This window comes from Numida meleagris, chromosome 2, assembly GCF_002078875.1.
Source record: "Numida meleagris isolate 19003 breed g44 Domestic line chromosome 2, NumMel1.0, whole genome shotgun sequence".
NCBI classification, from domain to species: Eukaryota; Metazoa; Chordata; class Aves; order Galliformes; family Numididae; genus Numida; species Numida meleagris.
Genome location: NC_034410.1, coordinates 46,005,647 through 46,077,389, shown reverse-complemented (window position 1 = coordinate 46,077,389; position 71,743 = coordinate 46,005,647). Strand labels below are relative to the sequence as shown.

At 41.1% G+C, this 71,743-nt stretch overlaps 2 protein-coding genes across 10 annotated transcripts in view; both read left to right on the top strand.

Annotated features, from left to right (window-relative positions):
• The window catches only part of TRANK1 (tetratricopeptide repeat and ankyrin repeat containing 1), a 53,144-nt gene extending 45,883 nt beyond the window's left edge, over positions 1-7,261 (top strand). For 6 of the 8 annotated variants that reach the window (XM_021386258.1, XM_021386260.1, XM_021386263.1 and 3 more), the window contains 3 exons: positions 1,050-4,117; positions 5,055-5,156; positions 6,365-7,204. In XM_021386258.1, the coding sequence (XP_021241933.1) occupies positions 1,050-4,117; positions 5,055-5,156; positions 6,365-6,477 (3,283 nt within the window). In that variant the 3' untranslated portion in view covers positions 6,478-7,204. Of the gene's footprint in view, positions 1-1,049; positions 4,118-5,054; positions 5,157-6,364 lie in introns of all 8 variants that reach the window. The other 2 variants (XM_021386257.1, XM_021386256.1) reach the window with 1 other exon arrangement.
• DCLK3 (doublecortin like kinase 3) lies at positions 31,048-59,633 on the top strand. Of its 2 annotated transcripts, XM_021387567.1 has the most exons (6): positions 31,049-31,203; positions 34,476-34,625; positions 43,086-44,986; positions 52,499-52,631; positions 53,723-53,890; positions 54,738-59,633. In XM_021387567.1, the coding sequence occupies exons 3-6, from the start codon at positions 43,097-43,099 to the stop codon at positions 54,932-54,934; spliced, it is 2,388 nt and encodes a 795-aa protein (XP_021243242.1). In that variant the 5' UTR covers positions 31,049-31,203; positions 34,476-34,625; positions 43,086-43,096; the 3' UTR covers positions 54,935-59,633. The 2 variants fall into 2 exon arrangements, with proteins under 2 accessions (XP_021243241.1, XP_021243242.1); XM_021387566.1 differs by lacking the exon at positions 34,476-34,625 and having other exon boundaries at positions 31,048-31,203.

The window sequence follows — 71,743 nt, the reverse complement described above, 5'->3', positions numbered from 1 at the left end:
CAGCGTGCAAGAGAGAATCCTTATTACCTTAATAAATTGACATCAGCCACAAGTAATTGATAACTGAGTGTTTTAAAGTGTATGTTCTGAAAGATGCAGCCAGGTGCTCTGCTTGGGCACTCAGTAAGCAGCAAAGACTATGTATGACAGAATTGAAACAGTTCTCTAAACTGACTAGTTTATGTTCATTTTGCAGAATACTATCTATATTGGCCTTGTGGAGAACTGAATTATTTTCTATTTTCATAGAATCATTAAGGTTGGAAAAGACCTCTAAGACCATCTAGTCCAACAGTCAACCCATCCCCACCATGCCCACTAAGCCATGTCCCTCAGTGCCACATCCACACACCTCTTGAACTTTTTCAGGGATGGTGACTCCACCACTTTCCTGGGCAGCCTGTGCCAGTGCCCTACCACTTTGAGAACAATTTTTTCCTAATATACAACCGGAACCTCCCCTGGCGCAACTTAAGGCCATTCCCTCTCATCCTATTGCTAGTCACCTCAGAGAAGAGGCCGACCCTCACCTCTCCACAACCTCCTTTCAGGCAGTTGTAGTGAGCAATAAGGTCTCCCCCGAGCCTCCTCTTCTCCAGACGAAACAATGCCAGTTCTGTCAGCTGTTCCTCATAACACAGTTTCCATTCTGGTCCCTATTTATGTAAATAACCGCTCTACATCGAGGCTTACTTTAACAAACAGAAGATTATCACTGGTAAAATGTGATTGAAGTAATTTGACAGCATGGAGAAAGATTAATTAATGCTGTAAACCTTGTGATCTTGTTCTTACCAGAAGTTTTAATATTCTTGTTTCAGGCAACCTTCTGTTGTTTGTAACTAAATTCCTTTTGTAGATCTTTTGGGATTACATGATTGTTTTTCTAATGATAAACAATAGTCAGAGTTGAAATAGTTGTCCTTTTTCATGGAAGAGCTTCTTGGGGTTGCTATTTGTTTCTTGTTTGGGGAATTTTAAAAAATTGCAGTGATTTTGTGTCTAGGTTGATCATCCATAGTAGTAAATTGATATATGGTTTATTTCAGATATGAAGAGATGTTAAATGCAAGAGGACAAATGGCATCCAAACTCTCATGTACAGCAAACCAGTTGTATTTGGAAGCTGCTGCAAAGTACCTAAGTATGAACAGAATTGAGGAAATGATGCAGGTCCTCTCAAAACTTGACACAGAGGATCAGCTTGAGTTTCTGAAGTCCCGTGGATGCTTGCACCAAACTGCAGACTTGCTGAAAAGAGAAGGTCGACAAGAAGAAGCTGCAAAGCTAATGAAACAACATGGGTTTGCTCTGGAAGCAGCCAACCTCACAGCTATAAAGGAGTTTCGTGCATCTTGTTTGCTTGCTGCAGTACGTGCTGGCACAACTCCTTGTTCAGAGTCGGACCTGGTGGACAGAGAGATCATGCTAAGAGAAGCCCTTGAGCTATGTGAACAAACTAATCAGAAGTCTGGCATTGCTGAGGCTTTGTTTTTGCAAGGAGCTCTGAAGGGAGACTTTGCAAAGCTGAGCAACGCATACTTTCGGTTTCTATCTTTGAATCATTCTGCTGGCGCAGTTGAAGTTCTCTTTGTGCTATCTCACTGCAGTGCACCAAGCCAGGACATCCTCATTAAGGCAACACGTGGCTTAATGGCTCTCCTGGATCTGGTTAAAAGTTTGAAGAAAGCAACCACCAATGCAGAGAAAGATATGGTAAAGTCATGCTTTGCCTATTTTGGAATTGTCCCAACAGGTGACAGTCGTTGCCAGGTATCTCAAAATGAAGCTGAACCCATCCTCAAGTTTTTGTTAGACAAGGCAAGTCTAAAAGAGAGGAAAACAAAAGGAAATTTCTCAGTAAGCACAGAGGAGATAAAATCAGCTTTGAAGCAGCACTTGCTGAGCAGGTTGTGCTCCATCACCCATGAGTTACTGAACAAGCATTACCCCGATATTTGTATGAAGTTCATTGTTGGCTTGAACTGTGAGGATACAACCTGTGAGGATTTCCATAAGCCCTTGATGCGCCATGAAGCAAGGATGATATTTCAGTGTAAAATGAACCTAGCAGCAATAAATGGACTACTCTTGGAAGCCACGCGTGCTTTCCCTAAAGAGCTTCTGAGTCAGTGCAAAAGCTTTGATGGTCTTTTGTCTTCTGACAAGTATGTGTCATGTAGAGCCCTTCTAGAGACATTTTTTCCTAATCATTTCCATTTGAGAATACTGTCAGAAAACCCAAAGGCATGCAAAGAAATACTGGGCTTTAGTAACATTACTTCCAAACCCTGTCGAGCAGTGTTGAATGAGTACATCTTATTTAAGTTTAAAAATGAAGATGCTAGAGCCAGAAGAGAATCGAGTGACTTGTGGCTAAGCGCCATGAAAGTTTTTCTCTTATCTTCAGGATATCCCGAAGAATTTGAGAAACTTCTTTTTAAGGAAGAGGACGATTATAACAGAGAGCTAAACTTTGCTTTGTCAAAGGCAAAAAATTCTCCAAAGAGTAAAAGCCAAGGAGCAAAGATCAAAGGAATAGATGGCAGACATGGCATGTTGCAACCTGACAAAAAAACTGAAAACGCAGGAAGAACGCACTTGTGCTTCATTCGACTCCTTGAAAGTTCATTTGAGCAATTCTATGTTTATAAGAACCCCGAAAGCTGTAAAAGGCTGTTTTTCCGTTTTATGAACGTCCTGGTCAAGAAATGCACAAGATGCCTGATTCCAAGCATAGGAAATACAGTGATGTTGTTGGAATTCCAGTATATTATCTGTTGTGCTGTCCTAATGCGACTCAACAAGAACATGACTCTGTGCCTTCCGAAGAGTTACATTGCTCTCATCCATTATTGGGATTTTTTGTTCAGAAGCAAAGGCCATGGCAAAGAATTTACAGAGACATTTTCCATTATACAAGAGTATAGACCAAAGGACATATATGTAGCTGAACAGAATTTTAGATTTCATCTCTGTTACCTAGCAAAAATTTTGTGTGGGGTTCATGAGAATTTCAGCGTCCTTCTGGATGCTTTTGAGGATCCTGACTGTGTAACTTCTGGAGAGGCTGAGCGAACTGTAGTGCTGAGCTTAGTGATGATACTGAATGCTGACCAGGTGCAGAATTCTATGTGTAAATACCTCCTGAGCCAACTCTTTCCTGAAATAATGGCGATGCTGAAATCAATGAGGAAAGACTCTCCCTCAAAAGTGCCTGTAAGATTACTAAAGGTAGTGGAACAAGTGGCTGAGGCTTCAAGTGTGAGAGAAGTCGCTGCAAGCCTGCAAGAGCTTCTGACAGAGCGAGATGAGGAGTACTTATTTGACTGCCGATGGAGGTGGGACTCTCTGTATACTCAGGGATATGCACCCATACGGGGTATCCTGTATGAAAATGTAAATTTTGACAGGTTTATAACCTCTTTGGATAAGACAGAATATGCTGATGAGATAGAGAAGGAACTTGAAAGTCATCAGTGCTTAGAGGACCAGAAGGATCCCCTGGAAGTGATTGCACTCAACAAGCAACAGAAGCAAGAGCAGAAAGCATCTGCTCTACGCCAGCTGTATCGCGTCTTCCATTTTATTTTTACATGCATGAGGTGGAAAAGGAAGGCCTGCTGCAAAGCAGAGCCTGTAGCAGTGAAAGGAGAGGAATTTTTATCAGATATCTTCAAAAAAGCAGATATTGACCAAACCCAGTGTGACCTCTGTGGAGTCAGATTTATCCAGAGCACTGAGAACTATTTCGGTCAGACTGAAGGCGTGGAGGCAGACACTTCCGAAGCTGTGACACCAACAGAAGAAAAGATGCAGGTGGAAGGAAATGCAATTATTGCAGCCAGTGAGGCCTATATTGAGCACAGAAACACAGATGTACACAGAAATAATAGTGCTGCCTACAAAAACTATGCTGACTTTTTCAGAAGAAAGATAGATCCAAAAATACGTGATGGCCTGGACATAGTGGAGGCCATTACAGAAAAGACTTACACTCAAGACCATTTAGCCTATAAAGAAGGTCCCAACTTATGCCAGAGAAAAATCAAAGAGAACATTAAGAAGATTTCAGATGCAGTAGAGGAAATCTATGAGAGAAAAGCCTGGGCTGAAGGTAAGACTTTTTGTTTTTCTTTTAAACAATGTAATATGTCATTTGCGGCCAAACTTCTAGACACAACAAAGCTCCATTCAAAAATCTTAATGTGGTCAAAAGAAATTAAAAAATACTACGTATTTCACTATAGAGATTGATAAGTTGTGGTACTTAGGAGATATGTGTTTTGATATAGGATTTCTTTCTCATTGCTTAAAGCATTATTCTATGATGATTTTTGCAAGCAAAATTGAATCACTGAATGACTAGCCCTGGAGCAAAATTGTTTGGGGTACTTGCTGTGGGAAAGTGACATCTTACATCAAAATATTGTTACTGGCTTTAGTGTAGAAATCCGGCAACCCTGTCAAGTTGTCACCGTGATGGCTGACAGTAATGAAAAACTGTAGTGCTGTGTGTGTTCGTCAGCTCTTACCAGTGCAATACGTTAATTTGTAACTAAATGTTAGGTTATGGTCTTCACTTTACTGTGGAAGCTTTATCTTCACTCCTAACTGAAACCTTTTCAATATGGATAAAATGTATAAATCTTGCTTATTAGTTAGGTTTCTGCTGAGAGAACCGTGACAGTGGGTCCTTGTTGTTTGACATGTAGAATGTCAGAGGGATAATGAAAGCCAGAAATTTTAATTCCCCAAAATAGATAAACCAAAGTGTGTCCAAGTTTCAGGTACACCTTCAAAGGAACGCACAGGGATGAAGAGGTGAGCTTCTCCTCTCGTCATGCTAGCAATGTTGGTTGGCTTGGGGTGTAATACATACAGCTTCTTCATCCCCAGTAGTGAATTTGGTCTGTGCATGAAATCACTGGAGACCAAGACTTCTTGCTTTGCATCGTTATCGTACACGTGTCTGTGTCACCATGCTTGGCTTTTAGCTACTGTCTGTCACTCAGCTGGTGTTCTTACAGAATACTATTTGTGCTCCATTTCAGCTGAAGAAATAATAACTGAGCATGCCAACAAATTGTTTGCTGTCACTGATGAGGCTTATAAGTGGCTGAAGAAAATGGATTTACAGAGGATAAAGGAAGAAGGTATGTTCTCAAATGACACAGATTCCTGTGCCGCCTAGTGGTCACTGTTTGGTAATGGTCTCTTAGCTTCACTTGCTTCACTCTCCAGGTCAGCAGTGCTGTAGATATTCACACAGCATCACAGATCTCTAGGCAGTGAGAAACAGGCACCTCTACAGGAGGCTTGGGAAAGTACAAGTTATTTGGTCTTCCCTCACAGCTGGCTGCAGAGGGGGACTCAGATGGAGCAAGGCCCTTCTCCTGACACTCAGTGGGTCCCAGCCTGCATGGAGTGTGTGTTGGTGTGCATACAAGCACACTCAGCTGTACATTTAGCTGCGTCTCAGGGGCAGTCCTCGGGATAGAAATTGTAGTGGGGGGCAGAAGACAAGCTGTCTTCATTTTCACCTGTTAGTGCTGTTTTTCAACTGTGCTGCAGCAGTGCATTTATTGGCAGTTAAGTGGTCCTTTGAGTTCTTGAAAACCAGTTTCTTAATAACACTGATCCTCAACTTGTTTCTAAGATTTCTGTGAAAAAAATATACATAGATTTCTTTTGTTTTCGGTCATTTTACTTTGTATTAGATAAAAAGTAATATACTTGGATGCTGTCAATTGCACCAGAGACCTTTTAGGGCAAGTTTAAGTCTTCATTATGCCTACCCAAATGTTTAAGGATAAGCACATATTCTAGTGGTAGAATTGCAAAAACTGTGTAAAAAAGCAGAAATAAAGTGATCAGGCTTACAAATTGCACTATATGTGAAGTACTAAAGTAGCTCTATTTTCGAGAATTTGATTGTGGTAAAGCTTTGTGTTACAACTTTCTATTCCAATAAAGATACAGCGATAAGACTGCATGAGGATGCTCTCACAGTCGTGCGAGCAGCATTGTACTCTGTCACTCCCTCTTTAGAACTCAGTAAGAAAATGTATCATCTGCTGAAACTGAACCTTGAGAGAGGAAAGACACACTTCTTAAAAAAGCTGAAAGCTATAGCAATCAAAACAGATGTTCAATGTAAAAATAATGACTAGTGCAGCAAGGCGCTTTGTCATGTTAAACCCAGTACTTCTTAAACATGACACTATGTGTACGAAGATATTTTGCTGACATATAAAATCCTAGTGGTAGATCTTGTCATACTGTGAAGAGAAAAAAGATGTCATGTCTTTCCATTTTGCATTAATGTCTTGGTTTTTTTGTTTGTTTGTTTGTTTTTATACAGACTTTGTTCATGATCGAGACTTGGAAAATGAAGTAGAAGATGAAAGCATGGCTTTTGAAGAACTTGCCTATAAAAAACCTTCAAGAAAAAAAGGAAGATGTGGGAAATGGTAATTAGAAAAAATATGCAGCTGCTATCCCATCCTCTGGTAATCTAATTTTAGAATAAAATATTAAGCTCATGAAAAAGAAGAATAGAGTGGTGGGGTCAGAAATGGGAAGAATGTAAAGAAAAAGCAACTTATGCTATTGTTAACACTTCTGTCAGAATAATGAATTGTGGTGATAATGTAATTGGTAAAACCTGTGACAGGACAAATTTCCTTTCAGACCTGTATCGCTTCTTGAAAGTAACCAGCAGCCAAAGAAACAAGCAAGTGGGAATAAGCAGTCGTGTTTTGGCCTTATCTCAGGGGTATTTTTCTACCAAGTCTTCATTTTCTTCTTCCCTGTTAATTGACATAATCAATCTTCTGAGCTGGAATACTCAGAAAAAAGATAGCTTCTCTGATTTTAAGAGGTTTTAATGTCTGGTTTTAATGTCTGGTTTTAGATTACCGTTGTAAACTTACTGTCTCTTGAGTCTTATGTTTGGCATTTTTTAAGTCTTCAGGTGAGGTACTTGGGGTATCTCTCTTTTATATTTTTATAGACACGAATAATCATTCCTAAGCTCATTCATGGTTTTTTTTGACAATGTACATACTTCTAATTAGATAAGTAAGAAAATTATGAATTTTCTTCTGTTCCATAAAATTTTGATATAAACTCTTACCTGTACGTATTGAAATATAGATAATCTCTCTTTAAAGAGTATTACACAGTGTTTTATAAATTTCAATCAAAGAAAGCCTTTTTGTAATGTTCAATAACATTTTATAAAATTTGTAAGATGTTTAAAACTGTGTGATTTTGTCTCATTTTTGAATGCTTTGGGAAAGCCAGAGGTCACTGACCAACTGTGTGAGTAGGGTACAATTTGGGCCAGAGTATCAGTTCATGATGGCACTATTTCACTTCTGGGACTTCAGCGTCTCCAACATGCTCTGATCTCCTCATTTTAGATGGATGCATTTGAATGTTAAACGTGCACAATTACAGAGTTATTTAGCTGTTGAAATATTTTATCTTAAACAGTGTGCTGCTTTGTATACATAACAAATTTTTTTAATAATTACCTTTTGCCAAAAGCTTAGGAACTTGCTATTATGCCCAATGTTTTCAAAGTGGGACACCTTCCATGGATAAAAATGAAATGCTGCTGTAGAATAGAGCAGCGTGAGCAGCAGTGATGGTTTTCTATTGCATTGTAATTGCTGTTGTCTGCCAGAAGACTCTTTACTAAGTGCTGCTTATTAAAGAAGCCCTGTTGCTTAAGCGTCTAGAAAGCAGCTTAAAAATACTTATGAATGAAATGTAGTGCTAGTCACTTGCACTATAGAAATCAAGGATTAGGAAAGCTAGAGCATTAATGTAACATCATTGGCTTTATTTTCTATAGTAGTATGTACTTTGCATTAGAAATTGCTCCTAGAAATTTTGCTGATTAGTTTCTTGACTTGAGTATTTACTCAAGTAGTCACTCATTTGTGGCAGTAAATGTTACCTAAGCTTTTTAAGGTAATCACAGTTTAAAACTCCTCACTGTTCAGTTTGAAGATCCAGCGATTGTAGTTTTTCTTTCCCTTTATGGGAAAAGTGAAGCTTTAAAAATATCACTGTAAAACACCAAGCAAAGAGAAAACAAAGAAAGAGAAGTAAGAACAGAAGTTACGTTGTGTCAGTAACTTCATTTGAAGTACATTTCTTTAGTGCATGGACCCACGATCCTTGGTCACTGAGTCACCGATGGCCAAAATTACAGGCAATTTAAATTTCAAACTCACAGTCTTAGAGACATATTAGACCAAGGTTTGAGTGATATTCAAGCTGAAAAGGGTAATCTAGTTGGATTTCCAGTCTAGTGTGCTTACAGTCTTTTTTTCCTCCGGTGACACTGTGCTTAAATAAACACAAACCTCTCTTTTCCACACCAGTCTATTCAGGTAGTAATTATCTGTGTGTGTTAATCCTGTTTGAGTGTTTAATTAACAAAAAGGGAGATACTCTTGGCTTTTCACTTATTTAAAAATCCTTCTTGCCCCTAGTGGAAGCCACAGTGTTCTAGCACCAGCTAACAGCTTTGACTCAAAGAGGCTTAAGAGCTGTGACAGATGCCTTGGTACATGCGAGATGCATGTTGCTCTGAAAGCCTTGGAGTTGAGTAGTGGATGCAGGCTGTCAAGCTGGTCCACCCACTTCTGCCTGTCTAAACCTTATTGAGCTGAAAAGAATTTAGAGAAGCCTTCAAAAGTACAGGAACTGATGGCTTCAAGTCTCTCTCTCCGGTGATACAAAAGCAACATCTAAATGAAAAAGAAGGAAGAGCCGCTTACAGTAGTTGCAAGGTAGCTTTGGGTCTAAAACTGGCAATTCTCAAAATTCCAAATTCCTCAAGAAGAAAAAGATCTCTTATTAATTTGAACCTCATACTGATTTAGAGGAATGTGTGGTAAGTGATGGGCACTTTCCACCTTTGTCCTGTACACCTCTTAAAAGCATTGTTGTGTAATAGTGCACATAATTTTATTTCAAAACACTCCCCTAATAATCATCTGTTACAAACTCCAACTCAGCAAGACATTTAAACACTTGCTATGTTTTCAGTATTTGCTTTCATTCTCAAAGGGAATCCTATTGCCTTTATGCTCACAGAACACATAGGAAGGAGGAAATTGTCTTAGTGTAAATAAAACAAAAGGTTTTCCTGCCAGCATACCCTGTGAAGTTATTTGCTCCAAACCAATCATGAATCCCCTTTCCTTACAGGAACGGCGACAACAGACATTGCTGCTGGGCTTCTGCCTTGCTTCTGGGAGCATTCAGTTTTCATAGAAACCTTCACGCCTACACTTACTAAAGTGTCTCCAGGTCTTACTGTATATTAGATTTATGGCAGCTCTGTCATTCAGGCTTTCAGTTAACATGTAATGCAGAAATGTATTAGCAAAACACAAGACAACACTCATACTCCTCACTTTTTTATCTTGGTATGTTGCTGTGGTCAGTTCTGTGTGTCTTCCTTTATATCCATGAAGAAGTATATAGGTGTTTGGAAATGTACGTCTGCAAGAAGCTGTGGGACTGCCGGGGAATCAGACCCAGCCAGCATGGGTTCATGGAAGGCAGGTCCTGCTTGACCAACCTCATCTCCTTCTATGATCAGGTGACCTGCCTAGTGGTTGAGGGAAGGGCTCTTGATGTAGTCTGCCTAGACTTTGATGCTGTCTCCCACAGTATTCTCCTGGAGAAGCTGGCAGCCTGTGGCTTGGACAGGTACACTCTTTGCTGGGTAAGGAGCTGGCTGGAGGGCCAGGCCCAGAGAGTGGTGGTGAATGGAGTTAAATCCAGCTGGTGACCGGTCACGAGTGGTGTTCCCCAGGGGTCGGTAATGGGGCCTGTCCTCTTCAATATCTTTATTGATGACCTGGATGAGGGCATTGAGGGCACCCTCAGTAAGTTTGCAGACAACACCAAGCTGGCAGGAAGTGTCGATCTGCCTGGGGGTAGCAAGGCCCTACAGAGAGATCTGGACAAGCTGGATCTCTGGGCTGAAGGCAATGGGATGAGGTTCAACAAGACCAAGTGCTAGGTCCTGCACATTGACCGCAACAACCCTAGGCAACGCTAGGCTCGGGGAAAAGAGGCTGGAAGACTGGAAGAAATAGACCTGGGGGTGTATGTTGACGCTCAGCTGAACATGAGCCAGCAGTGTGCCCAGGTGTCCAAGAGGGCCAGTGGCATCCTGGCTTGTATGAGAGCTAGTGTAACCAGCAGGAGCAGGGAGGTGATCATCCCTCTGTACTTGGCAACTAGTGAGGCCGCACCTCGAGTACTGTGTTCAGTTTTGAGCCCCTCATTACAAGAAAGGCATTGAGGCCCTGGAGCATGTTCAGAGAAGGGCACCAAAGCTGTGAAGGAGTTGAGCACAAGTCTTAACGAGGAGCAGTTGAGGGAGCTGGGATTGTTCAGTCTGGAGAAGAGGCTCAGGAGAGACCTTATCGCTCTCTATAACTGCCTGAAAGGAGGCTGTGGTGAGGTGGGTGTCGGCTTTTTCTCGTGATAACATTGATAGGACAAGAGGGAATGGCCTCAGGTTTTGCCAGCGGAGGTTTGGGTTGGATATTAGGAAAAATTTATTCTCTGAAAGAGTGGTGAGGTACTGGAATGGGCTGCCCAGAGAGGTGGTTGAGTCAGTGTCTCTGGAGGTGTTCAAGAAATGTTTAGATGTGGTACTAAGGGACATGGTTTAGTGGGAAGATATTGGTGTTAGGTGGATGGATGCTCTTGGAAGTCTTTTCCAGCCTTGGTGATTCTAAGATTCTAAGAAGTAAGCTGCAAATTTAAATTCAGGAAGTATCATTAAGTATCGGTTATCTGCATGGAAAGAAGAAAAAAAAAGTGTATTTTATAGAAGAGATGTGGTGGTGGGGTAGGAATTCCTCATGACTTGGCTGGGTCATGGGAGGGTTTAAATGTTTTATCTTATAGTTTTGATGACTGTATTTTAAAGTTTCTGAATGTACAAATACTCAAAGTCAGTGTGAAACAGAGTCAGATACTTAAAAGTCAAACACCAGTCAAAGCAGCTGGATTTTCTCTTTTACAGCCATCACAAACAAGTCTCTGTGTCTGTGAAAATAAGACCATTTATTTCAGTTTTTGGCCTGTGGACTTCTGATACTGGTTTTAGTTCACCCTCTGGAATTTCTTATGCGTATTTAACTAATGTGAATTTTCTAGACATTCATAAATTACTTGCAGTACAGTTTTCTTTAAATATTGTAGCAGTTAGAGCTTGCAGTTCCCTTCTGTGAAGGGATGAATTCAACTTCACCGAAGCTGTGTCACTCAAGTTCAGTGCTGTATGCCTCTCTGCAAGTTATTAGTTGTAACATTTGCTTGTCCTGTGCTAGAAATGGATTATGAAATCATGGGATGAAGGTTTAGTTTTGTTTTTGCCTTCAGTCATGGGTAGAATGTTTGAGCAGTTTAAAAGTTGGCTGTTTCCGTAGAAATTGTTTAGAGCAAAACATTTTGAGGAGACCTGCTACTGAATTCTCAGTTTAGATAATGCTGAGCTTTGAGATACTCCAATATAATTAGTGATATCCCAGTCAAAGTCACTATCTGTCTAGTTTGAGGCACTTTGCACGCACTATATATCCCTTCTCTCAGGAATTTTACATTTCTAGTAGTCATAGAAAGGGTCCCTAAAAAGAGAGGAGCCCTTCAGCATAGTGTTGCCTAAAAGGACACTGAAGCAGACGTGAATGAGGTCCCTTTTTCCCATTGAGAAAGTTGAGTACCTCAGTACAAGGTAGAGAGCAAAAAGGCCCTAAGATGAGAGCTGTTGGCAATCTGAAATGGTGTGTGTCTGCAAAAGACACGTAGAAAGGAAGATACTGAGTAAAGGTGACTTTCAGACCCCCTGCCTATCTTTGGAGCTTAGGCTGGGGGAGTCAGGGAGTTGGGGTGTCTGTAGTGTGCAGCCTAGAAACTTGCATTAATCTCTCCTTCAAAAGGACAGATCAGAGTTTACTTATTGTCATTTTGAGGCAGCCAAAAGAGACTTAGAGGAAGAAATGATGAGGAGTACTTCTCTAGGTTTCTGAGACAGTCAGGTTTTCAACTGGCCTCACCCAGGAGGATGCTGAGCTGTGTGCTGATATGCCTAGAGGAGCACTCACTACAGCTACTGCTGAAGGTGAGTTAATGGGGGGTATTTTGGGCCAAAGGAAGAGTGAGGAGGGACCGATTTAGGAAAGAACAATGTGCGTTCTAGTTGCAGGTGTCAACACTAATAAACCTACATTTAAAACAAACAAATGAACAAACTGGACCTTGAAAAGGGATCTGCAGCTCCTGTGCCAGTGGTTCGTGTTTGCCAGGGCAAGGTTGAGCCCCTGTTCTGTGGTAAGAGACTGCAGAACTTTTTGCTGCGCAGTGATGCAGCTTCAGCAGGAGAGGTGGAGATACCAGCAGCCTGGAAGCCAAGCTCATCCTCTGCTAAGCCTGGATCCCCTGTTCCCTGGGAGAATACTGATTCGGGGACTAGTCAATGGTGACTCCTTCCATGCTTTGTGGGGAGGCCCTCACCCTACTGCTGTGCACAAATCTTGGGGAATGCTTCACAGGATGGAGGCAGAAGCTGAGAAGGAGCTGCCTACCTTATGGATCTGGCTGGACTTACAGGTAGGTAACGTGTTGAGCTGCTCAGCCTTGTCATAATATGACACTTCTGAGTGTTTAGGAGGAGGAGAACTGTGTCGTACCAATGGTGATGCAGCCCGGTATCTTGGTTTTTGTATTGGACAATGGCTGATCTCACCCATTTTCTTCAAAAGCTCTCTCTGTTTCCCTCAGTCAATCTACTCCTTGACAGGATCAAGTATGAAGTGACATTACTTTCAAGCCAAGGAACTCCTGCCCTGGGATCGAGTAAATATGGGTATTAATATTGCTTACACAATTCCATCAGTTCTTGGAACTGTGAAGTTTTAGGACAACTGACCCTTTGCGATCTTTTTTTTTTTCTTTGTCAGGCAGGTAGAAAGCATTTAAATCTTTATTTAAACAAATGATGCAGAACTGTTTTCCACAGCACATAGATATGATCATGCTGAAGTTTCCTTAAAGATGTACTTTGCGCAGTTAACAAGGAACTCTTGTCTGGAGACCTGCATAGAGAGCAGAGGAATCAAGCTGAAGTGAATGAGGAAGTAATGAAAAAGCTGTGAGCTTCCAGTTGCTCAGCTTGTCTTGGTAAATAACGTGCCTGGGCAGCTCTCACTGCTTCTTGACCCTGTCGCTTTGAATGTGTTTGCCATTCAGTCTGATGCTGTTCAAATGAGATTAAACACCAGCTAATAGGGAGGGCTTTCCCAATACGTTACATTCACAGTTTGTCACTGCTCTGTTTTGGCTAGAGGAGTCACTGATGCTTAAAAAATGAATAAACTTGTAGTACGATGCACTGTACCTGTGAGCCAGGGTATTCACAGCTCTGCAGCAGTCTTGTTGCAGTGGGGAAAGAGGCTTTGTTGTATGGAGTATTTTTGTGATGGGAATTCAAACTTGCTCTCTATTTCACAGAGTGGTGAACATGGGTGAAGAGAAATGAGAATAGTCCCTCTTTCCACCCCTTGCTTTAAGGCTATTAGTCCTTCCTCTGCCCCTCACCTTGCCCATTTTGTATTTTTTAGTTCATAAATTATTCTGTTTTTGCTGGGGCACCTTCTTGAAACATTTGTGGCATCTGAGTTGTCAAGGTAATGATGGTGAAACTTCAGTAAGTAGTACTTTGTGTGACCGGGGTTGGCCAACCTCAGAAACCTTGGCCTGGAGGAGCTGTGACTTGAGCAGTGGTCAGGACTGACTCAAGCTTGTCCAAAGCTGGGGTCACCAGTTCTCTGGCCACCATTCCCCAGCTGGAAACCATTTCCTTCTAGGTGAAACGAGCTTTAAATATGAGCTATAATCACCTGGTGATACAGCCTCCACCTTTAATTGACATCACTGATACCTCTGCTTTCTTGTTTGAAGCCTTTTTATAGGAACTGCTAGAACATAATCTGAATAAATTCTGTTCCTAGGAAGGAAAGGACACAATCTTTCTCTGGTCAAAGCTATAGATTTCTATCTCCGTATTCCTGCTAACAAAACTGAGGTGAAATAAAGGGAAAAAGTGGCACTTCTTTTCTGACATTTATCTTCCAGAAGTTCCTGTTTGGTATTCATTCTGCTGAGGTTGCTATAAAATTAAGAAGAAAATACGGGATACAATCTACCTAGATTGATAGACCATTATACGTGGTTAAGAAGAATCACTCATTTGGCCAATCACTCTCAAAGAAGTCCCAAATTGTGCAGTACTTGAGCACTGCTTTCTTTCAAAGAAAGAGGAAACCTTTAAATCCAGGAGACAGTTATTAAAGAGGAGTACAAATTTGTCATGAGACTGGGGATGAAAGCTCAGAATTTGGAAATAGTGAGGCATATGACTGAAACGGACTGTTTGTGACAGGGAAAAGAGAAAGCAAAATAATCTTAATTGTCGGATATCCTCTGCTCCTTTCTGTTCCCAAGAGGTGGGGTGGAGATGATCAGTGGTGAACAGCATGTGGGATGTTAAAGCGACTTTTTAGTCAGCACCTAATAGAACATCTCTAGAAATCTCTTCTTCCACTGGGTGTTAGCTGGGAAGCAGTGTCATACTTGAAATCGAAGCACTTGTGCAGTGGGTGTGCGTGGAGGAGAGAGTGAGATCATGTTGTAAAAAGTGCTCACATTTTTAGCCAGACAGTACTCCTGCAGCAAATAAAATCTCTCTCTCCGACAGATGGAGGAGAGGTGAGTGGGAGGGAAGTTTGGAAGCGCACTTTGTCATTTCTGTTCACTCATCACTTTGGCTGCAGGGGAGGGTGCAGGAAATACCAGGCGATAAAAGGGTGGATTAAAAAGTGCAACGGCATCAAGGAGATATGTGCAGCTCTTGTAATTATGGAGCATATTTCACCTGGGGCTGTCAAAATGCTTTGTGAACATTAGGCAGCTGAGCTTGATGGTATCCCAGTAGGCATGTATCGATCATTCCTATTTAGAAATGGAGAAATTTGGGAACAATGTGTATGTGATGAGCCTTAGGAGCACAAGGATATTGATTGTAGGGCTGGACCGCATCTGATTGGCTCTTTATGCTCTCTGCTCTCAGAACAGGACTTCACTCTTGATACACATTGTTCAGACTCAGACAAGCTGCCTGGCATTAACACCGGCAATTCCACATGTGCCTGACCCAGCCTTCCCCTGGAATACACTGTCACTCACTTTCCCTGATCAAGCTTAATTTACCTGTCACTTTCATTAGAGCTGATGACTTTAAATCTTTCCTAGAGAATGAGTTTTCTTCTCTGAGAACGGCAGAGAAAAAATTACTATGTGAGAGTACCTGTGCTGTTACCACCTGCAAAATCTTATCTTTCCTCCTCAGTATTTATTTAAACAGGAACATGGGGGGAAGGGTGGAGGAAGGAAGTATCTCAGATAACTTGTTGCAATATAAATCCATTAGCTTTCCACAGACAGATAGAGCATTAGGAAAAGGTTCTTCACCTGAGGGTGTTGGGCATGGGACAGGCTGCCCACGGCAGTGGTCATGGCCCCATTTGCCAGAATTCAAGACGCATTTGAACAGTGGTCTCAGATACAGGGTTTGGATTTTGAGTGCCTGTGTGTGGAGCTGGGTGTTGGACTTGGTGATCTTCATGGGTCCCTCCCAACTTGGGCTGCTGTTGCAAAGATGCAAGGTCAGTACCATGATTATGTGGAGACACATTTGGGTAAAATGTTTAAACATGGGCTCAGAAGGACCTGCAAGTTCTGCTGTTCATTTGTGCTTGTAGGGTAAATCTGGTAGAAATCAGATGAATTTCAGCAGTACAAAAGGAAAGCAAGCAAAACCAGGGTCAGATTCTCCAAGTGTTAATGCAGGGCAGTCAGATCCCAATGTTCAAACTGAGATGGAAATTCTGAACTGGTCTAATCCACTCATTCAGTCAGAAATGAAAAAAAGATGTTCTCTTGGCATTTTGGCTGACGTTGATAGTACAGAACTGCTGGTGTAGGCCATGGGGCAAGGAACCTCTGGTTTTCTCAGTGAGCTTCTAGAAGGTGTTGATCACTGTGGCTAGGAGAATGGGTCTCTCTATATACAATGATTTCTTATGCTGAGTTCCCAAAACATGAGACTTGGCTGTTTTTTTCTGGGAGGCGTTTACTTCTGTCTCACAAGGGCTTGGTGTTCTGATTGCTTGATCAGATATCCAAAGCAGAAACACCTCCTGGGTTGATGCTTTCTAATGCTTATCGCCAAAAAATCAGTCCTGTTTGTTCCAGCTTCGCTCAATTGGGCTACCAAAATACATTCTGCAAATGTCTGGCATTCATCATCCTACTATTTTTATAATGGCAAACTATTTGCGTCTCAAATGCTGACTCATAAAGCAAGGTATTTCACTGAAGCTGAAAGGGAAACGACCCTGCATCTTTTCCAACTTGTTTGTCGTTTCATTTTTTCATCCCTCTTTGGGGATCTCTGTCCTACTTTCCGTCACGCATATTAGTGTCGGCTGATGGATATGAAGAGATACAGAGCCTTGAGCCAAAACAGTTTTACAAACAAATATAGATTTTTTTTTTTTGCTTCATTTATAAGAAAAAAAATCTTAAGCAAAATGAAAAAGTATTAACTGACTCACGTCCAGACTGACTTAGGAGTAGATTAACAAAGGAACTAAAATTTAAGTTTGATGGTTTATTTTTCTGCCTCAGTGAGAAAAGGTAGACTGAAAAAAAGATGGCTTCAAGAAGACGTGCAATGAATGTTTTCTACTAGAATGTGCTTACAGCTGATGGCAAATAACAAAACCAAGAAAATGAGTAGCTGACCTCCTCTGCTTCTGGGTATCTTGAAGGGCACTTGGTCAGAAAGAATTCCTAACTCAAATAGTTTTAACTTCAAAATGTAATCACATAAATATTCTGTATTCATAATATTTCATGTAATTATATTTAAGTGATTAAAGCATATTGAGCTTTTACCTCTTATGTAATTGAAATTTCCACCCAAATTACCTTAAATGATGAACAAAAAGCAATCCCCTTAGAAATGAGAAGCATTATCTGCTTTTTTTCTAATAGAGTGCAGTCTAAAAATTAAGGTACCTAATTATACATTCTTCTAGTTATCAAAGAAAAGGTCCCAGATTTAGTAAAAACACCTCACTTACTTTCAAAAAAGCATGTCTTAATAATTACTAAAAGTGAGAATCAATCTTCAGAAAAAATAAGTAAGGATAACAAACATGAGCTAAGAATAAAGCCACATTTTGAATCAGGATGTGTTCTTTGCTGAACTAAATACTGTTAAAATTAGCTTCTGCAGCCTTATCCATATGTTACCTTTCTATTTGAGCTCCTGTAGGCTTTGTGTGGATTTGATGATAGCTGCATTGTTGAATTTAATTCTTTTAGGATTTCTCTCTGATATCAGTTGAGCAATGAAGAATTAACGGCTGGTCTCAAATGATATTGGTGACCTCAAACCTGCTTCTTTCTCTTTTCCATTTAATGAAAGCACGCTACAGCTAATGTTTCCAGCGAATGTGTTAGGCACTCAAATACTAAGTGCATGGCTCTGCAATCCAAAATCCTCAGTTCAGAAATGCATGCCATTCAAAAATAGCATAAGATGCTTAAGGATATGATCCAGTGCAGCCATTACACTGACTTGTGAGACCAGCTGAAACGCAAGTAAAGCTGCTGGAGAGGTGAATTAAACTGTCAGAGCTGGTCTACACAGGATCCATCTCTCTAAAGCTCCGTCCTGAGAACAACATGGAAATGGTGGGAGCATTTGGACTGAAAATGGGAACACAGTCAAACTCTTCCTTGTCCCATATATTCAAAGCAATATCTCCCATCCTGACACCATGACAGAAAGCCAAGCTGAACGCAAGGTTCCCACTTGGCTCTTTCATACAAAGAATCACTAAGAGATTTACTAGGTGAGCAAGGGAGGGGGCACAGTGAGCAGGACTAGCAATGGGGGCACTTCATGACAAAGCCTTCACACACTTCTTGATGATTCTGCATCTTACACTAAACAGGCACTGTACTGAATGCAGGTGCTGAGAGTATTTAGAGGTGGCTAAGGGGAAGAGTTGATGCTCAAGAACATAATTTTGGTTTGGTGAACTTAAGCCTTACCTCTGCACCTTTCAGTTCTTGCTTATATCTAGTTCTTGGTCACTCCTCTGAGAGCCTGGGAGTAAAAGAACTAACACAGCTTTGCTTCTCAGGAGATGGCTACTAATTGTTTCCCTTTGGAGTTCTGCCATGTTATTTTAAAAAGTACTCAGTAAATAAACACAGCTTTAAGTCATGTGCAAACATCCCTATCCTACAGGAATAATTAACAGCACCCACTCGTTGATTTTATAACAGAGAGGTTCAGCTTTCCTTTAAATTTTCACCTCAGCAAGTGGCCGCAGGAAAACCCAGCCTCAGACAGACTTCATTCTAAAAGAATTCTGATTGAAAACCTTCAGCATTTACCACTGTGTGATTCTCTCTAAATGGACCTCCATTGGAGCACTCACCAAATATTCCAAACTGCTCCAGGTTGTCTCCAGGTATTTCCTATGCTCTCGCAATGTAGGTGCATTTAATACTGCAATGCTGAAATTTGAATGAAACATTTATTATTTTTTTTAAAATCTAAATGAAGTGAACACCCATTCCTGCCTTTCAAACAATGTTTAAAATGTAAAGCAAGAATATGTTCACATGGTGATGTTCTTTGCCTCATCGGTGTTATGGGGAGGCAGTTTTTTGTTAGAGGCTTGACTTTCAAGTGCAATTCATACTCATCGTGGTACGTGAAACACTGAGTAAAGTGAAATGATGGCTGTAGCCTCCTTAAATCTTCCCATGAAAGGGCAAAGGAACAGCTTGCCTAGACTGTATTCAGAACATAATGCTAAAGGCAGTTCTGCATAGACTGCATTCATTTCCTCAGCACTGATTCTTGGGAATTTGTCACACACTGTATGGTATTGGCATATGGCCAAGGAGTGCATTCTCACATGTATGGCCTATGCACTTTCTACAGACAGTATTTAAAAATACCTGAAACTCCAGAGAGCCTTCATCAAGAACTTGAAGTGGGAAGAATACGTACAGGGAACAATTGTTTTCTCTTTGGAGAGCAGCATCTCTAGGTTTGTCCCTAAAAAGAGCAAAGTTATCCATCAAGGCATCTCATTCAATTTCAACAAGCAGACTAGGAGTTTTCACATCTTTACTTCCTCTTTTGTTCATCTCTAACGGTAGAATTCAAACAGATCATTACAATTACACCCTTATACAAAGGTGGTGTTCTTAATTAAATCTTCCATTTCACTCAAAGGTGTAAGGTATGCCATATTTCAGCACCAGCTTCATGTAAAGGAACTGCATCCTTTCATATTCTTACGGTTATCTTCAGCACAGACACGAGAGGATAAAGCACCGTCTAACTACTCAGCTCATGTTTTCATTCTAAACTTCACAACTTCTGTATAAAAGCCATCAAACAGACACTGTATTCGTATTTTGCTAAGTAAATAAAAGACAGACAGCTGGTGAGATGCAGGATTTTTCATTCAAATCAGTTTGCAGATACTGTCCGTTGGGCTTTACTGATGATGTGAATAAGTTGCCTGGGTAGCAAAATACAGTCCCCAGGCTCCCAGGGTATGAGCAAATACTCCACTGTGGGCCCATTCTTAACAAGTGTAGAGGGATTAGAAACCAGTTGCTTACTTTGACCTGTTTCTCTTCTGCTTCCTTATTTGAGTGAGATTTGCCGATTGTTTAAGGGAAGGAGAAATGTTGTTTGTTGCAGGGGAAGATTTTGAAGTGAATTCAAGTTTTTGAGTGACTTAGCATGTTTTCCAGGCAAAGTTCAACTTGACAAGACGAAGGGACACAGGCTCCACTGCTTTGTGGTGGTGGTGTGTGAAGTGAGGTGCCGTATGTGGTCTCTGAAGTGGTCTGAATGGATTTACACCTGCTTTGAAGGCAGTTGTTTTCTCAGAGGGAAGAAAATTGCCACCTGTTTTTCCTTTGTCACCTTTTCACCATTGAAATGTCAAGTCTGGTTTTCCATGGCATAGATGGAGACTGTGAGGAATGCTGGCAAATGAGAAAAGTATAAATAAAAGGTTGTAGCCATCTGTAGCTGCAACAATAAATAGTGTAGTCTGTAGACTTAGTACTTCCTCCATGTCTTCTGTCTGAGGAGACTGAAAAAGCATTCACATCAATGCACTGTTCCTCATTATTCAGCATATGAAAAAAAATTTCATCCCTTTCAGCAGGAGTAAACTTAGTTTAATCTTAGCTCTCTTCGTTCAAAGTAGTTTAAAAGGTTATTCTAGGAATTTAGAAATGCAATTTATGCATTTTTATCCCTATAACAGATCATCTATGCAATGATGCTCCTATGGTAACCATTTGAGTTACAGTCTTGGGTGAAAGCAGGACCTTACAAGTAGCATTGGACTGAGAACTCAAAAAGAGGCTGTGACGACAAATTTGTGCCCAGGAATGAATGACAGGAAACTTCTTAACCAGAATACCTTATGCCGAGTTTCAATAAGACAGCAACTCTGAAACAGGGTTAGCTCGGTCTGACTGAGCTGGGAAGGGGAACAGAGGATTGTGCATGTGAAACATACGTGGGTAGCAGCAGGGAAAGGAGATAATTTCCCTTTCCCCCCATGGGTCTTACTACTGTATCTGAAGGACACATAGCCCAGGAAGAGCTGTATGAGGTATAGTCTTCTTGTCTGAATGGCTTTGATTTAGAAGACTCCTCAACCTTTTTTTCCCCGCTTTCTTTCACTGCACTACAAGGAGAAGGGCAAAAAATCAGAGAAAAATTGGCATTCTGCCACGTGGCTGTGTGCTGAAACACCACCTCCATCAAGACTCTAGTAAAGCATTTAACAGCCTGCTCTGGCCTCTCAAGTCTTTCTCCTTTGCTTGGCTCTGGATAACTTGCCAGCTGTATAGAAGTACTTTCTGTACTTCAGCTCTATCCTCTGGGGTTGAGCAAAGTTCAGTAAGGCCAGTGGAAAACCACATATTTCTCATGACATTTCACCTCATCCAAGCACATTTCTTGCACTTTTATTTTCCAAGGCTAAGTCAGGAAGGCAATGAAATGAATGCATAAAGGGCTCAAAAGCTTGTAAATAATGTAACACTGAATACTGACACAGGAAGGAAAGGAAAGTGCTTTCCAAAACGGTGGCATGACTTTTAAAGTGCTTCTCTGGGGTGCTGAAGTTAATGCCATGTGCATTTTACTGTGTTTGGTCTACTAAAACTGGAAGAGGGTCTGGGCTCTGGGGTGGCACCTATATTAGAACCGACAAGAAAGTTGTTCTCTGAGCAGTCAGCAGTCATGGTTTCCCTATGAATTGCTCTTTGCCTCCAGTTAAGCTTTGCTTCAATTTGAATTATGTCAGTTTCTACTGTGAGTTGTTAATGCAGCAGCTGTTGGTGCCAGCCCTAATAAAATGGGGAAAGGGCTGGTGTGAAGCTACCCAGGGGTGGCTATTCGTGCTCACCCAGAAATCGGTTGGCAGCCATAAGTGAAGAGCAGCTACATACTGGCTACTTTTCCCCAGTGAGAGACAATAATTTGGCTTATTGTGTGCTATCCAGCTTTATGTTCTCACAAACTATATACAAGATAGTTACATACCAAACGTCTGCCCTCTTGTTAATTTTGGGTGAGAAGAGGGAAAATTCAAAATAAGATGGAGAAAATCACAGCCAGGGATGTCTTTCTTCCTTGGGAAGTCAGGCTTGAAACAGTTAATGCCTGTATTGTGTATTTGTCTATTCATTCTTCGATCTCTAGGGGTTCTTATTTCCAAGGTACTCTTACTCATATAACCGTAGCTGAGGCTTCAAAAAATCATTGCTATATTCTGAGATTCGTTTTTTAAAAAAGTGCTGTGAGAAGAGGTTCTCCTGATTTGAAAAACTCTTGGTGAACTGATGCCTTGTCCATTAGAGTCCAGAATAAATAGCTGTTCCTAACCAGAGCTTCTAAAAGATACGGAGTGGTACCAGTCATCCTAAGCATGTAGAAAAGCAACAGCTGGTGACTGATTTTAGACATCTTCCTCTAAATATTGAAGGGTGCTTTGTAATGTAATATTTTGACCTATAATTGAGTAATGCCAAGAAGACCTAGCTGAAAGTGGAGCCTGAAGATACTATTTTTTTGTATCTATGTGCAGTGGGAGATAATCCTTTCCCCAGTTCCCCTCTATCTCTTTCCCCTGAAATATCATAATTGCTAATTAGGCAAAGAGTGGAAGAGGAAAGTCAGGCGCCACGAAGTGACTTGTGCCAGAATCCAAAGCAGATCAGTGTCTGAGCTGAGAATAGAGCTCAGTCTCCTGCCTCTCCATCAGAATCTCTTCCTTAGACTCCTCTGCCACCCTACAAGGTCTCCAGAAAATGTTGCATTTTTAACATGGTTTTACAAAACTCAAAAGTTTAGGAAACATAAATACTTAAAAGGTAGAAGGCTGTGTGAAATGCTTGAAATAACACTGTGTCTTAGGATATGGCTCCGCAGCACTCATTATCTTTTGTGCAGTGTTGTTAAAATCTTTGTTGAGAGAAGAGAAAAAAAATGAATAAGAAAAAGGATGTAAGTTGATTTCAAGGGTTCAGGTACCTCTCAAGCTTTTCAAGCATGTCATGCTGCTGTGACATCTCCTGAGAATAATAGTCCTGTTAAGTTCATACATTAGCATAAATGCATGAACGCTCCATGCATTCACCATGCGCACTGGCTTGTTGTGTCTCTTGGCCTTGTCAAAGGGATACAATTGCTTTACCATCACATTATTTTCTTAATAAGCTTTCCTTTCTAGTAGGACTTTTCTTTCTTTGCTATTGACTTGGATTGCAAATGATCACTATTTCTATGTTCTTCTGAACTAAATAGCTAAATGTAAGTTCCTATGGATATGAAAGAGGTTATGAGTCATAAAAACAAATATCTTAACTTCTCCTTGTGTAGGTTGTAATCCATTAAAGACATTCTTACTCCGGGTAGTTTAAGCTTGTACTTCTTTCCCATCAGAACTGACGAACTATAATTAATTGAAGTGTAATTTTGGTTCCAGCTTATCACACTATGAGACCTGTGGGTCTCAATGCGTTCATAATAATTTGATGTACAAAGATATTCCAGTTTACATCACCGACTCTCATTATTGTACTATGATGATAAAAAATAGAATAATTAGGATTGCAAGCCAGTCTTTTGGGGGTATTAGGGTAGTACAAGTAAAGGAAAGTTTCATGCTCTGAACTCTTCTCCCTGCCGGTTACCAAAGAACAGACTGCCAATTGCTGCAGGGTCTTCGTATTTCTGTATGGAGTTCTGGCCATTTTCAGCTCTCATGAGGATATAGTAAGAGTAGGCTGGTCTTAAACTGTCTTCCCACATGGTTAGCCCAGCCTACTGCAGAGTCTGTGTCTGGGAGATCACCACCTGTGTAGGCTTATCCCATGAATTCTCCTTGGGAAGGGGTGCCGAAGTGCTGAATCAGTTTGCTTGTCTAAGCCCCCTCTGTGTCACTCATGCTTCTTTTGGAGAGGCTAAGAAGGCCACCAAGAACTCCCCCATGGTCAGCACTGCAAAAACATGAGGAAGCAACAAGTGCTGTCCTGTGGAAGAAAGACAAAAGGCATGTCGCAAACAAGCAGAAAGCAATGGTGATGGTGCCTTGCTTGCTATCTGAATTTTAGGGGCAGTGACTATATTCAAGAGTGAGGAGAAAAATATGGATTGCTGATCCATCTTTCCTAAGAATCATAAGCATTATTAATTAGCCTGCACCTTTCTCAAAAGATAATTTTCAAATGTTCACTATGAAGACACAGGAAATAAGATGTTTCTTATGATGATGCAAAAGCTCATATTTCACCCCTTATTTCATACTGTTTGGGGAATTATTCAGATCAAATCTGAGGTTTTCAAATTTGTGGTTTTCCCACCAAACATGAGTCAAGACAGTTCCATGTTTTAAAAGACAAGTGTGAATTTGAGCAAGAATTACTTCAGGAAGAGCCTACAGCTGTGTTACACAGAAGACAAACTGCATTATCTTGGTGCATCCCTTTCTTATACAACTAGGAAGAGGACAGGCAGAGGCCACATTTCCCAGAGATGCAACAGAGGCTGGGTGGTTTGAGTCCAATCTGCCTGCTGCTGGAAACAGAAATATTTTCTGTTCCATCCTTTTCATTTGATAAGGAAGAGAGGAGTTGAATTTCCTATCACGAAAAACATATACTGCCCACCATGGTTCCTGAAGAAGTGCCCGGAAAATCAGTGATGCCTCTCTTGCTCTGCAAGTAGCAGCTGTTTAGTTCTGGCAGTGCTCAGAAGTCAGACATCTTCATCAGTACTGATCCATGCTAGATTAAATGACCTTGAGGTGAAAGACTGTGTCATGCCAGCACTTATAGTTTACTGATCTGTTTTTCCCATCTCCTATTTTCCTCACAGTATTCAATTTCTACAGTAAGAATATAGACATGATTAAAAACTACACACTAGCTGCTTCCAAGCACTATAAATGGCGTGATTTACAAATGTATCAGTACAAACACTATCTCATGCTGTTTGCAGCTAAATTCCCTGTTGCCTGAGCCATTAGTGGCAACGAAAATCAATGTCTCCTATAAGCTAAGGTTCCTCTTCAATTAACATGAGGGCATGAGATAAACAGATATGTAGCAAGTAGAGATATTCATAGCGGGAAGAATGTTCACAACTTCTGAGCAGGGAAGGGAGAATATTTTTAAAGCTATGTTGTCAACCAGGGAATTTGGCTTCTTAAGAATTCACAAGGATATACATGTGTATGTAGGTGTTTCAGTACCTTTGAGAATCTTTGAGAATCTTAGGGTGCTTTCAAAAAAGGCATCCAGTATCAAATATCTGTAACAATAATGATAAATATTGAGGCACAGAAAGTTGGGCAGTTTGAGTTCTCTACCTGCTCGTGACTTGCTATGTGACCCCCATCAGGCCTATGTGCCTCAGTCTTCTCCCCTCTAATATTCATTCAAGATTAATAAAAGCTAAATAAAGTTCATGAATCTTAACTGTTTTGCTCTAGCACTAAATTATGATCAGGTCACCTGCTAATGAAGATCCTACATGTATTACATCATTGTGTGAGATTTCAGTCAATGTTGATAAGCTTTGAGATTTTTAAGTGAATGACATTATTAAGCATACAAAATGTCTCCTCTGAGAAGTGCCTTAATGAGGATCATGCCACCCTCCGAGTCTTTCTAGAAGGCAAGAGTCATAATCCAGCATTTCTTCATTAAGCACAGGAATTACACAAATTCAGAGTGTCAGGGAAAGTCAGTCAGTCAGTCTCTGCTAATTTGATACCACTTAGTCTGTCTTACAATAAGATATTAACTATTTTTGAAAACAATCTGTTAAGAATTATTCCACCTCATGAAACTATTGCCTAAATGGCACCTACTATCAATACTCCTTTCCACTGCAACTTCTAATTATCCAGCATTTGACACTGGTATTAATAATGACTTAGAAACTGAAATAAGTCAATATGTTAGACAACACAGCTTACTTTGTGAAACTACAATGCTTTTTTTTTTTATTCTGAATACTTTGAACAAAAAGTTAATTCTCAAAAGAAGTACAGAGTTATGTAAATTGTAATTATTCCTGGTTATGCAGTAGTAAGCTGCTAAAGTTGGAGTTTTGCTTTGAGTCTGGTCTACTGTCCGTGAATGAAGAAGGTTTGGATTTCTTGATTTTGTGATTTTTTTTCAGTGCTCTTGTGTAAATGACTGTAATGCCACTGTTTTAGCAAAATGATACATTTTCTTGATTTCATTTAGGTATTAGGACTCAGTTTCTTTTGGAAGCTATTTTCCTCATCATATTTGGCATATATCTAAGGAATAGCATGGATGTAAACTCTGATTTTTTAAAATAATTTTCGAGGATGGAGGGTAAAATCCATATTGTTCCATACAGTTAGGCATGAGTTAATTGTGGTTTTTGGTAATACCTTCCAGTTTCACTTTTTTACTGATATTTTATTTTTTCTTCTTGAGAATGGCTGAAAAATTAGCCTCTAGAGTTCTAACAACATCTGACTTTCATTTGCCACTGTCACCTTTATCCATATTAATTCCTTCATCTTTTGCCTCTTGTATTTCATATATTAAAGCCATAAAACAGGAGACAGAAACATGGTTCAGAGACAACTCAGTTAAGATATATTTTAGTCTTATTTTTAGCCCTCTCTAAAGGTCAAGTTTTTTGTCTTTATTTTTATATTAAATGCATTGGCTTCCTTTTTTAAAAGACAGACATATTAACTGCTGCCTTATTTAAAATATAGACATTTTGCAAATATGAAATCATCTCTGTAGTTCTGCCAATAGCAGCTGTGCCAGGATGCCTGTCACAGATGCCTGCATTTCAAGTTCTGTGTTGGCTGGAGCCACACAGTGGGACAAAGCTTAAAATGCCCAAGGCAGCCACTGGCTCTTGAGTGTTTGGAATACCCCTGTGCTATGGTGCTGAGATTCATCTGAAAAGGATGCGCAAACTTTTCTTTATAGACTAAGGGCAGCTTATGTTATAGTGCTGGGTCTCAAGATGTTGAGCTTAATTTGCCTCATCAAGGACCGTTAGCAAGCTGGAAAGCCATTGTGTACAAATGACTTTCTCTCAGAAATGACAAGCTAACATTTTTATTACTGAAAATGTATGATGAAACTGCTACTTTTATGCTGATTCGTTCAATATTCTAGATCAGATGTCTGGACATTAGGAAAACAGCTCTCATCAGACACTGGAAAAGAAGAAATTAAGCTTGAGGTAGTTTTGTGGGGGTGGTGTTTATTTTTTTCCTGGTCCATGGCAATGGTAATGTCTTTTAATTTACATAGAAAATAGAGGCAAATAAATATACGTAGTTCATTTGTCCCTCAGCTCTTGCTATTTTTTCCACACTTGATATGTCTAGGGGTGAATTAACATTTTCAAAATAGTATGTTGTGATATCAGGAAGAATTGTCATATCTAGGGTACAACTTAATAGATCCATTATGAAAAAAAAGTGGGGTTTAGTTTAATTAAATTTTCCTAAGAACATGATGAGAAACACACAAACGCAATGCCAGAGCATGAACATTTAGAGAGAATAGTTCCTCAACAGGATCAGCAGGATCTTTTCTTTTACAGATCTCCTTTAATTTAAATACAACCCTTGAAACAGAACAGGTGCCAGCAACAGCCTGGGTCTCAAGGGACAGGAAGAGGACAGGGAAAGAGCCGGACGGAAAGAAGTCATCGAATTTAGGACAAGGTCAAAACAAAGCAAGTGTTCTTACTAAAAGAGCTTGACCACCCTTTTCTGAGGTTATATCCTGTTTCTTTTATTGTATTCTAAATCTTGTATTGTCAGCCACAGCCGCATGTAGGTACTGTGTATGACCTAGCTGTGCAACACACAGAGACATGTATTTGACAACTTTCTGGTAATGGAGCCATTAGCCTGTAACTTCAGTTTGGGAACAAAGGCATTAAGTACTTTAAAAAATTAAAAGACTACTAGTGAGAAACAAATCTTTCTGCTTATGAAGAAATAAATAGATAGGAAGTTACAGATGATTCAGTAGAGGAATGGGATGGCTGAGATACTGGCTAGTTGAAAGGTGGATTAAAGAGAATTGGCTTCACTGTCCACTGAACAAAGAGGCAGCAATTTTCCAGAAGCTCATAGGAATGAGATATCTTCACAAGTCTGCATTCTCTCTTCACCTCTTTTTATTCTAGCATAAAATATGTGTGTGATGCCAAAGAATGCTCACTTCTGAGTGCATCAATGTTACATTCTTAGTTTGGAAACCAGCAGTAGGGAGTAAAATGAGATAATTAGGATTGATACGTAGATCTTCTAAGGATTTTGCATCTACAGTAAATCTCTTTAACTGCTGTAATTATCAACATTTTACAGGTGGAAAAGGTCGCTTACAAATCTGGAGTAACTTGATGGTAGAGTCTAGAAAGCCAGGAATAGATCACAGTCCCTGAATTCACACAACAGTGATGTATTCCTGGTCTCTGCTTTTTTGGACATAGGCATGATCTTAATAAAGCATAGGAAAGTTGAGACAGATAGGTGATCTCTTTTATAATTGATTTAACTTTGTATATTGTCTATATTTGGTTTAAAGAGGTGGAAGGATGAGATACTTCATTATACCACTACAGAAATACTTCTGCTATTGTGATCATTATTAAAATATAATGGTGACAGTAATATGCCCCGATTTCCAACAGCGTCACATTTGCTTCATCCAGAAGGCACTCAGATACCAAGAACTGCAGAAATTGCTTAAAGAACCAAAAGAAAGATGAAGAATAGCAGAAGACAACTCCCACTGACTTTGTTGGAGCCCAGACTCTGACAGGCTGTTCTAAGCCTGAGGACCTATTACTTGAATATAACTTTGACACTTGAGGCAAAGAAATGATGACTGTAGGATTAACAAGCTCTAGACAATGGGGTAAGGGAAATATACAAAAAATAAGTATAGAGTTAGAAATTACTTGAAATTTTAAGCAAACTGGCAGGTTTTAGATAGAAGTATAATTATGCTAAACTTATAGTTAGCGACTTCCTGATTTGGTATTATGACATGATGCGGGTTTTGACAATCTACGTTCTGACTAGGTTATGTGATAGATTTTGTCTAAGCTTTTGTTTTATATGGTTTCCTTTATCAGATAGTCTAGCAAAATGTAAACACTTTCTCAAAGAGCCAGAGAGGGTATTTGAGCTGACTGTCTAGGTCTTTCCACTCAATTCTTTAAAAGTACAGAAACCTACATTTCAGGATAAATATTGATGAAAACTAAAACAAATGTGTGTGTGCCATGTTGTACTGATGAAGTACTTTGGAAGTAAAATCATAGGAGACAAATTAGTTAAAATGGATAGCAGGATATATCTTTCAGAAAATAAGAGTATAAGGGATATGTTTCACATGTTCTGCTTTGTCCTGCTTATACAATTTGAGGCCAGGATGATGGAGCACTATGTTTTTTAATCTGACCTACTATATATCCACTAAATTTTATGCAATTATCCCTTTGGTAAGTCTGATTACCTCTACCAGCATAAACTATATTTTCCAGAGATCTTGTTTTATTTGAAGATTTCAGGAGCAGAAGAAAACACAGCTTCCTTCTGTAATTTGTGCCAATGATTATTCACTCTCACTGATAAAATTTGTAATTTGAATTTGAGTGACTTCAGCTTTCGGACACTGACTCTCCTTATTCTTTTCCTCTACAAGATTAAAGGATCTTTTAGCTCCTGGTATTTTCCCCTATGAAGATACATACATGCAGTTATAAAATTGCGTCTCCTTCCTCTCAATAAGATAAGCGCCCTGACTTATTTTTATGCAATCCTTAAATCAGCTGGTGCGTTACTTCACTTTCACCAGTTTTTCAAGCTTGCCTTTAAAACCACATGTGCCAGATTCTCAGTCAATGTCTCAGGGCCAGTCAGGATGCTGCTGGAATTAAAACAAGCCCCTTGCTCCTCCTCATTGTCTTCCTCTGTCCTCCAAGACCCCTTGCCACGTTGGAGGGCTGCCTCAGGAGCTCTGAGCTTGCCTTTCTCCATCATGCTCTATGCTCTTCTACAGAGGTGTACCCAGAAGCAAGGAATCATTGAAGAGGATCATAGAATCATTAAGGTTACAAAAGATTTCTGAGATCATCAAGTCCAATGGTTGACCCATCACCACCATTCCCAGTAAACCATGTTCCTCAGTATCACATCTACATGTTTCTTGAACACCTCCAGGGATGGTGACTCCACTACTCTCCTGAACAACCTATTCCAATGCCTTACTTACCACTTTAAGAGAAGAAATCTTTCCTAATATCCAACCTGAACTTCCCCTGGCACAGCTTGAGGCCTTTCCCTCTCATCCTACCACTGTTAGCAGCGAGAAGAGGCTGACTCCCACCTTGCAACAACATCCTTTCAGGTAGCTGTAGGGAGCGATAAGGTCTCCCCTGAGCCTCCTCTTTTCCAGACTGAACAATCGCAGTTTCCTCAGCCGCTCCTCACAATACTCACGCTCCAGACCCCTCACCAGCTTTTTTGCCCTTCTGTGGACATGCTCCATGCTCTTAATGTCTTTCTTGTAGCGAGGGACCCATGGTCGGGCACATCCCTGTTCTCGGCTGCATCCCCTTCCACATGCCAGCTGACTAAGGCTACAAGGCCAGAGGAGCGCTGGCTCACAGCCCTTTGCAGGCCCCATCTCCCTGCTAAAGGACAAGCACATCCTTCTACTAGCTGCCGATCAACTCACAACGATATTAGATTTGCTCCTAAATAACAGATAAGGAGCGTCTTCATGACTTTACTGAACGCTTTGTTCCTCTGACTTGATGTTAGGCAACTGGTAGGTCACGCATTCAATACATGCTTTGTTTACACGGTTTAGTGCTCGCCTTCTTAATCCAATCCAAATTAAATGACTTATTAAGTCTAGGTGGCATTTAAGGGGCTTTAACAAAAGCCCCCTAGTTCCACTGCCCAAGGAGGAACACTCATGAAGCCATGCAGGACGCCACAGCATCCCCACAGGACAGCAATCCCGTGCCTGGTGACTGACTGCCTGGAGACTGGGGGGGACACGCTGGTGGCACGGGAAGCCGACAGGAGGGCAGCCTCAGGAACGCCGGTTGTGCCGCGGAGGGAACCCTCGCAGTTAGGGGACGAGGAGAGGCGGGAAGGCAGCGTCTGCGAAGGCTGCGACGGCGGCGGCGGCACAGAGCTGCCGGGCTGCCTCGGGGAGGCGGAGGGGTGTGACCGTCGGTGTGACCGCTGCATGGCACCGCCTCCCGCCGCTTCCCCTCCCTTTCCCTGCCCTCGCAGCCGCCAGGCACGGCTCTCCGCGGCGCGGTGTGGCGAGACCGCGAGCCGAAGCTCCGCGCCATGCCGGCAGCCGCGCCGCCCCCGCTGCACCCCGCGGCGGGCTGCTGCTGTCCCTACGGACACTGCGCGGGTGAGTGCCCTTCCCGCTTCGCCACAGCCCGCGAGGGTCGTGTGGGGAGGCGGGGGAGCGCGGCAGCAGCTGCAGGGTGTTGGTGGTGGGCTTGGAAGTCGCCCCTGCGGGCTCCGTGTGGGCTCCGCGGGGACTCGGAGGGTGTAGAGGGTCGGGGTGTCCCATGTTGGGGTGCTGCGGCGTGAGGCAGCCGAGCCGCCCCGGGAGAGCGCCGGCTGCGTCCCCTTGTGTGGCGGGATCGGTTGTGTTCGCTCTTCTTTAATAACAGATCCAGTATTTATAGGAGACCTGCCCCTTTACTTTCCCCAGCCTCAATTTCTGCCTTTCTCAGGGGACGCACAGTAAACACTGTCCGTCAATCTGGCCGGGCTGCTGGTTTGGGCTGGTGGAACTGTTTTCAGGTTGTGAGATGCTGAGCTTGCAATAACCCCATAAACCAGAACTTCTGCACTGTGTACTGAAAAGTTTATTATAAGACAAAACCTGGAGATAAAAGGCAAACCTAACAACAGTATAACCAAACTTCAGCTTCTTCCTCTGAGCATTTTAGAATCTATTTTGTGAGGGAGCAATCTAAAGAGTTTATTACTGAATCTGGTAGTGCATCTTGCATGCTTTTGCTTAGGGCTTTATGTAGAAATAAAAACATATGCATGTGCTTGGTTGCATGTGTTTGTTTTTTTTTTCCCACTTCCTTTTTATCTTTTTATTCAACTCCCCTTTTTCCTCTTGGCATGTTTTTTATGTATTTGAGATGCAGTTTTGACTCTTGAAATGTTGAGAACCAGCAGAGGCTCACAGAACAGCAAGTGCAACAAAGCTTACAGAACATGTTACAGCTGCTTTATGTGGTGCCATTGCAGTTATTACAGCAACTCTGTGACAGTCTTCTGAAGAGGTAGCTGTGTTCTACAGCTAAGGAAGCTATCCTGTGGCTCTTTGGGTAGAACTGATCTCACAGTTTCTTTCTTGAGGTGCAGAGGGTGTGGATCTACCAAAATGGCACAATACTTGCCATGAAGATGTTTGTAGGATGCTAGGACATCTCCACTGAGACCTAGCTTCTGGTCCATCTGTGGTTCATTAACCTGAATTGGTTAATTGGGCTTAAACTGTCAGCGGAGATAACTTGGTTTTAATTCAGCTTACTGGCAGCTGTTCAAGACTCTGAATTTGAGCTGTGCAGGAGTTACTTTCTATTGTTGGTTGTTTTTCAAGTTAATTACCTTAGGCATGGTAGACTAGATTTTGAATATATCTTTAGCAGGGACCCTAGACACCTTGTAATGTCTGCCCTGCTGCTTTTTCTAGTCGCATTCTGCAGAGCTTCACTTTTTTGGCATCTGCGGGGCTTTCAGCACGTGGTGACGAAGGGAAGTTGTGTGGGATTCATTTCCCCATTTCTCAGATCACTAAGCTCCGTGTGTTTTCTACAGAAACACATACAGTTTTGTAGAAACCAAGGAAGCTGGTGGTCCTTCCTTCTTTTCCAACAGTTCTGGGGCTAATTGACTCGATTTCTGTTGCTGCTTTTGCCTTTTGCTTTGACTCGATTCCTAAGCATTTAAAAACATTTAAAGCTGGTGTTGTATAGATTTTCTTGTACATGCAATTAGCATGAGAACATTATGGTGACTAGCAGTCTCACTTAGCTCTGTTCCTGCTCTTACTGAAGATAATGTGGATCTTTTAATTAGCTTCAGTGTAACTGGGATCAGAGCTGAGAACATGGTGGTTGAAAGAAGTGAATGTGACATTTCTCTTATTATAAAGGCATACTGTTTTCCAGGCTTTTCTTGTTCTCAGAGTTTGTGCTCTGTCCTTCTGGAGAATGTCCATCAGATACTAGAAATGCTAACCAAAAGACAGGATTGCTGCTCCCTCAGTTGGTTCTAATGTAAATTTGAGGTTTTGGTAGTATTTGCAAATTATCTCACAGTAATTTACCATCATTGCAAATGAAAGTCAGGTGCATTTACCAGCTTCCCCCTGTTAGTAGTGTAACTTACTTGTCTAATTGTTGTAAGGAGTGCAAAACAATTGCCAGTGTCATATTCTTAGAAGAAACTCTCAGTAATCATTCTGAAAATGCTATCTCCTATCACTGCTGATAGCCTGCACATAAACTCAGATTTCTTTTTTTAAGTTTTCTTGTCACCTCAAATGATATAGCAAATAAAAATGCTGAGAAATGCTTAGTGATGTGAAAATCCTGATCTTTCTGCTTGTCATCATCTTTGTAAGTATAATTAGCGCAGGCCTGAGATTTTTGCCTGACAAACCCAATTTCTTTTAGAAGTATTGCAAAACCATTTGTTTTGCAATGTTTACATCAGTATATGACTCTCCTTTGAAAACATGGTTCTGTGATAATGAGGTAGGGAATTCTACATTTATATGTGAGTTAACCTCTCCTGAAAGTGCTGGATTTTCAAGGAAAAAAATGGGTAAATCACCCTTCTGTAAATCAGATGGAGAATCAGACTCTGGCAGGTCTTTCCTTTAGTTATGCAACAAAGTTATGGGTAATAAAGGATCTAGAAGCCTAATTAAACCCTCAGTGACACCTCTGCAAGCTCTCTTTTTTTCCACTGGGTTTGCTCAGTTGCAACTGATTAGTCATCAAGTTGAAATTTAGGAAGCAATGGAAGTGAAATCCCACACTAAAAGAAACAGATTCCTGCTCCTTCGACTGAAACAATGTTGGCTAACAGGATTAAAAAGCAGTGAAAACTTACTTGTGATGGAACAGCAACAATGAATTAGAAATATGAGTGCTGCTCCAAAAGGAATGCCTCCCATTTTATTGCATTGGCCCGTGGTGTCAGAGGCAGATGTTGGTGGTATGGCAGTAGGGGTTGAACCTTCCCACCAATATCCCGTTACATGTTGTTGCCATGTGAAAGATGGCAGCAGAGGGGCAGTCTGACCAAATGGCGTCTCACGTGGAAGCACATAAGAAGCAAAGGTGTATCATTGAATTCCTCCACGTGGAAAAAAAAAGGGCACCCGCTGACATTCATTGGCACTTGCTGAATGTTTATGGAGACAAACCAGTGGATGTGGCGGTGGGTGGTGTGGTTCAGCGGTGGTGACAATGACAGTGGGTCATCTCTGCTGGTGCAGATGTTTATAAGCGTGGCATGTGGGCTCTTGCTCATTGCTGGTGAAAACGCATAGCTGATGGTGATGACAATGTTGAAAAATACAGCTTTGTAGCTGAGAATTTGCTCTATCAAATAGTGTTATTGTGCTCCTTGTATATGTTGTAGTTTCCATGGAAATAAACAGGAGGCATTACTTTCGGAGCAACCCATTAGAGATCAAGAGCATCAGTGTGGAAATGAAACTGCCTGTGCATTGAGCCTTGAGAAACAGATGGAGGATTTTTCCAGATGGATCCTGGCAAACCTTGCAGTTGTGTAAGATGCTTTTGTTTCCATGTCAGTTCTGTCCTCTCATGGTGGAAGGTCCTGGACTGCAGAGCTCGCTTCCCTGGTTACTGGGGCAGACCCTAAACCTGTCAAACTCCAGAAAGCAGGCGAGACTGTTCCCAATAAAATACACTGCCTGTCATCTTTGGAAAAAAAATAATAAATGAGCAGTTTCATAATGTTCTTTTTTTGGTATTATGCAGGGTTATAAGTTAAAATGAGCTTCATGTATCTGAAAGCATTGATTCATTTCACGTGTGGTGCACTTAGACTTTACAGATTATGCATTTGTATACTTCTTTAAAGGACTTTATGCTCACTTTTTTAATTTTCTACCCTTAAAATGTCAGAAAGAATAGGTAATGAAAGTGGAGTTCTACTCTAAAAAAAACCCATAAAAATGATGGCACTTGTGACTCATTACCAGACTACATGTAATCTTTACCTTCATCTGCTGATCTGGGTGATTCAGCTCAGTTTAACACTAACATGGCAATAGCCATCTGTGTTTGCTGTAAATATTTTATTTTTTTTAATTACAAATGGCTTGGTTTAGAAAATCTCAAACAGTGTGGCGGGGCTGCTGAGGGCCTGCAGGGGGAGCAGATGAGCGGCCAGGAGGGTAATTTTTGCCCAAGCACCATTGACAGATGGGGAAAGGGAGTGTAAAACCATCAGGGCAGATCTGGCTGCCCCGCAGCGGTCTCAGTCTCTGGGGGGAGCCAGATGGGAGAGGAACAGGGCAGACTACAAAGAGACTCTGGACATTTAGCAGAAGTGCGGGGAAAATAAAAAAGAGGAAAGGAAAACTCTGGAGTTTATCTTCTTGGAGGAGAAAGAAGGAAGGATGGCTGTTAAATGTCACTTATCCCTCATGATTCCCAAATACAGTAAATACGGTCACATGCTCCTGCATGCTGAGCCTCCTACATGTGTTCCACTGCAGGTTGGCACCCACGCTGGGTTGTGGGTGACACAGAGGCAGCATCAGTCCTCAGAATGGAAGAATCCAGAGATCGCGTAGCTACAGCAAGAGATCCAGGGTGGGTAACCCTCAGGCTTCCTCCCTTGGCCATAGCGCAGCTGGCTGCAAGATTCTTCACCCAGGCTGTCCCACCAGACAGTCGTTCCCATCTGACATGCACCCTTGCTACATCTGCCTGCTTTTTGGGTGCTGTGTTACGCTGTCCCAAAACTGGTAGTGGAAGGAGAGAGAGAAATGAACAGGGAGAAGGGAGTAGACTAAATATGTGGAAGAATGAGACTGGGCATTTTGGGGACTGAAAGATTTGGAGATCTCTAGCTTCTGGTTTGTGTGGCATAATGTTTATTTCATTCTTAAAATCAAAAGCTTGCTCGGTGCCTGCTTAGGGCTTATGAGATCAGGGGGTGGGCACACAGGTGTGTGTCTTCCACTCTTTTGTACTCCAGGATCAGTTCTAAGGATGTTTTCTTTCCTCACAGCTGACACTTTAGCTATCACTTAATGGGACCAGACATAATTTGCCCAGGAGAAACTTTAGTTCTGTTGGTGACGTGTGGGAAAGAAGGAACCCGACTTGACACACAGCTGAGTTTGCAGGGCTGACAGTTAAAGAAAAAATAATACTGCATGCAAAGTTAAGCACGCTTGATGTGAAATCGTGAAATACAATGAACTTGGAAGCCCATCATACTAATTTTATAGGATCTTTTAGGGCTAAAACTGTATATTTATGAGTCAGATATATTATTCTGCTTTGTTTGTCCTTTTTGTAGATAAGCTCAGATTAGTTTTTCTTCAGTGAACTTAGAACGCTGCCTGAGCTGCTGGGGAATTTCACTTTTCTACAGATTGGGTTAGACTGGGTCAGCAGTTATCTCTGTTAAGCTACTACAAACCGAACAGGAATGTGCTGGCATGAGTATGATTGGAAATGCCCACTAGGGTAGTAGAAGTGATGTTATAGAAATTAAACCAAATTTCTTTTTTGTTTGTGATGGTATTATAACTGCTCTTGAAAGTGTCCAGTTGATAAGGAGTATCTGGAAGATTGAATGTGGTTTTGTTTTCCTGCTGCACCAATAGCTAATACAGATTGGAATACATGCAAACAGCATGATGGATTGATTCCTGTTGTCAGCTGATAAAATACACTTTGCCTAAAAATATTTAGACTGTGCTTACTTTATTTGATTTTGTAGATCATGTTTATGATCCAGTATGATTTACAGTAATATTCTGTCGCGTGGTATGTTTTAGAACTGTCTTACCATCAAAGATATTCTGAACGTGGATTATTGCTCAGTATACTTCTACCAGGCCAGGTACTTAGAACCTAACATTATTCAGGTTACAAAGTGAAGCCTTTATGACTATTGATGAGTGGCGCTGCCACCTACTTCTGTTTCTGTGCATTATGGTATAACCATTAATTAAATTATCAGATGCTGCTTCTTTCCCCAGGGTCTCTGGCTCCATCAGTGCATAGGATGGACAAAGCTTAAATAACGAGCATCTGCTCACAGTTTACCCTGGCTGTTCATGCCTATCATTGCATGCTTTTTGAACCCTGCTCTTAGTACTGGCTTATTAACATGTAGGCTTTTCTGTTATGGTTATTTCTACAGCAGCAAGTGTGGATTAATGTCTTTGTGAAAACTCTAAAGGGAGGACATTCACTGCATTTTGTTCAGTGGAAGTCAATATACAAATAAATGAAGTGGAAAAATTCTTTAACATGGGCAGAAATATCACGCGAGATGCACAGGCCAAGGATTTGGGGATGGCTTAGTGTTACATATGTTTTTGTTATATTACTTAGTGTCTGATGTACAGCTTCCAGCCAAATTCCCTTGCAAGTATGGGCACTGAGCAGTTCTGCAGATCAGGTCTCAGGATGTTGTTTTGGTCACCAGAATATAATCCACTCTGAAAAAGCTAGATTAAGTTAGTGTCTCTGAAACTCTGTGGAATTGCTTGAGACGCTGCCCAGTTCTCCAGGCCTGTGCTCTCTTAGGCAGTGTAACTCTTCTTCCTGTATTCTTCACTTCTTTTCAACTCCTGAAATTGCAGAGGTTAAGTTTCTATAGAGAACTCTTTTTGGCCACACAGTCCTGATTCCGGTTTGTCTATAAAAGAGTGAAATGGCAACAGAAAAAGGTAGATATCCAGAACTGCAGAGAAGCAGGCCAAGGGTGTGTGGATGGTTCTGTTACAGCTCCCAGTCCTGTCCGTTTGCCAAAGTTCAGCACCCAGCCTGACTTCCCAGCCTGCTCATATTCTCACCCTCGTGTTTTATTGCATCTGAATTACAATCTCCATCTGCTTTCACTAGGTCACCAAAGTTCCCAGAAATTGCTGTTAGGCAGGATCTAGCTATAGACCTATTTGCCACGTTCCCTGTAGCCTATCCCGGTCCCCACTTGTGACTTCTTGGTCCTCTCTTTTCTCTTATCCTCCCATCCCAAATCTCTGCTAGGTTTCTTTTTTCAGCTACGTGCATGCTGTCTTCTAAACAGTAATGTCAGAAGAGCAAGGCCCTGTTTAGGTCCTTTCCTTATTCCCAGTCTTCTTGTTCTCTCCCTACAAGCTCTGTGTTCCATTCCCTTTTGTCTTTTTTCTGCATTCTTTCCCGGTCAGCTTTCATTTTTAACCCGTTTTCCAGGCCTCTTTATCCCATGTTTCACAAGTAATTCCTGATCCTGCTAGGGCTGAAGCATACTTGAGTCCTGAAGGCCCACCATAGACCTGAGCGGTGTGAGCCCTTAGAGCTTACTTAGCAGTCAGCTGGGATTGTCCTGCGATCTTTAACACCATCTCTATCCAAACCTTGTGAATTTTGACTTCCTTTTTCTGCGTAGGATGTTATTTGTTCAAAACTGACACAGGATGACTACCTTTCATTGTTGCTGTAATAAATTCCCGACTCAGACAAAATCTCGTCCTTAAAATTCTGTGAAGCCTGGCAGAGAGGCACGGTGATCAGAAGGGCAGAAAAGACAGGGCACTACAGCTACAGCGATTTAGAGGAAAAAAAAAAAACCCACCATGTCTCCAATTGTAGGGCTGTAAATAATGCCCATGTAAAATTTACTTGCTGTAAAAGGATGCCTGTGATCGTATTTTGTTTCCATGTTACTAATTTAGTACCTTGAGACTTGTCATACTACTACTTCAGTCTCAGACACTAATGGTGTACACTAGCCCTGAAAGTTGCAACATTTAATAATTTACAGCAAGAAGAGGAGCTCAAGATAGCATGCTTCCAGAGCATCTGGCTGCTGATGCACACTGGTAACCTGTGTGAACTGCATACTTGGCTGCTCCGAGTTAAAGGTTGGAGAGATTCTTTCACTCCCAACTGCTTTGAGATGCTTCTTAATGCTTTGGCATCAGTGAAGAGTCGGGTTCAGATTAAGATTGTTCAACCACCCTGGTGTCTTTGTTTTGTATGCCTTCAATAGGAATTTCTGGAGTCTAAGGAAAAGACAGTTTAGTGCTATTCTTTCACTTCATCTTTGAAACAATATCTCAGGTAGGCTATTTTGGGACCAATACATCCAAACTACTCCCAGTAACACAGTTTCTGTCATGTGCAACTTTACTTGTGTGAGTAATCCTCATAACCTTTCAGGGAGCTTTCATGAGGGAAGACTCTCATGTTGATCCAAAGCCATCAAAATAAATTACAGGGCTTAAGTAGCAACGTTTTACTCACAGAAAGTGGTGCCATAACTCAATCCTACCTCAGTGTTTCTTTCTATTTTAAATTGTGTTGTAATACTCCTTGTGAAAATTTAATTGCACAGCAACCTGTGTCTTGATAGCAGAATTAGCTGTTGGGTGAACCATTCAGTTAATTACTGAAACTGCGATCTCCAACTGGAGAGCCAAGAAGGAATGTAAGATGAGTGGAAATATTTTAATTAATGAACAAAACTTAGACTAGTCAAGGGAAGGGATAACTATTGAAGGGCAAATAGCAGCAATAAATTTTTAATTGCCATGATTGGTGACCTCTGGCAAACTCTGCTACACGCATCATTCAGAGCTTAAGTGAACCAAGCCCCTACAAGGAAGGGTCTTTTAGAGGAAGTTTTGTGCTTTTCCATCCTATACTTCACTCCCACCTTCCACTCCCATTAGAATTGACTATGACTTTTGCAAATGAGTTTTGAATTGGCTTTCATAAATGAACCCCAGAGGCTACGCTCCATGCAACAACCAGCATTTGCTCCAGGAAGCGCTTATGCTGCAGACGACAGATGGCTGAACTCTTTCTGCCACGTACTTGGGTCCTCAAATCCCTCTGTCTCATCCTCCCTGCTTCTCTAAGGACTTGATGTGATCAGTTTACCCCACAAGACCATTGTGTCGCCTTCATCTGGAATGCTGTATTGCTCTGAGCCCTAGTTTTCTTTTCTCGGTACCCATGTGGATGGCTTAGGTGGAACAAACAGTGCTTCTGCCCTTCCAGCAGCTGCCTTAGCCCTTCTGCTCCCCAGCTCTCTGCCTTCATCTTCTGTATCACCCGATTATTTAATACTTAGTGGTACACAAGTGTATACAGTTTAAAAAAAAAAAAACACCACATATGCATGCATTTGTGTGTATAAAATATACATCTTTCTTATAAATTTTAATAACCATTAGCTCTCCCAAAGACAATGAAAGGGAAAACAAGTTTTATTCTCTGATGTATCAGTTGCCAGCACTCAGGCTCATTGAAGTGTGTTTCTAATCCCACCTCCTTCTTCCTTACTCTCCCACTTCTGTATAAATATAGAAATGAGGTTTCAAAGCAATATGATTGGAAGCTTTAGGATTCATTTAAGATATTCGAAGGCTTTCTAGAAATGCTTGTTGTTGCTTTGTGGTGTTCTTTCCTGAAAGACTGGGGCTTGCATCATATTAGTTAAATTAAAATTTGCTTAACTAGAAAATGAATAAAATGCATTGCTATAACAGGCAATTGAAATTATTTTTTAGTTTATGTAATATATGGATTAGTCATTGCAACCACTTTGACAAAGTTTGGCACTTCCCACTTTCCTCAGGAAACAGTAGGAGATAACTGTGTTTGTTTAGGCATTCATGTAACTTTTTTTTTTTCCTGTTAGAAAAAGATGTGATATTATTCTTACTCCTTAAACGAGTATATTTTTTTTTAACTTATGATTTGTGTCAAGCTGTTTTGGCTAGGAATGAAGGCAGTATAAAAAGTACAAAAACATGTTCCTGGATTGTTCGTTTTAATTGAATGAAACTGCTCCTATTCCATTAGTAATAGAATAAAAAATAAATGTGGTTTCCATTTAAAGCTTAGCTGACTTAGTGAAGAGAGGGGTCATTATTGATGTAATTGAGACAATCAACAGTGTAGCCAGGCACTTAAAATGAATGGTTTGCAAAAGGTGTGGTAATGGTAGCATAGCTAGGAGAAACATAATCTGTGGGGAAAGTCGTTATTAGTGCAGCATTGTTTTTGTGTTGTATCAAGATTATAAGCTGTAAAAATGTCACGTGCTGTTCCTGTAAGCAAGGTAATACTTCAACAGTGGGTATGCAAGAATCTGAAAATGTTGATTAAATTCAGAGTTTCAGCAGTTCCTGGTAACCAACATAGTCTGGAATTGATTTAGATTTCAGAGAACTATTATTACGTCTGACTTCCCCCCCCCCCCCCCCATTCACAATTCACAAATTCTGGGTACGATGTAAATACCTGCTGAAAAATCACTAGCACATGTTATCATCTTTCAGTAACGAGATCATCCTTAAAAACTAGAATGAAGACAGAAATAACTTGTGCCACCACCAAACATTAGTCACATAGCTCTTATATAATGCTTACGTCTTCAGTCAGCATACTGGCAGCCGGGTGTCTTTGTAATACTTATCTGGAGAAGAAATATCTATCTTGTTTGGCAGAGAAAGGAACTGAAGCCAAGAGCTAAGGGACATGCTGAGGGGCACGCAGCACTTAGGGGTGAGAGCATTACAATGAAGGAATGCCCAGCATCGTAACACCAAACAGTAGGCAGAGAGGCAGTCTTCAGCAGCATCTCTGGCTATAGTTTTCCCTTTTGTGATCCTAGGTGAGGGGTATAATTCCTTTTCTCTCTTTTTTGCCTTGAATAAACTAAAAATACAGAGCTTGAAATACTGAAAGTGGCATTTCAGCAGTTGAAAACCAAAACATGATAGGTTTCAGCTTGCCAGAGCTCTTGAACTTGTGTGTCTTACCTCTAGCCCCAAGAGGAGCTGTCAAATGTCTGAGTTTTCCTTTGCAGATTTTAACCTTGTTATGTGGCTCTGTAGTCATAATACTGTATTAAAAATGGGTGGGATTCTCTGGGAGATAAGCCATTTCTGTATGGGAATTTCCTGGTAATCATTGTGATTCCGTTCCTTTGGGTTGATCCTATTAGTTCAAATGCATTAAATGTTTGTTTCCTACTGAATTAGAAGACTATTAAATGGAGTTGGAAGAATTCTGTGGTCTCGTAGAAGTTTATTTCTTGAGGCTGAAAAGAATTGCCTGGCAAGCAAGTTTTATTAAGTACAAGAGATCTGAGTACTTCATGGTGATATTATTCTTAGCTTATTCTTGTGTTTATAGACTGAATTATGCGATGACTTGGCCATAACCATGTATCATGTTTTCAGTTCTTCCTTTTCAGAAATACTTGTGAAGAATGGTGCTGTTTTCTTTGTTGGTTGGTGTTCAGAGGTGAAATATTGGTGGAAGAATTGTCCCTGAAAGTTATTCAAGACTTTGTGATTTTACTTACATTTTAGAATAAAACGTCAAACTAAAATATCAAACAGAACTAAGTTGACCTTTCTTTAAGGAAAAAACAATAAAAGTACTTTAAAAAGCAGTATAAAAATAGCTATAAAGTAATCTAATTTAATTGTTATAGAAGTCTAGAAACTAAACAAATGGTCCAGGAAACATGAAGGGGAGGTATTTAGAAAGAATATGAGGTTGCACACACATACTCATCTGGTGGCAATTTTAAAACAGAACTAATTAATATCTCCTCATGCAGTATAATTGTGGAACTTGCTGCAGGGTTTAGAGGTGAAAATTGTAATTGGGTTCAGAAAGGAAACAAGTTCTTGGAAAGTAAATTTATAAGAGGATGTTAAACAAGTAAGCCTCTTTTTTGGGGGAAGGTTAGCAGATGAAGGCATTTAGGCACCATATTTTTTCTAAATAGAATCTCTTTGTTGCAAACCCAGTATTTATGTTTTCTCACAAACATAAGCATGTATTTCCTCGCAAACAATGTCTGTAGTTGTATGTGCATGAAGTTACTCTCTAGTGGCTTCGTTGAAGCACTGAATGCAAGTATCCTTACTTTCTGAGTTTGTAAACTCAGCAGTTACATAGAAAACTATTTCTCATAAAGATCTAATGATGGAAAATGAATAATATACCCACTCTTTCTTTGCTTTAGGAGATCGAAGCATGTTTGACCATATGTCACAAAGTGCGAGCTCAAAGGTAACAGAGAGGAAACTGCGCGGGACTTGTCCTCCTGCTGGTCGTGGAAACTGTGGAAAACAATGTGTGAATGCAAGCAGTTGTAGGTCTTCATGTTTTAATCCCCGGAATGGTTTTCACACAGTACATTCAGAGCACAGTCCTGTGAAGCCAAGGATTATTACAGTGGTGAGACCCTGTGGGCATACACTCAGAAAGATAACCTTGCTTCTGAACAGGAGATCGGTGCAGACCTTTGAACAGCTAATGGCTGACATTTCAGAAGCTCTGGGATTTCCACGCTGGAAGAATGATCGTGTGAGAAAGCTTTACAGTCTAAGAGGCAGAGAAATCCAAAGTGTTTCTGACTTCTTCAGAGAAGGGGATGCATTCATAGCTCTGGGCAGGGAGCCCCTTACGTTGAAGAACCTGGAAGTGGCAATACAAGAACTTTGCCCTGAAAATCCGTATGCTGCCAGTTCAATTCAGCAGAATGAGGAGCAGTCCCAAAAACTAAAGAGCAGGCTGTGTGACAAAGCTTTGAAAGTGGATGGTGGTTTTGATGAGGCAGAAATTGCCAAGAACTGCAGTGATGTTGTGTCTCCCAAAATGGTTGCTGGAAAAAGTCAATCCAAGACAAGGCAAGAAGAAAAAATGAGAACCAAAAAAAAGTGGACTAGAGGGAGTTGGAATGGCGAACAAGGAGTGAGGCCTTCTAGAAAAGCTCGAGAAGATGAGAGGTACCTTAACCAAGATAGGAGTCCGGAGAAAGGGTTAGAAGAGGGTTCAGTGGAGGTACTGAGGTGTGAGAAGTGTGAACGGGAAAGGCAGGCCAGGCAGAAGTTGCAAAGAGAAAGGCAGGCTGAGACTTCATTTGAGAACACAGACCTGAATGCAGGTGCGTGTCAGAGGTACCATGTAGAAAGAAATGCAAAAAGCAGGAATTGCCGAAAATCTTCAGAAATTCCTCTAGAGGGTGAAGACATTGGCTGGAAAGAAAACTGCTGTAGAAGGACCTGGAAGCCTCTACATAGGAATGTTAATGAAAGACTGGAGAAACAAAAAAGGAGCATTGAGAAGGAAAGGGATCTGGAGAAACATGAAAACCGTGAGAAGGAAGTAGTAAAAATAAAGAAGAATGCTGTAGAAGGGCTGCAGATAGCTCATGAAGTGAAGGAAGAAAATGGAAGTAGCTGTGTGACTAACCAAAATGGTTGGCTAACGAAAGACACTCCAAGGGGGCTAACGAAAGACACTCCAAGGGATGCTGAGAAACCATCTAAAATACATAGGGATGGTAGAGAGGGACAAAGGGCTAAAGAGGAGAGTGCCAGGAGAGAGGGAAATACCATACATAGAGAGAGTGACATGACACGACGAGAAAAAACAGGAGAACGCAGATTGAATAAAGAAGAAAACAAGGCTCAGGGACTGGAAAGCACAAGCCGAAGGCATGCCATAAAAAGCAGAACTGATGTAGAAAACCACTATGAGATTGGCAGGACTATTGGGGATGGGAATTTCGCAGTGGTGAAGGAATGTCGCCACTGTGACTCAAATCAGATCTATGCCATGAAAATTGTTGATAAATCCAAGCTGAAGGGGAAGGAGGACATGATGGAAAGTGAAATTCTGATCATTAGGAGTCTTTCTCATCCCAATATAGTAAGCTTAATTGAAGTATATGAGACAGAGGCTGAGATCTATCTAATCCTGGAGTATGTCCCAGGAGGAGACTTATTTGATGCAATCATAGAAAGCGTGAAGTTCACAGAGCATGATGCTGCCGTCATGATCACTGACCTGTGTGAAGCCCTGGTGTATATTCACAGCAAGAACATTGTCCACAGGGACCTCAAACCAGAGAACCTTTTGGTGAGTATTGGCAAACATTGTGCAGGAGTTGGATTTATTTTCCTTTTTACTATGGATCTTTGAATAGTTCTATGCAAAGAATACGCAGAGAAAATGTACTGTGGCTGTACTGTTTGGAAAAGGGAATACAACCTTGAAATGAAGTTAGCCTTTCAGATCACTTTGCATACATCTACTGTATGTTGCAGATGATGTTGCTTGGAAATAGAAATTCAAATGAAAATGACCTGGCTTTCAGGGCTAGCGAGCATTTGTATTTTTCTGAAATTCCAGCGTGCTATTTATCATCTGAATTCAGGTACCCAAGCTTGAATGTTCTGCATTCACAATGCATGTACTGAATCATAAGTCATTTTCCTTGCAGATCAAAATTAATAAGTGACATTGGCAATTTTAATACATACAGTGGAGTTCTTGTCCACTGCAGTCGCTGCTCCTGAGGAGTACTGTGATAGTTTTCTACTGTAGTGATTTCTGTTTTCTGGTAATTTTATTTTCTTAGAAGCAGTGTGTTTCTTTTGAAGTAATATGGCAATAAACGCAAGTGTTCCAGTGAAATATGACACTAAGCTCTGAAGTCAACTCAACTACTCACTTCATGCTAAAGAGAGTTTTTTTCCAGCACATTCTTTGCATCTGTCGCTGAAGTTAGTAGACTTACTATCACGTAGATATGCATAGAAATGTTTGCAATATTGACTCTTGGTATGACACCCATTATAGGAGTGTGAAAATAAACAACTGTTCCTTGCCAATCATTTGTTATGCTCTTCTCCTAGGGTTCCAAATTTCATAGCACGCAGTTATCAAATATTTGCCTTTCTCTAACAGAGCTAATTTGATCTGCTGATGGAAGATCGTGGTTAGCCAAAAAAGGATAATAGACAATTGTGCCAGTCAGTTCTTTATGGGAATTAATGTTAGTGAGTGTGAATTTCTGGAGAAAGGCAGCGATGTAGCCTGTAGGCTGTGCAGAGGAGGAACAAAGCTGGGCCTGTAATGTTTGTATCCAAACCTTTTGATTAACCTATGGTGTCTATATTTGGTCCTGCTGTGCATCCTCATTAGTCTGATGAAAATTCTTTTTGCGTGGTGTGTTTGTGTAAATAAGAGAGAGAGAGTGCAAGCGGCTGGTTTGCAGAAAGAAGTGTAGTTCTGGACCCTGCTATCTTCCCTTGTTTTGCTATTAGAGTAATATTTTACTCAGAACTGAAGGAGTTTCTTCCAGAATCTGGTTTTCCATTATGAGCCAGGTTTTGCTCCTTCCTCTTTACTGAAATTAAACTGGTGCATGTGAAGCACCTGAGGCCAGATGCTTCATGTCTATGTATAATATGTAATCCTCACAGTGATACAGGTAAGTGAAAAGAGAGGCATGGTTCAGGTCTCATCTGACAGTTTTTACTTGTAGTTCACAGCACTGCGATACAGAGATTCATGGGTGGTGACAAAATTTTGTAGCACAGAAGTAATTGTGTTGCCTGCTCTGGCTGAGAGCACTGAAAACGTGTTTGCAAGGACAGACTTGCCCCCAGTGTGTAGGTATTTTGTCATGTAAGAACTGCATTACCCAAACTGATGAAGAAAGAAAATTTTACCTCTTCTGCTTTCACCTTGCCTGTTAATTGGCTAAATAGCTGTTTTAGAAACAACTTTTTTTTTTAAGTTTGTGTATTCAACAAGTCAAATGAGTGTGAATTGTTGATAACGTTGGCTAGCTCATCAGCTATCTAATAAATATCCCTAAAAATACAAGCCATTTGAGCAAGTTTCTTGCTTTCTGAATTTTAGTGTGCTGACTCCTTAGAATAGGAAGGACAGCTCCCGTTAAGCTTAGTGACAGCCAGAGCTGAACAGTAACAACCAGTAGTGAAGCAAATTGTATGGGTTTATCTGCTGTTATTGGACCAGGGGCTGGAAGCTCTCTTCCGGAAGTGTTGGCATGCTGCAATGTCTCCTTTTTGTCCTTGGTTGTGGGGTACTTATTCCTTCACATTTCTACACCGCAGATTTTTGTCTGAGCTGGTCTCCCTAAGGTCTTTTTGTGCACAGAGGACAGAAATAGAAACCCTTACTTTTTCAAAGAATCATTTAAGTTGGAAATGGTCTTCAAGATCATCAAGTCCAACCATCACCTAACACTGAGAATTCCACCTCTAAACCATGTGCCGTGATGCTATGTCCGCATGGCTCTGAATTACCTGCAGGAATGGCAGCTCCACCATCTCTCTGGGCAGCCTGTTCCAATGCCTCATCGCCCTATCTGTGAAGGAGTTCTTCCTAATATCCAATCTAATCTAGTCAATTTTATTTGTCTGTTGACTAATTTGACCTACTTTGCAGGCTTCTTTTAGTCAGATGAATCTTTCCCTTTCTCTTTCTTGTCAACTGTTTTTTCTTCCGTAGTTCCTAAAACTTCCAGCAAAGAGAAAGGATCTTCAGTCTATTTTAGTAAGAGAATGTGTTTGTCTACTGTAAATATGTTTGCTGTGGGAATTTAACTCTGTTCCTAATGACTTCTGAACCTACTGGATAATTTCCATCAGAGTTGATAGAAAAGCAGCGAACTGGGGAAGAATATTTCCCGAAGTTTCATGAAAATAAGCAGCTGGGGAAAGAAGGGAAACCCGGTTTCTGTCCCTACAGAGGAAAAAGTGCAAATATACTTTGATGTCTGGTGAATTATAAAATTATTCACACAGGAACTAGAAACCTGGTTTAATTAGTTTGCTGTGCTATTCCTGTTGCTCTTATGGCACTATCCTCTAGTTAAAGACTTGTATAACAGCCCACCGTTATCCTTTTTGGCTTTCTCCCTCTGTCTTTCATTACTGTGTCTGCCCACAGCTTTCAAACTCCTTGCAGTATAGCTGTGAGGCAGAGGGGTGGTGACTTGTGCTATCAAAACAAAATCTGTGTGACAGCTGGCGTGAAGACACCTGCTTTGAAGCCCTCCCTTTCCACTGACAGAATCACCTGGCGTGGGATTAGATGTTCAGCAAGAAAGCCTTTGTTACCAAGCCTGTGCAGTGTGGTGTATCTGGTCTCACAAAATAAGGTGGTCACTTCTGTAAGCCTAACTGGAAGAGCATAGGAGCAGTGGAATTTACTAGCAAGATTTTTAGCTAAGGGGCTGCTGTTTAATTCCACAGGTGGTGACTTATGGGTCAGAAAATTAAATTTAAAGCGTAGAGAATATTTTTTCTGAGTTATAACTGTAAAAGATGTAAAGCCACATTCCTGTCCCCTTTTTTGATGTTGGGTGTGTATATTTTTGTATTTCTGACTGTAAGCTTATATCCTTATACCAGTCCCAAACACACTAATAGTGTTATAGCTTTATATGAGTTTGAGTTTTTTCCTCTTCCTTTTGCTCTCCCTTTTTTTTTCCTCATATTTTCATGTGTATGACACTGTGAAGTGTAACCTTTTTATAAATTAACCTTGGTTTTGTGACACTATTTACAAATACACAGAACACTGTCAGAGGTTTCCAAGTGCATTTGAGTTAAAATCCTGTTTAACCGTAGAATCATGAAATGGCTTGGGTTGGAATGGACCTTAAAGATTATCTAATTACAATCCATTTGCTGTGGGCAGAGTTGCCAACCACTAGCTCAGGCTGCCCAGGGCCCCATCCAACTTGGCCTTAAACTGGTTCATGGATGGGGCATCCACTGGGCAACCTGTTCCAGTGCTTCACAACCCTCTTTGGAAAAACAAAACCAAACCAAACCAAAAACAAAACAACAACAACAAAAAAAAAAACCCAAACCTCTCCCTAATATCTAATCTAAATCACCCTGCTTTTTGTTTAAAACCATTCCCCCTTGTCCTGTTGCTATCAGACTGTGTAAAAAGTCAATCTCCCTGCTGCTTATAAGCTCCCTTTGAGTACTGGAAGGCTGCAGTGATGTTTCCCCCAAGCCTTTTCTTCTCCAAGCTGAACAAGCCCAGCTCCCTCAGCCTTTCTTTGCAGGAGAGGTTCTTCAGCACTCTGATCGCCTTCATGGCCTTCCTATGGGCCTGTTCCAAAAGCTCCACATCCTTCTTGTGTTGGGAGCCCTAAACTTGACCACAAGTACTCTATATGGGGCCTCACAAGGACAGAGCACAGGGGGACAGTCGCCTCTCTCACCCTGCTAGCCATCCCTCTTTTGATGCAGCCCAGGATACAGTAGTCTGCAGATGCACACTGTTGGCTCATGTCCAGCTTTTCATCCACGAGGACCACCATGTCCTCCACAGGGCTGCTCTCAATGGGTTCTTCTCCCAGTCTGTACACACATCTGGGACTGCCTCTATCAAAGTGCAACACCCTGCACTTGGCCTTGTTGAATCTCATTAGGTTCACCTCAGCCTACTTTTCAAGCATGTCCAGCTCCCTCTGGATGGCATCCTTTTCTTCTAGTGTGTCAGCTGCCCCACTCAGCTTAGTGTCATCAGCAAACTTGCTGAGGGTATGCTCAGTCCCCCTGTGTAAGTCATTGATAAAGGCATTAAAAAAACGGTGACCTGTCGGGAGCTTTCCATACGATAAACCTAGGCAGCTTATTTTCTGTGGTATTTCTCTATGAGAGACAGAGAGATTCTTCTATCTACCAGCAAGGGTTGACTGAAAGCTCAAATGCGTAAGCAGTGCTTTCTCTTTAGCTCTAGTTGTATTATACAAGAAGTCCTCTGGGCCAGTTTGATTTCGTTATGTTGATGTGAGGAATCTGGACTACCAAACATACATACATAAAGAGGAATATTAATGTTATAAATCATCTTTTAAACACCCTGATGGATTTCCCAATATAGATATGAAAACAAGCAAGAAGTTGGGAGTCATTAGCAAACAGGAGAAAAGGAAAAGACCAGATTTATTCCTTTTTAAAGATGAACTTTGCTTTGTATTAGCGTATTATAATCTTCCAGGTGCATGGCTAGAAATCTACAGACAGTATTTGGATATCCTTTGTTCAAGAGAGTAGCAAGCAATTCTGATTCCCTTTGATCTGGGACTACCAGGGGCTGGTTTACCTTGCAGTTAAATGGGACAAGTACTTGTGTGGCTTAAACTGGCCGTCTGTTGACAAAGTGTATTTGAATGCTGCTCTTCCTCATCTCAATGAGCTCTATAGGCAGGTAGAACGAGGCAGCAATTTTGAATGAACTTTCGGAACCATTTTTTGTAATCTTGAATACAGATGCTCTAACAGGTAACATGATAAAGGCAGTAAGATCCTCTAATTTTTGCTTTGTTTGCACCATTTCAAAGCACATATGGCAGAAGTCAGAGGCTAGATCTCTTTTGAGAAGACTGTAGATTTCCGTGTTATTTCTGTGAGTAAACACTCAAGAGGGAATAACCTGAGAGGCTTTTCTTTGTAAAATGCATATTTGCCTCAGTTTCTTCTTTGCTGACAGGTGATAGAAAGGTGAACTAGAGAACACAAAGTTTGGGATGAAGTGTGTGCTCAACGGATCTGTGCTGACCTTGACTTATTTTGAGTGAGAGTGCTGAGGAGTTCTATGCTGAGTTTTCCAGACATGCTGACAGATTTCATGCTGTCTTTGAAATTATTATCGTAAAGCTGTGAAAATATATCCATGTTGCCCAGTGTTCCTAGCTGTTCGGTGAAGTAAAAGGAAAATTCAGTGGTTTTGTCCTCAAGAACACATGGTGCAGTATTGCCACCTTGTGCTCTGATGTGAGATTAGGGCTATGGCTTACTTCTAAAAAGTATAACAGTATATTTCATCAAGCAAAATGGCTAGCCATTTCCTACTGGCTTTTGTGGTTTGGAATTCAGACCCATATATTCTCCCCTTGCTAGTTTCTTTAAAGGAAACAAACCAAAAAAACTCAATTGTGTAAGCTTTTCAGTGTTATTTGTCCTGGTGCAATGAAGGATATTAGTTGAAATTCCATATGTGACACCATTTCCTTACGTAAGGATTTATAAGCTATATATACAGTCAAAGTATATTTGTGCTCGTATAGTATGTACAAAATTGAGTTTTTCAGTAGTGATTTTTTTGCAACTTTCTATCACTGTTAACCATATTATTAAAATATAAATCTTGTGGATAGATGCTGCTGTAGAAAATAACTGTGTTACCTTTGTTATTTATTTTTCATTTTTGACAGCTGTTGAGACTACAGTGTGTGGTGACACATCTTCATGAAATTAACTAATTCAATAAAAGAGAAGGTAGCATTTTATCTTTCTCCTACAGAAGCTTTGTCTGCACAGCTCTAGGCAACTTTTTTTACACTGAGAAACTTTTTTCTTTAAACAGGAAAAAAACCTCACAAGTTTTTGTTTAATTACAACTGGAAGAGTGCTTATTTCTTCTGCGAAGAAGATAAATGGGAATTAATTGGCTGTAATGTAGGAGAGCAAATTTTGTCCTGTCTGTACCCTTAGTTATAAGAGCGACCATCTTGAATTTTTGGCTGCCTCAAGCACTGCCTGATGGCAAAGTATGAGGTGTTAAAGCCTGAATTATGCCTGTCACATCGTATTCTGGTTTGTCTCTTCAAAACCTGAAAACAGATTCTTTTGGCTTTCCTGTAGTCATGTTAAGTCCTTTTTTCCCTGTAGTTAGATAATTTTTCATTAAAAACAAATTTATTTTTTTTTACTTTAAAAATATTTGAGTTTTAGTAACCAGTATTAAAAATACTGGTGTGTTCAGTTATTCTGCTACCTTATTTGTGACTTGACCTTTCAGTACTTTTTCTTAAAATAATGTTTCATTAGCTGGATTACAAATTAATGCTAAATGCTTATGCACACAGAATTGAAATGAGTAGAAGTGTTTTGATTACTTTCCATGTGGATGCAGGAGGTGGGAACTGCTGGAAAGACGCATTTATGAGAGCATTCTGTTGGATTCGTTTTTCCGGCTCTTACTTTGTGATTACAGTGATTCTTACTTTCAGGGCAGTAGGTAAAGTAGCAGAGTAATTTGGAAAGAAATTAAAACACTGTCTCCCTCCCACCTCTCCCTTCAGACCTGTGTGATACAGGTAGGCTTTTCAAATGACTCTGTAAAGTCTGTGGCATATTTGGAAACACCACTTTTATAAAATCATAGAATCATCTAGGTTGAAAAAAACCTTCAAGATCATCAAGTCCAAGCATTGGCCCAACTTAGCAAGTCCCATCACTAAACCATGTCGTTAATGCTACTTACGTGCATCTCTTAAACATCTCCAGGGATGGGGACTCCACCACTTTCCCAAGTGGCCCATTCCAATTTCTTGGAAATGTGTGCCAGAACTTGTTGAGCAAACTTTTCCTTTTCCACTAGTGTTTTTCCTCCTGAATACATATGCCATCTTTTTATGTGGGAAGAAAAAACTTTCTGAATACTATTTGTCAAAATATGGTTTCCGTTTCATTTTGTTTTACTTGAAGTTACTGTTATTAGAACCTCTTACTCCTCACTGTTATCTACTTTTGCAATCTTAAAATGCATGCTAACTAAATATTTATATATTTTTTTCATTGAGTATAGGTTCAGCACAATGCGGATAAATCTACTACACTGAAACTAGCAGATTTTGGCCTTGCAAAGCTGGTTACAAAACCCATATTTACTGTGTGTGGAACACCAACGTATGTTGCCCCTGAGATACTTGCTGAGAAGGGTGAGTGTAGAAATGTATGATTTCTAGCAAGTCATAAAATTATTTTAACTTTCTATCAAAATATTGCAGAATGTTTCAACCTACTGGTAGGTTGGCTAGCGGCAAAATCTGTGAAAGGAAAGAAAACTTTTTAGCTTTTGACAAACACAAGCATGGTACCAGTCATGTTTTCTTAATTAATGTCTATGTGATATATAGCTGTGATTTTGAAGCAGAGAAGTCATTTGAAGCAGACAAAGCATTAAAATATCATAGATAACAATTGCTGTAATGGGGAAATAAGCCAAATTTTATCTTGGAACATTAGGATAGTTCCAAGTTCACCCCTGTTTTGTGTCTGTAACCCAAACGATTTTCCAAGGCCCTGTAACAATGCGAAAGGATGGTGAACATGTATGTTAAATTTATTTAGCAAGCCAAAGCATGGTTCACATCAGAGAGAGTTTTTGTTACTTCATATCCAAAAGGATTCAGACCTGGAAGGGAGTCAATTCTTGTTAATTACTCAAGAAAAGCTATTTCTGTGTCTTGTTCTGTGGAGCTGGTTTGCATATCTCCTGTTACGTTACATTTCAATGGAAACTTGGCGCTCATTGCTTTTTTTTTTTTGAAAAAAAAAAAAAAAGAGAGAGAGAATGAGAGGGCTATTTTAGAAATATATCCTGCATTTTCTCAATTAGTCTCCAGTTGACACGGGCCTTGTTAGACAACATTTGTGAAACATGTTGAAGAAGGGAGGCATTGTGTGAGAACTGTGATTATTAACAGAGAGGGTCAGCTTGCAAGTGTGGTGTACCAGCCACTTATTCTTCTGCTGACCTCGTCTCTTCTAGAAACTGAGCAAAGCTTGTCTGTTTGTCAGAGAATGGAATGAAAAAAGAAATAGCTTCTTACTGATTATGAGAAGTAGGTTTTTTTTCTGTCTTTCTTCCTTCCTCTTCCCCACCCTCCCTCAAAAAAGCAAAATAAGCCAAACAAAAAACCAACCAACCAAAACAAAGAAACAAACAAAAAAACAAAAACACCCCAACAAAGCACACTAAAACTTCCAGAAAAAGTTCATTAGCCATGGTTTGTCTTTTCTTCCTTAGGCTATGGGCTCGAAGTAGATATGTGGGCAGCAGGTGTGATCCTTTACATTCTGCTCTGCGGTTTTCCCCCTTTTCGCAGTCAGGATCGTGATCAAGAAGAGCTGTTTCAAATCATACAGCTGGGTCACTATGAGTTCCTTTCCCCGTACTGGGACAATATTTCTGCAGGTAAGATTCAGCATGTATACCAGTTCTGAAAAATTGATAAAACTCTTACCTAGAGTGGCTTCAACACGTTAAACCGCCCTTTTCTTCAGAACAGTGACTTCGGTGAACTTTGGAGTACATTACAGGTTTGTTTTATATGATTATTTGCTTTACATGTGAATTTAGTCCTCTCATGGTATCATTTGCTGTGAGTATGAAATCTGATTGATATAACTGATTGCTCCCTTTCTGAGGCAAGAACAAAGATTTTGCTCACCTTGCTTGTAAGAATTGTCTCTGCGGAAGAAAAGGCACCAAAATTATCTGCAGGCTTATGTTATGTTATTGTAAAGATGAGTGTAAAAGAATCTCAAAAGCTGAGAATTAAGTCCTTGCCCTGCAGAACGCAGTGTTAATTTTCTGTTGAGATCAATTTTTGAGGTCATTTCTTCCCTCTTGCAGGCTAGCAGCATCTTTTCTGCTCTCTTCCAAATCCAAGACCCCCTAAACCCACCTCTCCTTTTATGATCTTTTAAAGACCATGGTCAGCAGCATTCTGTGACTTTTATGCTCTTTGAGGGACAAGATACCCAGTGCTAATACCTAGCCACATGCCTTCAGAATGCCTTCAAGATTAAATTCCCTTCCCTTTCTTCTGTCATTCTGCAGAGGAAAATGGTATCAGTAAAGAATGTGCTGGAGATGCAACATCTCCTGTCAGTAGTTCTAGATCCAGTTGCTACAATATCTCCTGGAGATAGCCACTAAAAAATCATCATGGTAAAACTAATAAGAAAAATGAGGACCTTTTGTTAGGTATAACTGTTAGAGTCATAACATCACTTTTCCCCTCTTTTTTTCATAACAGCAGCAAAAGACCTCATAACCAGGCTGTTGATAGTGGATCCCCAGAAGCGCTACACGGCACGACAAGTACTTCAGCATCCTTGGATCAGAACAGCTGGAAAAACTAACAACAGAAATTTGCAAAGGGAAGTAACAATAAATATTGAGCGTCATTTCCGGACCCAGCGCCGGAAGGAGGCTGTGGATAAAGACACCTGAAATCTCTTTAAGTTCATCTAGCCTTCTTTTTTATTAATTAACAAATATTTATGTTTTCTAAATGGATCTGGCCTTTAGTTTATGGATTTTGCTGGCCGTTGCTATGCCTTTTTTTTCCTTCTTGTTGATTCTGAGATTCTGAAGGACAGAGGTCAAATTTGTATTCACCTCCCTGTGATTTTACTTGTGAGTGTCTCTGTTGACAGCAGTGGGTACTAGATATTTCCCAGAAGGTATCTATTATTTTTCTTTAAACAATGATTTGAACTTTTACATTGCATAATGTATGTCTTTTTTTAGGTGACAGATGTTTTTTTGTGTCTAATTTCAGTGATGATTGTGAAATGCTTTCTCTTCTCTCTTTTTGAATGGTATCTTTCATGAGTTTTACTTCTTGTTTTTAAGTTGTTTTGTGTTTATAACGTTGTCAAAATGGCTGTCTGCTCACACATTCTGCACTAATTCTCTAAAAGGATTTCTCACCAGTTCCTGCTAGCAATTTAGAAGGTGAGACAATTAAAAATAAATAAATATTTAGCTATAGGATATGTTAAATAAAAGATAAAATAGTATTTATTGTGAGGAAAAAAACATTATAGGAGAAATTAGCTATTCTATGATATCTCCCTTGGCAACATCTTTTCATGGGATGTTCTCAGGACCAGAGTAATAGTTCTGTTAAACTACCTTAGTTTGTATGGTATGATAGTTTCATTTCTTTAGAAGAAGGGGTGGGAAGATACCGCGGCTGATACAGCTTCAGGACTGTAATAATAACTTTCACAGTGCTTTTCTTCCTGCTCTGGGAAGTAGGAAGTTAGCAGTTCTGAGGGAGCTTTAGTTCTTTTCCCAAAGGTATATTTATAGAATTTTAACCCAAGCTTTTTTCCCATACTGAATTCTTTCTTAGGAGCTCTCCACATGCATCTGAGATTTTTTCAAGCTGATGGAGAATAGATCGCTGGGAAGCTGCTTCTGTGACTTAAGTTAGCCCTTACCTTCATGGTTCCCCTTTCATCAACATGAATCACAGTTGAATTGCTTTTCTACGCTTTTCAGTGTAGTTTAGCAAACTCTCTCTCTTTTTTTTTTTTTTAAAGTTATCTTCCCTGGGAGTTCTTTCTCCTCAGTTCTATGAGAATGGGCAATGGTCTGAAATTACATTAAAATTCTACTCAGGAAAAACAATTTCTTGTTAGTCTTTGGGAAGGTTTCCCAGCGTATGTGTCAGATGCTTCATTGCTTACATTACTTATAATTGGAGTTTTAAAGAAATCCTATGGGGAAGAATACGGTCCAGAGAAGGACTGTGACCTTGAAGATCTTTTGAATCTCCGAACTTCTGGTTAACTAATCAAATTGAAAAAGCACTTTAGTTGGCTGATAATGTTTTGTCCATGAGTTATGTGTGCTAGCAAATAATATTGACAATAAAACTACCAGTTTTACTAGCATTGAGTTCACAGTGTGTAGAATTGAATGAGGGTATTTCATAATGAGAGATGTCAGAGGCATTTCAGAATCAGTAGAATGCTTTCATAACTATAAGAAAAAATATTTTTGCTGAGTGCTGAAATCTTGTGAACTTCCTGAATTACTAAAATGCGTGTGGTACTGTCATCATGTTTCTGTTTCAAGCTTTGACAGTTGTGCCTCAAGAACGAAAGAAGAGAGTAGAGACAACTTGGTTCATACAACAGAATTGTGTTTTCAGTCGAGCTGGCGTATTTTTAATACGCGTTGGACTAAGACTTGCTGGGGAATTCAACAATTTGTAAAACAAACAAATCAAAACCTTACTGTGTGCCCAAGTGGTATTTATATTATATGTCATACCTCTGCTTTGGAGGCCCTGAGTTAGGAAGACTTTTCGTGAAAAGAAGAATGAATTTGAGAGCTTTCCTGTGTGTAACCTCGTGTTCTAAATGTGTTAATGTGTTCTCTGATTGCTAGTAATAACATCTCCTCTGCTAATTTGTCTGTCTTGGATATGAAACTATGGAAAAATAGGTTATGATTTGCAATATTATATTTTGTAATTATTTTTAATATAGTAGTTTAGGAATAAAGTTTGAAGTGGAAAAAAAACAATTATAAACAATCTTAGGGCTTTGATAATTGTGTTACAGGTTTCTTTGTCACCTTTAAGAACCTGTCTACAGCTTTATTCATGGTGCTAAAGGTAGAGGATTTGCAAGTGATGAATATAAAAGTAATATATTTTCAAAGATCTTTTTCTCTCGTGTTCTATAGGTCCCAGTCTGACCAAATACAGACAGCACAGTGTGCTGCCACCAGTGTCTGTAAGCACCAATGCTGCTGTGGCAGCGCTGAGGGACTGGTTTGGTTTTGCTAAACATGTGGCATTAAGCCCTCCTTCTTCAGGTTGGAGGCTCAGAAAGCTTCCAGGTGCTTTCTCAGGGCTTTTGCCACCTCCTGTTTCTCTCCTGCTAAGAAAAATGCCTCTTTTCTTCCATTGCTTTCAGTGTTCTTTGACTTTTGAGGCACCAACATCCACACATACAGTTTATAAAACTGGATCATCTGTATTTCAGTTCCTAGCAATGCCCATGCCCCAGTTAGTGTTTCTGTTTTCTTTTCACTACGCCAACACTTACCATCAAAGCTTTTGGCTATGGCAGTCACAAGAGTCATAGAATCACAGAATATTCCAAGTTGGAAGGGACCCATGAGGGCCATCAAGTACAACCCCTGCCTCTGCGCAGGACCACACAAAATTCAAATCCTATGTCTGGGCAATGCTCTCAAACACTTCTTGAACTCTGGCAGCTTGGGGCTGTGACCGCTGCCCTGGGCAGCCTGTTCTGTGCCCACCGCCTTCTGGTACAGAACCTGTCCCTAACCCCCAGCTGCCCCTCCCCTGACACAGCTCCGTGCCGTTCCCTCGGGCCCCGTCGCTGTCATGGAGAGCAGAGGTCAGCGCTGCCCCTCCGCTCCCTGTGTGGAGCTGCAGCCGCCATGAGGCCTCCCCTCAGCTCCTCTGCTCTGGGCCGAACAATTCAAGGGACTTGAGCTGCTCCTCATACATCTTGCCCTCTAGTCCCTTCACCATCTTTGTAGCCCTCCTTTGGATTCCCCGTAATGGTTCTATGTCCTTTTTGTACTGTGGTGTCCAAAAGTGCACATAGCACTCGAGATGAGGCTGCACCAGTGCAGTGTAGTGTGGGACAATCCTTTCCCTTGGCTGGGTTGGCAATGCCCTCCTTGATGCATCCCAGGGTACGGTTGACCTTCCTGGCTGCCTGGGTACACTGTTGATTCATATTCAGTTTTCTGTTGACCAAGATCCCCAAATCTCTTTCAGCAGGGTTGCTCTCCAGCATTTCATCCCCCAGTTTATACATATAGCCAGAGTTGCCCCATCCCAGATGCAGAATCTGGCAATTGCTTTTGTTAATCTTCATGTAGTTGGTAATTGCCTAGATCTCTTTGTAAGGCTTCTCCACCTTTGATGGAATCAATAGCTCCTCCCAATTTAGTATCATCCACAAACTTGCTCAAAACACCTTCTAATCCTGTATCCTAGACAGTTATGAAAACACTGAAGAGAACTGGCCCTGAAATGTTGTCCCTGCAGAATAGCTGGGGTCCATTTAAGAGGATATTTACTACCAGAGATCATCCCAAGAGTCCTGTGAAGCATTTTGAGCATCCTTGAATGCCAGTGTAACTAGATTTGTGTGTCATAATCTTTCCTTGATGTTGTTAGGCATTCCTGAACATCAGATCCAGGTTTTTGGTGACTGCCTTTGACTGACAAAGTGGCAGCGCTCTCCAGTGATACAATTTCCACTCTTTGAAGATAAAAGCAGTCTGTAGATGTCTCCTTCTATTTGTCCAATGGCATCAATATATTTTTCTTCATGCTGGTAACTCCTGAAAAGATTTTAGAAATGGAAATAGGAATTGGGCCTGTATAGGAAATGAACAAGATTTTTTGAAAGTATTCAAGAATCTGCCAATGTGTAAAAGATGAAAGCATTTCACACTGTGTAGTTCTTAAGTGCTTTAAAACGAACAATGTGAATTTGGTCCCTGCCTGTACTTTTGTCAACTAATATTTAAAAATCTGTGCCCGAGAGACTCATGGTTGAAACTCAGCAGTGTAGAAGAGACTGTTCCCTGTAGGTTCTTTTGTTCAGGGACCTCTCTTCTTCATCTGAGATATGTTTCGTTACTTTGCTTGTTCACAATTTGTAACTGCCCAAAGACCTGCAGCATTTGAATGGGTAATTGTACCCAAAGGTACACACGGTGTGTAATTGAATGGTCAACCTTTCACAAGAAGCACTACCCAAATAGATAAGGTAAGTGGAGGATAGCATTCCGCTGTCCTTATACGCCACAGCCAAAATTGCAGTAACAGAGATATGGGAGGCACACCTATGATGCCAGTTAGAACATTATACGGAGATGTAGATCTATTGGTTTTCTGACGTCAGCTATTCTCCAAAACTGGATTCTGTCATACATTCTTTTTTTGTCAGATACAAATTTATTTAAAAATAGATTTTGTTTGGGGAAACAGGCATAGTATTTAAAATTGAATTGATTTTAGTGTCTAGTTCAAAGGAGAAAGGTTCTTAGTAGCTCGTGTATATCTTCTGTTAAAAATGCTGTTTTTCTGCAGGCCTGTAATCTTGATGGAAACTGTAGAAATAAAAATGTATTTAATGTACCAGTGGTGTTTTAGGAGAACCTGCCTTTTCTCTGGATGTGAGCATGCGGGATGAAGTGTCTGCTAGTGAGAGCCAGTACACGCTCTCATTTATTACATATTGCTCATTAAAGAGACCACAGCCACCTCACTACTCTTAGAATGACTGCAGGCTGTTAAGAATGACTGACTTTTATGATAATCACACAAATTTATTGCTCTGCATTTTAAATGTTATATATAGGGGGCTAATTAAAACTGATTTAATGCTTTGTTGTTAGGAGTGTTTCCCATGTTACTAATAGCTGAAGTCAGAGTCCAGCAGTATTTTATTGAAATGAGCCATTAGCGTTGTCACTGCTACGTGCTATTTGTTCAGAAGAGATGATCCCTTATATCATCCAGTCTGCTGATTCTCTCTGTGCCTTGCGTTATAAACAGATGTTGTATTCCTGCAGAATTCTGTCTCTTGAGGTGAGAGCTGTTTTGATAGCATAGCAATTAGAAAAATGTAGAAGCTGATAACCCTAAACTGTTACTGCAAGTAAGTTTTGTTTTCTGAGTGTAGAAAGTGAAATGAAGAGCTGAAGCAACTAGAAATGTAGAGAAATGCAAAAATTATTCCTGCAGTAAGCGTGTCAGCAATCCAAGCAATCTGAGCATTTGTTTGCCTGCTGGAAACACAGAGCCATGCAGTACATTGCTAGAGAGAAGTACTACAACAATGAACTTTCAGAAATGCTTGGAGAATGCTGTACTGAATGAGGCGTGTAGGACTGAATAAGTTCCTTCTAATCACTGGAAAAATGAAGCACATCATATACAAAAGGTTATTTCTGTGTTGTTATTGCTGTGTTGGTATTGCTTTCTAGATGTCAGTGACTGACATCATATTGTAAGACTGCCTTTCTTACAGAAAAGAAAATGAGCATAAAACATTGAAAATGTTTAACGACAAAGATTTCAGTGATAGCATTTTTTCTAGAAAATGGAAGCGTACAATTATTAACTGCTATGGTGAGTTGTTAAGCAAATCCTATTACTGACTTTTCAGAAAGTGCCATTCCATCATCTTGAGCATTCACAACTACACATCTTGCAGTGTTTACTGTTTTAATGATGTTGTAATTCTTCAACATGTAAGCTTATCCAGAGTGTAAGGATTGAACTAAATGGCTCAGATACATTTTATGCATTTCAGCTTTGCTGGAAGCTTACTGACAAATACGGTGTTCGTGCGGTGACTGATGGGTGAATGCAAATTATTATTGACTGGCATTTAAAATGGAAGTTTAATACTGCACCCTTAAAAATGTAAGCATTTAAGGCTGTTTGGGTGAAGGCCAGCACGTATCCCAGCACGTTATTTCAATGTACTTAATCAACAACAAAAAAATAGAGAGCAACTGTATAAGGTAGCCCCAAGAAAATAAGAATATGAATGGAAAAAATGAAAAAAAAAAAAACCACGAGGAAAAGTTGAAACAAAAGCCCTTCACTTTTTTTCAAATGGTCGTGTTTTCTTGAAGTAAATCAATGCTGTTGAGAAGTCTATCAAAGCTCTAATCAGTGAAATAAATAAATAAAAAGTCATTCCCCTCGCTGGTGTGTGAAGTTCCTGTGATGGCTCCCCAGTGATCTCAGTGTGCCCTGGGGATAGCTGATTCGAAGCAGATGCTATAGCAACTGCTCACATCCTCCACCTGCATTGTAGCTCCCTAACAATGGGACCAGAGGAGAGACCCTTAAAAGAAATAAAACCAAAACTGCTCCACCGTGTAAATAGTGGAGCAATTGTTCAGACACAGAAGGATGTTATGGAAGTTGATACTTAAATGCTTTCACAACTCACACAGTTAATGTGCAAGGCACAAATAGAGCTGGGTGCCAGAATTTAACAGTAGTAAACTCCTGACAGATAAATCCTCGCTTAAATTTGGCAAATGTCTGGTAAGGTTGTAAAATGAGAATATTTCAGAAACTGTGTTTAGGCACACAGTTCGCCTGCAGGTATTCAGGAAATACAAGGAAAACTTGATAATGCAGATAAAGCCCTTAATGTCCAGGAAAACCGATCAATTTTCTAATTGCCAAGCAGGTTGCTGAAGGTGGCTGCAAATGATCCTGTATTTCTTCTATAGTGAAATTCTGAGGGTAAGATCTTAAAAATTACCACCAAGTGGTTCAGCTGATCACTTTCTGTGATAATAATGGTAAGATTTCTGCTAATGCTAAGCTTTCTGCTTCTGCAATAATTATCTTTGGAAATCCCACCCTTCATTTAAAGCATCTCCTGCTGGTTGTTAATCTCTTTTTTAGAGATTTTAAGACAGGACCCAAGTTTAGTGCCATAGAAATCTATGTAGTTGCCATCACCAAAGATTCTGTCATAAACATCTTCAAAAATACATACTTGGAAATGAAAAGATGTTTCAGTGTTTCTGAGGGCGTTTCTGGGATTTCGCTAGGCTGGAACTGATGTACACTAGTGGAAACTTTTGAGCCTTAGTTGTGTGTGACTATTCCTTGTTTTTCTGTAGGGTGCTAAGTATTCCCCTGAGGCTTCTTGGGTCAGCAGCTTCTCTGGCAAGTGCAAGTTTGTGTTCCTGATATGAATGCTGTGTTCTGTGACTGCTCTTCTAGTAGTATTCATGGAGCTGCTGCTGGAATCATGCTATTTGCCAGTGTTACTGCTACCTTTCATGTAGCAGAAAGAATACCTTACTCAAAGTGAGCTAACAAAAACTGTCAGTAGATGATCATTGTTTTCATGAACCACTGATGAGACCAGTACAATTTGTACCAATAACAAATCAGCTTTTATCAGGAGGATACGCCAGGTGAACTCTTGGACAGATCCCACATGAGGGACTCTGGGAAGATACAGACGAAGAATTCAACAGCTTCATTCTGGCAAGGTAAATCATCGGGAATCTGGATTTGCTCCCTTTCATTTTGTTTTCAGTGTCAGATGAACTGGTAGAGGAAGGGCAAGCTTGGGAGAGCTTTTTTTTTCAAGCAGAAGACTCCTTGCTGGCAGGCCAGAGTGATTCTGATTCAAGGAATTTATTCATTTATTTATTTTATGTCAGTCCAAACTAGACTCGTGAGTCCCAAACTAAAATCTTCCCAGTTCACATATGCATACCCATTTCCACATTTGAATAGGACAGTTTTGTGTGCTCTGAAAAAAAGCATTTTTTTATTTTCAGGTAATGTTACTAGTTTTTAGATATGATCTTTTTTAGTGCTGAACACCACTTGCAAAATGGGATTTATATTTGACCCCAAGGTGACTCATTTTATACGTGCTACTTTGTGTGAAAAAAAAGAGACCCTTTGTGTTACTGAGGTATGTGAATGTCTTCTGTTAACATGGAGCTTTCCTACCTCTTTGCTTGCTAGTAACTGTAATGGTAGTTCTGGGGATCCTCACAAGCCTTAATGAACTTAGTTCGTGATTATTAATTAGGTATTAGCACATTGATGTCTCAGTAAATGGCTTTGGAATAGGCTGTCTGTAAAAGCAGAGAAACCTTAATTCCTTCCCTGGAGCAGTGTCAGCATTGGTCAGGGGACAGCCCTGGCTATCAGGAGCTGTGCAGTCAGCAAGGGCAGTCCTACATGGAGCTAGCTAGAAGGGCTACTGGCCTCCAGGTGGGTCTGATTCCCATCCCGTGTGAATAGGTGAAAGTTAGTTTAGGTTTGTGAGTAGCTTAGGTTTGCAAAATGAAATTTCTTGTGCTGAAGAAGACAGACAAGGAGAAAGTCTGAGGCATGTAGTCCTTGTAAAAGACGATGGTATACAGTACTAGGTGAAACAGTTAGGGGGATGGCTCCTCCCGAGAGGTTACTGATTGCAGATGCTTTATTTCTCCAAATAAAACTGATAGCTATCCTATCTCTGGAATGCAAGGCAATCAGCCAGAACAGTACACCACAAGAATTAACAGAGAAGCAGCGGATTGGTGGACAGAGCTGCTGCCAGTAAGACGGCTGGCTAGAGCTAGTCAGTGTCTTCCAACTCAGACCAGGTCAGGAGTACACAATGAGGGACACTGTGACCTTTCATCAGAAAAAGATCCCAAAAGACCACCAAGAAAATACCATGCATGTGTAACAGGACTGGGACCCAGGGCAGGGAACTCACTGTAATAACCCAACCTTTTCTTGGAAATCTAATGCATATGTAAGCCGTTTGTTCTTTAAATATCTGCCTTTCTTGTGTGAAAGTTAGGAGGAGCAATCCCCCTTGCACCCAGTGTGTACGCAGCTCTGAATAAACATACTTGCTTTGTAACCTTACGTGGGTTATAGAGCTTGATTCCACGTCACATGCTGGCTCAGGTGCAGGGAAAAGGGCTCGTGTGGAGGTCTGGAGGAGAGGGCAGGAGCTGTTCCCATCCTGCAGAGGCATGAGGGAAACTTCATGACCACAAAGGAGCAGAGACTTTTAGAGCAAAGTCTGCCATCAGCCTGTCCTCTCACTCCAGCAGCTGGGGTCCACAGCAGCTTTGCTGCAGGGTCACCTGTCCTTGAAATCCTTACACCTCGCCTTTGCTATGTCCAACGTGGAAGCCTCAGCTACTGGGAATGATAAGAAAAGCACTTAGTGCTGGTACAGCACTTTGTTCTTTAGAAGATTTCACAAACATTAACTAATTAAGCCTCACCAAGTCCTTATGAGGCACGTATTTATTCCAGCTGAGTGTTTGCATTTACAATTAAAAGTATACTAGAGGCAATCCTGCTGTCAATCAGCCTAATTGACTTAAATCTCTAATTGGATCGATTTCCCCAAGCAAGTTCAGTTTCTGAAGGCAGATGATGAAGTGAGCTCAACACAAGAAGTTCATGGAAAAGGAAGCTTCAGAGCTTTTCGTCAGAGATGTCTGAGGCTCTAGCTGGGCAAAGAGGTGGTCGCTTGGAAGCTTCAACAAAGCAGTTAGTGCTTCAAGACTGTGTGCAGCAGCTCTGCAGCCCTTGCTAAGCTTATGCTGTTCTACTTTTCGTGGAGTTTCCATAGGACCACGGGGGAGCAGGGAGGGAGAGAAGCAAGGGATGCAGGGAGGCTGCTCTGTCCTCAAGGAAAGGCACAGACTTTCTCCTCCGAATTCTTGTTCTGCTCGAGAATGTCAGCTTCCCTCCACATCTTGCAAGATGCTGTCATGTAAGCTGCTTGAGGTTGACATGTACCAAGATAAACATTTCTTACTGCAGTGCTAAATGGCAGTCGATGCCTGAAGTGCCAGTAGATGATACTTAAAAGATTAAACATCTTCTGACTGGGTGTCTGGGACAAGTGAGTTTAAGGGCAGTGGGAATCTGACTGGCAAATGGCATTTTTTAGTTATAACCAGTGTACATTAAAAGCATTATTTATATATTATTCACTCTTCCTGGCCAGCCAAGGGTACTGCAGTGACCTCAAGTCAGAAGAATGCTGAGCAGATCCACCTGGCATTGTGCATCCAGAGTGGAACCCCTGAACTCAGCTTCCCTCCCTGCACTTCCCACACCCTACACTCCAGTGTGTGAGGCCATGTGTCACAGCTCCAGGGGTGTGGAGAAGGGCAAAAAAGTCACAAAGGGCTCACCTGAGCTGGCAAAGGTTGCCAAGAGAAAATCCTGTGCTTGAAGATGTACCTCAGAGCTTGTTGTCTGTCACAACCTACCCTAGGCCTTTTCGGTGACTCCAGAAGACTGCAAAGCATTTCAGGAGGTCACTGCTCCATCCTCTTCCAAGGTAAGGTGTCCGTGCCATCCCTGACAAACACTGCCTCTTGATGAAAAAGATCATGTATGCTTTTCAGGCAATCAAAAAGAGAATTTTGCCCTTCTGTCAACGGTTTACGGGCGTTAGGCCCGATTCCGTGACAAAGGGGACGGGGGACCCAAGGGCCCACGTCCCGGGAAAAGGGGAAAGGGGAAAAGGGTAGGGAGATGGCCCTGAGAGCAAAGAACAGCGGCAACAATCTGAGGAGAAACAAACTAATTTACTAAATAAAATATCGGAATGCAAAACAACACACTATAATACAATATAATTACAATTTAAGCTGGTAAATCCAATACAGAGAGAGAGAATGTCCCAAAATCAAGGTAGGCCTTACTCTACTACCGACGATAAGACGGCTGGAGAGCGAGGTGCTGCCAAGATGAGAGACGGCGGAAAAAAGGGACGAGGTCTCGTGATCTGCAAGTTTTTATACTGCGAGCTTCTATCTTTTCCCTCCGGCTGGAAAATGGTAACAAAGGAGCAAAGTACCGTGGGGACTGTAGTAGTCCTTCTCTTCTGAGAACTAGGTATGTCCACTACATGATGTTATGATGTGGAATACCAATAACCGAAAATCACAAAACCATGACACCTTCTTATGTTGGAAAGGGTTTTCTAATTTTCTAAAGTGAGTCTCCTGACAAAGTCTTAGCGCATTGCTCCTGCGTACAGAATGGGTTTGGAGAGCAGTTTATTTATTCCCTTTCTCTTTGCAGCAGCCTTTCCGCACCTGAAGTTTGTTTCTCCACAGTCACTTCTTGGGAGACGTGACAGGGCTGGCTTTAGGTAGAAAATACCAGGGAGATGGGTAAAGTCATAGAATCATCATCACAGAATCATAGAATGGCCTGGGTTGAAAAGAACCTCAAAGATCATCGAGTTTCAACCCCCCCCCTGCTGAGTGCAGGGTTGCCAACCACTAGACCAGGCTGCCCAGAGCCACATCCAGCCTGTCCTTGAATGCCTTGAGGGATGGGGCATCCACAACCTCCCTGGGCAACCTGTTCCAGTGCATCACCACCATCTGTGTGGAAAAACTTCCTCCTAATATCTAACCTACATCTCCCCTGTCTCAGTTTAAAACCATTCCCCCTTGTCCTATCGCTATCCACCCTCGTGAACAATCGTTCTCCCTCCTGTTTATACGCTCCCTTCAAGTACTGGAAGGCCACAATGAGGTCTCCTCAGAGCCTTCTCTTCTCCAAAGTCCTTGTCTCCTGCAGGCTTGCCATCACTTTCTCAGGTATTAACAATGGCTTGCGCTAATCAAAACTCACTATTATTACTACATAAAACATCCACTGTGGAGCAGCTTCCAGAGACTCTCCTGGGTGGACTCTTCCTAAGGGATGTACAAATGGGGTGTAAACTGCAGGTCACAAATAAACAAACAAAAAAAAAATCCATTAACTTTCCTCAAAATGTAGCTGCTGAAAAGTAATCCTTGTGGAAATTCACAGTGAAAGTGAGCAGCAAACAATATTTCAGCGGTTGCTGCAGTGAAACCATTTTCTTGTCTGTATTTTTGTTAGAACCTGCAAACCTGGCTTTAAAAAATAGTTGTGGCTGTAGACTGCTGACAGATGTTACAATATGAAATGCATTTTAGAGGGGAAAGAATGACAATATGAAAAATTATGTTTAAGAGAGGGTATACCTTAGATATTAATACTGTATTAACCTGTTGAAAATATTGCATTATAAATATTCTTGATATCACAATATGTGTCAAAGTAGAATACAATAAAGCTACAGTGTTTTAAAAGCAAATGTTGCTTTAGTGATAACTCATTTCTTAGCATCAAATTAATGGTGTTGAACAAAAAATATCTGGATAGATTTGCACAGAGCTTAAAGAATGAAACAGATAGTTTGGTGTTTTCTCTTCCTTTCTCCCTCCCTCTCTTCCTTTCTCCCTCCCTCTCTTCCTTTCTCCCTCCCTCTCTTCCTTTCTCCCTTTTTTCTCTCTCCTTGATGATGAGTGTTTATCACCCATCGGTAGTGTTTGTCACAGGAAAGACTGCTTGGCTAGCAGCTGGGCTCCTTACTGATGATGTGACCTCTGCTTCTAAACTCACAAAGAAAATAGCTGTGCAAAGAACAGGGAAGAGAAACAGAAGCAGTGAAAAAAGGGAGATGAAGCATTGCATAATCTGACTGCTTTTGCTGTGCTTCCTGCTACCTGTGCCTGCAGCCCACAGATCTAAGGGCAGATGGGCAACCCAAGCTTCCACATCTGTTGGTGCTGCTCAAGTCTTACAAAATCTCCCCCGACAGCAGACTGGAAACACCCAAGCTTTCTCATCTTTTGCAGGTAGGACTCCTGACATTGCTACCAGGAATTACGTGTTGGATGGACATGTTCCTTTTCCATCTTGGTGGAAGTGTGTACTTTCTTCTCCTTCCCAAACATTCCTGAACATTTCAATTAACAGTCAATAACACTTGTATAAATTATTTGTGTAATTTATTTCTCACAAGGCCAAGGACAGGAGAAACCCCCTGTTAAAAACAGAGGACTGGTGGGAGATGTTGTGGTTGCAAGCCATCTTGGGCATAACAGTTCTCAGTTCTCGGTGACATCAGGAGGGGGGTCAGCACAACTGCTACCTTGGACTTCTGGAGGATGGACTTTGGACTGTTTAGGACATGGATTGGGAGAGTCTCCTGGGAGACAGTCCTGAAGGGCAAAGGGGTCCAGGAAAGCTGGCCACTCCACAAGAGAGAGAGAGACAAAGTAACAGGCTGTCCCCATGTGCCAAAGATGAGACAGTGGGGAATAAGACTGGTCTGGCTAAAGAGGGAGCTTTTGCCTTTTTTCCCTAGGGAAAAAAAGAGAGTTTACCTCCTCTGGAACAAGGTGCAGGCAAATCAGGAAGAGTACAAGCATGTTGCCAGGATATGTGGAGAGAAAATCAGTAAGGCAAAAACCCAGTTAGAACTTAATCTGGCCATGATTGTAAAAGATAGCAAAAAATGTTTTTTACAAATACATTAACAACAAAAGGAGGGCCAAGGAAAATCTCCATCCTTTACTGGATGCAGTAGGGGGCAATACCCCCAAAGATGGGGAAAAGGTTGAGGTACTCAATGCCTTCTTTACTTCTGTCTTTAAAAGTCAGATCAGTTATCCTCAGGATACTCAGCCCCCTGAGCTAGAAGATTGGAATGGGATGCAGAATAAACCCCCCACAATTCAGGAATAATCAGTTAGTGACCTGCTACTCCACCTGGAATGTCACAAGTCCTTGGGATCAGATGGGATCCATCCCAGGGTACGGAGGGAGCTGGTGGAAGTGATTGCTAAGCTGTTTTCCATCATTTATCAGTGTTCCTGGTCAACTAGGGAGGTCCCAGACAACTGGAGACTTGCTAATGTGATGCTTATCTAGAAGAAGGGTTGAAAGGAGCATACGGAGAACTACAGGCCTGTCAGCCTGAACTCATTATCAGGGAAGGTTATGGAACACATCACCTTGAATGTGATCACTCAGCATGTGCGGGACAACCAGGGCATCAGGCTTAGCCAGCATGGGCTCATGAAAGGCAGGTCCTGCTTGACCAACCTGATTTCCTTCTGTGACACAGTGACCCACTTAGTGGATCAGGAAAAGACTGTGGATGTAGTCTCCCTAGACCACGGGTGTCCAACCTTTTAGCTTGCCTGGGCCTAACTGAGTGAAGAGGAACAGTCTTGGGCTGATGTTTTGGTTGTTGCTGAGTGATGGGTGCACACCTGTGGCCAGTCCAGGCTTTCACTGCCATGATAGTGAGGTGGCAGGGGAACAAGCTAGTTATTAGCTGTCCAAGGCTGCAGGCAGCACCAGGCTCTCTGTTGGACATGCCTGACTTAGACTTCAGTAAAAATTTCAATTCTATCTCCCACAGTATTCTCCTGGACAAGCTGGCAGCCCATGACTTGGACTCTTCAACGAGTTAAAAACCGAGTGACTGGATGTCCAGGCCCAGAGAATTGTGATGGAGTTAAATCCAGGTGTCAACTAGATCTGAGTGGTCTTCCCCAGGGGTCAGTACTGCGGCCAGTCTTGTTTAATATCTTTAATGCTGATCTGAATGACAGCACTGAGTGCGCCCTCAATAAGTTTGCAGATGATGCCTTGTTGGGAGGAAGTATTGATCTGCTTGAGGGTAGGAAGGCTCTACAGAAGGATCTGAATGGACAGGATTGGTGGGCTGAAACCAATTGTATGAGCTTTAACAAGACCGATTGGGTCCTCCACACTGGTCACAACAATCTCACTACAGGCATGGAGCAGAGTGGCTGGCAGGCTGCATAGAGGAATAGGACCTGAGGGTTTTAGTTGACAGTCATCTGAGCATGAGCCAGCAGTGTGCCCAGGTGGCCAAGAAGGCCATGGCGTCCTGGCTTGTATCAGAAATAGCGTAGTCAGCAGGACTAGAGCAGTGATCATTCCCCTGTACTTGGTGCTGGTGAGGCTGTTCCTTGAGTACTGTGTTCAGTTTTGGGCCTCTCACTACAAGAAAAACATTGAGGCACCAGAGTGTTTCCAAAGAAGGGCAAAAAAGCTGGTGAGGGATCTGGAGCACAACGGCTGAGGAAACTGGGATTGTTTAGTCTGGAAAAGAGTAGGCTCAGGGGAGACCTTACTGCTCTCTACAAGTCCCTGAAAGGAAGCTTAAGTGAGGTAGGGATCAATCTCTTCTCCCAGGTAATGTTGATAGGACTAGAGGGAATGGCCTCCAGTTGTGCCAGGGGAGTTTCAGGTTGGATATCAGGAAAAATTTCTTCTCAGAAAGAGTGGTGAGGCATCAGAACAGGCTGCTCAGGGAGATGGTGGAGATTTCATCTTAGGGGGTTCAAGAAAACAGTAACTGTGGCACTGAGGGATGTGATTCAGTGGGCATGGTGGTATGGGTTGACACTTGGACTAGATCGTTGGTGCCCAACCTTTTGTCTTGCCTGGGCCACACTGAGTGAAGAAGAATTGTCTTGGGCTGCATATAAAATACACAGGTCTTTTCAAAAGTAATGCATCCTATTTATTTCCCTGGAAACTACAACAGATACAAAGAGCACAATAACACTATTTGATACAAATTCTTAGCTACAAACCAATATTTTTTCAACACAATCATCATCATTAGCTATGCATTTTCACTGGCAATGGGCAAGAGCCTGAGTGCTTGTAAAAATCTTCACTAACAAAGGTGACCCACTGTCGCTGTCACCACTGCTGAAATGCACCACCCACCACCTCACTGTGCTCACATCCACTGTTTGGTCCCCATAAACACTTAGCCAGTGCCAATGAATACCAGTGGGTGCCATTTTTCTGCATGGAGGAATTCACTGACACACATTTGCTTCTTGCAAGCTTCCATGTCAGACGCCGTTTGGTCAGACTGCCCCTCTGCTGCCATCTGTGACATGGCAATAAAATGTAATGGAATAGTGGAGGAAAGTTTCAACCTCTACTGCCACACCAGCAACATCCACCCCTAATACTGTGAGCTGATATAATAAATTAGGAGGCATTACTTTCAAAGAAGCCTTTGTATGTAGTATAGTTAATGTGTATAAGCAACAAAACTTATTTTATTTATTTATTTTTAATTAAAATATAAAAAGGTGCAACAAAAACAAACTGGTGGGATAACTGACCTTGTTTTTATGGTACTAACGCATCAGTCTGATTTGATGGCAATGGTTGCAATTGTCAGTGAGTTCTCAAGGTGTTCATCAGAGATTTTTGATGATATTTTATTATTCCTGTACTTCATCCTTGACAAGAGTTATTCATAAATGTCCCTGCTGCCAAATAGCAATGACATGAATAAGGCGTGACTATGAAGGGAGGGTGACAATCACATCTGGTCAGATGGGGCTTATAAAGGTCTCATAAAGAGATGTGATCAGAATTTTGAGTTGAATGATTGCAATTCTCTACATTCCATTTGAAAATTTGCAGAGAATGTATTTATGTTGACTGAAAATGGAGTTGCAATTATACAAAAAATTGCTTATTTTTTCAGCAATCTTGAAACCTATTCTCAAATTCCTTTATCAAAACAGTAACATGGCTGCATATTTTTCACAGTTGACAGGACTGTGTTTAACCAGTGTAACAAACTGCATAACGTTATCTGTCATAACTGAGTCAGCACTGCCCTGCGCCCTCCCTGTGTCCTGGTGTCAGCCTGGGCAGTACCGATTGCAAACTGCTGTGCAGTTGTTGTTGGGCCAAGCCAGGCCGCTCTGTGGGGCAGAGCTGCCGCCATGATGGCGCGGGATAAGGGGCAGCTGGAGGATGGGCTGTACCATAGGTAGGACATGGAGGGGCTGTCATTCGTTTAAATGGAAATGTTTTGC

What these genes read in the sequence shown, in the direction of transcription:
- DCLK3 (XM_021387566.1), top strand. Translation starts at nt 31,134, where the DNA reads ATGCCGGCAGCCGCGCCGCCCCCGCTGCACCCCGCGGCGGGCTGCTGC. An exon ending in TCCCTACGGACACTGCGCGG is followed by an intron (nt 31,204 to 43,085) that starts GTGAGTGCCCTT and finishes TCTTTGCTTTAG; the next exon opens with GAGATCGAAGCATGTTTGAC. An exon ending in TCAAACCAGAGAACCTTTTG is followed by an intron (nt 44,987 to 52,498) that starts GTGAGTATTGGC and finishes CATTGAGTATAG; the next exon opens with GTTCAGCACAATGCGGATAA.